Raw genomic sequence first — 72,089 nt, forward strand, 5'->3', positions numbered from 1 at the left:
TAAAAATCATTTTGAGCTTTTAAATTTTTTTAAAGGTATTTAAAAATTCAACTAATATTATTATTAATTGAATTATTCTTATTTTATTCATAATAAATGGACCGTTCGTCCGTTTAATACGAAACGAATGCGTCTAAACTCGGAAAAATATTCGGCTTTTATTAAAAATACTTCGGAGACATAAAATCTTTTGTTTCGAAAGGTCGCTTGATTTTGTACACGTTTCTGAGTCGCGTATTTATCAAAAGATCGTATTTCGACTCGATTTCAGTTTTAAACGTACCGAGTCGAATATTTAACGAACTGAATCATATGTTACATGAATTATGTGATATGTGCCTTATGTGTTTATGTGTTATATGAATTATAAGTCCACGTGTCTTTTAAACATTATGTGATTAAAATATCATCCTTATCTGTTATTATCGGCGGGTAGACGATAAGGATGAGCATATAGACTAGACAAATTACATATTGTCGGTTAATTGAAATGGTATCTTTTTATGATTGATACACCTAGTTCGAGGCATTCAAAGACAAACAGTGATAGTAAAAGGAAAGCCTGATTATGTGTGGTCAATGATACGAATGGATGCAGAGCAGAGATGGACATAAAATGGGGATTAACAAATAAGGATCTGATACAGAAGTACCAGAGTTGAGTTATATGGTAGATGCTTAAAATTTAGAAAGCGGATCAACTGAGGCAAGTATTTCTTCCATATTCTAAACTCAGAATAGTTAATTGTTCTATATTTCGCTGCAATTACTTTTAATTATGCAAGTACCTTTTTGTTCTTGTTCATCATTATTATTGATTGATCTCTTGAGCAAATACTTATTATTCCGGGTTACTTGCGAACCCAGAATCAGGATGGTTTAACCAAAATTGGTTTTTATTAAAATACACTACGGACTGGATGGTTACGATAGGGCCTGGGATGGACTGGACCCTAAGGGCCGGAAATGGACCGGACCCCTGATATTGGGCCATGGTGTCTGGGTACCCGAATGGATCTATACAGGGAGGTATAGATCTGTACTGTATCCAGACTGATCAGCAGGGTATGGGTGTGAACGTTGATTTAGTGTCCAGTCTAATTTATTGTTAATCGCCACTAACGACATTCCTTCTTAGAAAGTTTTATGATTACAAAACCAAGCAAATAATTGATTCAGGAGATGAATCAGTGAAAGGTTCCTTGGTCTTTTATAAAGAAATATGATTTACGATGAAAGGCTAATAAAGGCCGATGTTTTATTTGTTCAAATATTTAAACGAACAAGGATGTTTATAAAATAATTTTGAAAATTTATTTCCAGCGATTTATTTTGATACAGATATCTGGAAACTAAACTATGATACTTATTGGGCAATTTTGGCTCACTCATGCTTTGTTAGTCCTTATTCTTTCAGTATAACATGAGGATAAAAGTAAATAGCTCACGATAGGCAGCAATAATGGAAAGATCCCAGCTGCAGGAAGTTGGAAATGTCAAGGTGATATAGACGAGGAAGTTGGTAAAGAAGTAATAATACATTAATTAGTTGTTATAAAAAAATTAGATGTTTAGATTCTTGTTTCATACCATAACTTATAAACGATCCGGAATTAAGGGGTTATCTATAAATTTATTTTAATATACATGTTTATATTATTTAAAGTTGTTAGGTGACACCCAATCCTGACCCCAGATTTGGGGATGTTACACCAGAGATCTTGCAGCATTGTCCTTGTAACTTCAATTAAAGTTCTATTTTTCCTTTCAACCACACCATTTTGTTGAGGTGTCCTTGCAGCTGAAAACTCTTGAATAATGTCTTTTTCTTTGCAAATTCACTTAGAATTGCATTCCTGAATTCTGTGCCATTATCACTTCTCAATCTTTTGACATAATTTTGATCTTTATCCTGGTTCTGAATTTTCTTTATGTTGTCAATGATGATGTATGGAGTTTCATCTTTTGAATGCATAAATTCCACCCCAATTGTACCTTGAGTAGTCATCCACCATCATCAAAGCATACTTCTTTATGGATACAGATGTGATATTTACAGGTCCAAACAAGTCCATGTGGATAAGCTGTAGTGGAGCATTTATGGAGTTTACAACTTTGCTTTTGTGACTGGAGTTCTTCATTTTGCCTTTTTAACAAGCTTCATAAACTTCATTTTGAGCACTTCCAAAGCTGACATATATCACTAATTCTCTTTTCACCAGAGCATTAATTGCTTTGTAGTTCAAGTGAGAAAGCTTCTTGTGCCTGAGTTTACTTTGTTCACTAGATTCCTTGGTGTAGAAGTAGCATATTCTATCCTTGTTTTCTAAGTTCATGTCTGCAACAAACAATCTTCCCTTCCTTACTCCTTTCAGAGCAACTTCACCAGTTTTCTTGCTTATGATTGAGCAATCTTTTTTGTCAAATAAGTTTAAAACCTTTGTATGTAAATTGAATGACATTGAGAAGATTCACTTCAAGGCCTGCAACCAGTGGTACATCTTTAATGATAATATTTCATAGTGAATCCCCTACTGCTGCCTCCAAAGGTCACCAAATGATTAGCCATCTCCTCAAACTGTGATAGCATGGCTCTATCACCTGTCATGTGTCTGGAACATCCACTGTCAATGATCCATATGACTTTATTTTTCTTGTCCTGCACACAATGAGTTTTAAGTGTGTTTAGCTAGCCAAGCAGTGTTGGGCCCTTTCTTCTATTGATAGTGTTTGCAGAAGTAGAACTTGAACATTCAAAAGAAACAACATTCTTAATTTGATCAGCATTTTCTTCTTTGACCATTGATCTAAAATTACTCCCTTTAGATCCTTTCTCAGCTTATGACAACTGGTCATAACTTTCATATTGCATAGAATGTAGTCAAACTTATCACAGAAAGAGTAGGGGTCATTTGTCTGTTCCTCTTTGTATTTGCAAGCTCCATACTTCGGCTAACCAACAACCTTTTTACAAAGGTAAGTTAGATGATTTGTTGAGCCATATTTTTTACACTACTTTCTGGGAGCATATGCAACATAGGCATAATTGTTGCTTTTATTGACACCTATCTTTCCAATTCTGTTCTTTTTCTTCTTTCCAGTATATCAATCTTGATCTTATTTGTTGGTGTCTTGACAGTTGAACTCGTTGTAGGCTTCTTCTCACATTTAGTATTGAGAGTGGATTTTGCATTCTCTTTTTCTTTATCTTCATATATAATTTTCTACTTGATGACAAGCTCCACTTCACTAAAATTCACCTTCTTTGTTCACACTTTCCTTTCCCTTGCTACCATCACTTTTATTGTGAGAACCAACAATGTCATAGTCTAAACCAATAGATATGTTAGCACGTGGCTTGTTCTTCTCATGATACCGACCAACTAGTTGAGATGCATTTTTTAATGAGTTGAGCTTCAGTTCATTATTCTCAACTTTTTCTCTCAACACGGCTTTTATTTCCTCTGCACACTTCAACTTGTTCTTGAGGCATTCATTTTCTTTTCTAACTGCTTCTAGACTAACAAGCTACAGTTCTAGCTCTTATTTTTCAATCTCAAGTTTTTCATTTACTTTTGATAGTCTACTCACTTTCTCAGTAGTTGTCACCATGCTTTTATGAATGTGGAACATTTCTACACTCATCTTCTAAATAGTTTCCTTATATTGTATATCATTTAAATCAATGGTGGTTAGGATAGGTACCTCAGACTTAGATGCAGATGATCTCCTCCTAATTCCATGAGAGCATAGTTTCAATAATCTTCACCATCATCTTAATCATCTGTATCATCCCAACTTTTTCCTCCAGTAATATAAGCTTTTCCCTGTTATTTTCTCTAAAGTTCTTCATACTTTGCTAAACGCTCCAAATAAGCCTTATCTTTCTTCACCTCCTTTGTCTTCCTGCATTCTCTGGAAACGTGACCAAGTTTATCACAATTTTAGCATCTAATCTTTGATCTGTCCATAGATCCTGACTTGTAGCCACCTATTCCAGTTGTATTTGTCTGAGTCATTCCTTTCCAGTTGTTGTTGTAGGATGTTTGGCCTTTACCCTTGAAATATCTAGGCTTTTTGACTCTAATGTTTGAAAATTTCCTTGTTAGATAAGCCATAGACTGGTCCTTTTCATCCAGTTCGTCAAGAGTATTGTACTCATCCTCTTCCAACTCCAGATTGACTTGTTTTTGAGGTTCCTTGTTTTTCTGCTCGACAGTTTGAATAACTTGAGTCTGTGGTTCAATTTCATCTTCAATCATTTTCTTGTCATTTTCTATCAAGGCACTTGATACATCCATAACATGCCATTGATTCACTTTCAATGACTTTCTTTGTATCATTTCCAGCTCATAGGTTTTGAGAGTACCATACAAAACCTACAAAGTTAATCTCCCTATATCTCTTCCTTCTCTTATTGCAGAGATCTTTTGTTCCAAGTGGTCAGGATGAGTGAGCAAGAATTTCAGGTTAACTTCTTCAGCATCATAGTACTTGTCATAAAGCTGCAAATTATTTATCAGTTTATTGAATCTCTCAAAGTCCTCATTAATTCCTTCACTACGCCATAGATGACCTATTGTTACATTTCAGCAGGGGCGTTACCTTAGAATATGTTACTATATGTATGAATTTTTCATCCTATCACAACACCAACACTTGGGCTGTTACCAAAACTATAAAACTATGTTGCCATAGTTTAGTAAGGTGTTAGGCAGAGCAACACACGCTACTATGTTGCTATAGACTATGAAAAAATAAATTTTAAATTTAAACCAAAAATAAAATTTATATTTAAAATAATTGAATTGGATAAAGTAATTCAATGATTTATCTCAGAAAGTAAAAGTATATCGAATCATGATAAATGTACATTTCATAATCGTTAAAATAGTTTATTTAAATTTTAGATGTAAAGAATAAATTTCAAGAATTTGTGTGATAAATTTAAATAATTTTAAATAAATGATTAAAATAATTATTTTCCACAAATTAAAGCCTTTAATAGCTTTATATTTTTATAAAATAATGAAATTAATAGTTTTAATGTAATAGTTGTAGATAATAACAACACCCTAATAGTTTTAAATTCTTACAAATTAATTAATTATAATAATTATAAAGAGTGTAATTTAAAATTTTTACAAAATTGATAGATTTAAAATGAATAAATTTTACTTGGTATCAAAAAAAAATATTGAAAGATTCAAAAAACAAAATTGGACTGGAGGGCAGGCTAAATATTGGGTTGACCGGCTAAACTTTTGCCAAGAAAGGCAAATAAAATTTTTGGACATGGCAAAAAACAAAAGGGGAAAATGAATCAGGGTCAAAACTCAATACACTTCACTCAGTCTCACTTATCTGTTTTCCACCGTCAGCCTATTTCTCCTCTCTAAACACAAGCTATATTAAAAGGTCGAAAGATATTTCGACAACAGATTAGAGTGGGATTTAAAAGTTTTGGGTTTAATTAGGTTTCAAGCCGGATTTGGATTCAATTAGAGTTGGAAAAATGATTTAGGTTCGATTTCAAGTTATTCTTGTGTTCGATTTTAAAGTAACGACCTTTCTCCTAGCTTTAATCACTCTATCTCTCCCTTTATCACTTATGCCATACAACAGTGGCAAAACAAAAGGCTCCTAAGGTTTCATAGGAGAAGAAAGAAACAGTTGCCAAGAAGCCTAGGGCTCATCCTCCTTATTCTGATGTAAATCCACATAAGTTTCAAGAGTTATAAATACAAATGTTTTTTTTATTGTGGAATTGAATTGTTTTAATTTATTGTACTGATTTGTTTTATTGGTTCGCATATGATTAGGGAGGCAATTGTAATGCTCAAGGAACGAAGAGGCTCGAGCTAATACACAATTACAAAGTTCATCGAGGACAATCAAAATGACTTATCTCCGCTCTTTAAGAAACACATTAGTCTTCAATTAAAGCATCTTGTAGCTTCCAGAAGTTTAACTAAGATCAAATCATCATTCAAGCTATAGCAGTTAGAGTAGTGGTGGTAGTCGTGTTGGGGTTTCCCGAAGATTTGAGTATTCCCTGTCTCCGATGTCAGTTGAAATGCATGTGCTTAAGGCTTTCTGTTCTCTTCTTCGTAGTGTTGGTCACTGTATTACCTTCTTGTGCTTCATGGCAAGACTTGATGGTGAGCATATGTAAGGAATATGTTGTGTACTTGATGATAAGATTAACAAAACACCTTAGTAGATTCAACTTAGTGAATTTTGTAGCTCTCGACGGATGATCTAATTATTCCCGACGGATGAACTTTATAGTCCCGATGGATGATAATTTGACATCCATCGAGAGTGTAGCTTATGTAACAAATAAGTATTGTAGCACATTTCTGAAAGCAATAATGTGTAGATTATGTAGGAGTATATAAGTCATGATGACTACTAGTTGATATACAGAATAGGGTGACTAATTGTAAATATTAGGTGTCTTGTAATTCTGTATAAATGAAATGGAGTCAAGTGACAGAAAAGGTCCCCGACGTATGGTTCACAAAGTATCCCGATGGATGATCAACAAAGCTCTTTACAGATAATCATCAAGACTCCCGACGAATGACAAATAATTCCCGAAGGATGATCAAATTCAAATAGTTGTTGACAGTGACAACACAGTCACATGCGTTGGGTGTTTGCAAAAGGAATGTGGTAACCTGTTAAGCAAGATTTTGAGAACTAAGAAGCATTACCATTTCCATGCAATTGTGAAGATATTCAAAGATGCTGGAATAGAGTAGTGAAGTATCATTGAGTTAGACTAGATATATTTTGTTTTATTATCTTGTCTTATAGTCATGTAAACTTGGTGATATATATAAACCAAGTGTAACAAGTAGAAGAATGAACTAAGCAAATACTTTTTCTCAGAGAAACATATCAAGCTGTATTTGTAAGGATTTCTCTGTAGTTTTGTTTGTTTAACTTGTAAAGCAGCTTTGAGTTATTCAAAAGCTTCATAGAGTTCTCAAATTTATATTATCTCTGGTGGATACTTTCAAATCCACCAGAAAGTTTTAAAAGCTTGTGTTTTTATTACTTAGTATTTTGATTCCTACTACTCTTTTATTCCGCACCATTGCAAATCAAATACTGTTATATGTATTAAGTTAGAACTATTTTAAAATCTTGAAAGAAAAGTAGCCAGAATTATATTCAACCCCCTTTCTGTAATTTTTGTTATATTGTTAGGGAATAACAATTGGTATCAGAGCAAGCTCTTGAAGAACAAAGAGTATAAAGATCACAACAAACAACAAGATGAACGAAAAGGATGTTGGAGTGAAGATCCCATTTCTCGACAAAGATAATTTTCACCACTGGAAGGTGAAGATGCACCTACATCTTCTTTCCCAAGATGAGGCCTATCTGGATTGCATAGAGAGAGGTCCTCATGTACCTATGAGAGCTACAACTGGCAATGAACCATCTGTTCCAAAACCTAGGCATGAATGGTCAGATCCTGATATTCAGCAAGTCAGGAAGGATAAGAAAGCCATGAACATTTTGTTCAATGGTGTTGATGGTGATATGTTTGACAACATCATTAACTGTAAAACAGCCAAAGAGGTTTGGGACACAATACAGATTATCTGTGATGGTACTGAGTAAGTAAAGGAGAACAAGATGCAGCTACTGATTCAGCAATATGAGCATTTTCACTGTGAAGAAAGTGAGTCACTCACTGATATATTTAGTAGATTTCAAAAGCTACCGAATGCTCTGAAGCTGCATGGAAGAGTCTATCAAATAAAAGATTCTAACCTCAAATTCCTTAGATCTCTAAAGGAGTGGAAGCCAATGACAGTCTCATTGAGAAATTCACAAGATTACAAGGAGTTCACCTTGGAGAGACTGTATGGCATCCTGAAAACCTATGAGCTTGAAATAGAGCAAGATAAAAGGATGGAGAAAAGAAAATAAAGGAGGGTCCATAGCACTGGTTACTGAGTTAGTAAAAGAGAAAGAGATGAATGTAGAAGTTGTTGAGTCTACTTCAAAGGTCTGTGAAAGCAAGGGTAAAAGGATGGTAGCTGAAAATGAAGATCAATTGAGCCAAGATGACATGGATGAAATTGATGAACATCAAGAATTTCTATCCAGGAGATTTTCCAAGCTCAAATTCAAGAAGAATTTTGGAGCAGACAAGCCAAACAGAAACATGGTTGATAAATCAAAATTTAAGTGTTTTAAATGTGCTTGGCCGATCATTTTGCCACTGAATGTAGAAAGCCTTATTCCAACAAAAAGAAGTTTGAGCCTGTTGATTATAAACAACAATACTTTGAGCTGCTCAAACAAAAGGAAAGGGCTTTCATCACACATGAGAATGACTGGGCTGCAGATGGATTGGATGAAGATGAAGAAACAAACTATGTCAATCTAGTCCTAATTGTGACGACCTCAATCTCGGGGTTAGGAAATGAGGACTCACACACCTCTAATCTACTAATTAAATATGCATAAACCCCGATTAACTACTAACAGGATCAACAGGATAAGTATGAGACAAGATTACAACTACCAATCACCGAATATAACTTACAAACCCAAAATATTATTAAATAATCAATATCGATTCCGGCTGGGAACCGACAGATAACCCATTGTATCTTTAAACACCTCTTTACTAGGCGCGAGCTCACTCATAACCTGTACTACCTGCTCTGGCAACTGGAAGCCCTCAACACGGTAGGGACCACCAGGTACGCTCTTACGAGCAGTGCGCCTAAGCCTGGCCATCTTCTTGCTTAACTGCCATGGTTAGATTAAGACAAAACAATGAGTATAAAACTCAGCAAGTAACTAAATAGCAGTTCTACAATAACAATTCTCAATATGCTTTGAACAAACTAGGGCATTCTGTTTTAGCTAATCTAGGTGGCAGATTTCCGTATATTCATTTTTTTTTGTTTTCTTTGAGATAAGGAAAGGTATCTGAAGAATAACTGGGCTTTCAAGAAAAAGGCTCGAAACAGGATGAAAGCCGACATTCAACACAATCATTATAGGATCAAAATAGATCTTTCGGTAGAGGAAAGCAACAGTATTTCAAGATATAGAATCATTCATATGATCAACAATTTCAGGAATCAGGGTTCTGAGCTCTAAGCTCCACAATAACATAATCAACTCTTTTCAAAACAGTATAAACCATTTTCATTTCCAAAAATCAATTTACTGAATAAAAGTTTCAGTTCCTTTTCTTAAATAATCATTTAGAACCCTTGATTGGATCACTTATCTTTCCATTTCATTATATACGGGTGATCAGCCCTATCGACCTCCATTCCGGTCTTTAAGGTACCATTCGGCATAATTTCAGCCTTAAATTGGACTAGTCCCACTAGCCTCTTACCATGACTGGACTAGTCCCACTAGCCTCTTACGTCTCAATCCAATCCATCAGGAATTCATTTGGAAAACCTTGAGTTGGAAAACAATAGGTTTTCTAAAATTCATTTTATCATTACCAAGCCTTTGAAATCATTCGGACTCTTTCAAGTCGAAACTCATTCTTAATTCAGATTTTTAAAGAAACAAAGTTCAGGGAGTGAATCAAAGATACGCAAGGAACAATTCTCAAGAATTCTGTATCAAGGTTAATAAGGTACTAAATTTGAAGGATCAGAAATAACTTAGGGATTAGGGGATCAAGAGAAACAGGGTATCATTAAACAGAGTTAACCAAGATAATTAAAGGTTCAATATGATCATGGCATTATAGGAAACTTGAACAGAAAGGCAGATTATCAACGGGTGAGATCAATAGGATTATCAATAACAGGTTATCAAGAACAAAGGGTACTTCAAATCAATATCAGGGTTTCATAAAGCAAGGGTTTCATACTTTAACAGTTCAATACTCTACATGGTATGAACAACATTTCCTTTATAATCATTTACACAAGTAATCAGATTACTTGCCTGAAATTGCTTTCCTGAGGGTTGAACTACTGCCACCTAATATACTTTTCCCTTTCCTAGCCCGAATGCCCTCACGCTCCGAATCTACAATAAAACCAGAAATCTTAATTAGATTTCCAACTCTCGTTCCCGGAATGATCACTCTATACGATAACTCGATTATATTTTGACTCGAACTATACGAGTATAGCTTATACAAATAAGCACACAGCACATAGCACATAGCACAATTCTTTCTCGTAGTTTTTATATCCTTATATACCTAGCAATCAAAGCGTACTCGCTTGACCTAGGCTATTTCTCAAATCACACTAACACTACTCTTTTACGAGTACTAGACACATTTTCAACCAAACATTTACGTGCATACTATCACTTTTATCAATCGACTTAATTCCCTTTTCTTTTATTCCTTAATTCGAATCAAAACATCAAGCAAAATCAAAGATTTTCACCTATAACACTCAATCATTCTTTCAATTACCAAAATCAAGTTTTGACCTTTATTTCTTATGGCCTATTCGGCCTTATTGCAAATACCCCACCATAAAATCAATCAAATACTCACTTTTAATTCACATAAACACGTATCTCCAATTAACAACCTTTAAAGAACCACTCTCCTTTCTTTAATCATAGAAATCCGAACCATAATTATACATATACAATCAAATTTCTCAAAATTACACCATACAACTTTAGTTCGAACATGATTCCACATTTAAAATAGCACCATTTTCTTGATCAACAACCATTCGAACCAAAACATACATACATGCTCACATGCAATTCAATGTTAACTTAGCACAATATCAACCCCACTTTATCTTATCACGTAAGCCACTAAGTTCCTTACACAATTGATTTTTATCTAAATTACAACATACATCCATTCATTCATCAAATTAATTTATTTAACTCAATTTCATTCGGCAATAACTCAAATTCACATCCCAGGACAAATCATTGACATGACATCTTGATCCTTTTTAAAACTAACATGCAATCACTTTTAGTCCATTTATACTTAGTGTTTACCAAGATTATCCAACAAAATCAATTTCCTTTCTTATTAACACAAAAATTCAAACCTAAACTTAGCATGCAACAATATTTTCATTCCTTTTTAATCTAATAACAATCCCTCATCATTTTAAACAAGTTAATTCAAATCAAACAACCTTAAAGATTAAAACCATTCTGCCTTTTTCAAAAATAATCATGCACTTGATATCTTTAATTCTTGAATCACAAATCTACCTATATTTCAACCATCAAATCAATGACTACTGCATTTCATATATCAACTTGATTTCCTTAAAAGAGTAAGGGCCATTCGTCCTTTAATCAAAACACCACATGCAAACATAAATAAGTGATCTTAAGGTTCTAGAGCTCAGTTTTTAACATCATAGCTCACCAACCGGTTCACCGGAGTTCATCACCGGTGGCGGTGGCTTCACGGTGGTGCCCTCATTCGAGGGTGTCCAACCACGAAACCCTCGATTTCTCAAAAGAAATGCATCAACACCACATGCAAACTGATTTCAGCACAATAATCATAGGATACGAACTAATCAAGCAAGCCCTCGGTTCTTAGCTCAAAATCGAACCCAAAAACACACACACACTTCGGCATGCAAGCACCAATACACATATGCACACACTTCTACCTACACATAAGTGTTTATCAAGAAGAATTAGGGATGATTGATAGTTTGATCAAGGAAAAAGGAGGTAACCGAGAGAAATTGAAGAGAGAGCCGAGAGAGAGTTGTTTGAGTGAGAGAGAGAGAGTGAAAGAAAAGAGGAGAGAAAAGAGTGAGGCACGGAAAAGAAGAAGAAAATGGGGAGGAAGGAGTAATTTATACTCCACCAACACAAGGCAAAAATGGTAATCTAATAACTCCCCTTTTAATTTACATTTTGTTTTCTCTTTTACTCAAATATAACAAAATTCAAAATAAAAAATATTTCTCTCTCGGAAAGTCGAGAATTATTGAAAATGACAATTTTAACACGTAGGTCTCGAAATTAGCTTTTCATCCATTACTCATAATAAGAATTTGAGCGAGCAGTTGATTTTATATGAATTTCGCAAACTCGCTTTAATAAATACCTTTTCCACATAAAATCAATTTAAAAATGCAAAGACCCACAATTAAATTCACTTATCATTTTTAAAAAGTCTCTAAGACCTCTACGAAGATAACAGAACGAATACCATGTTTTTATCCATCTCAGATGATTTTATAAAAATGCACGAAGGTTAAATAAACCCTTATATACATCACATAATTCCTTTAAAGTTCACAGAAATTAAACACAGAACATATAATCATGCACACAGTCAAGCAATCACACACATATAGTCACATAACGACTCAGGTCTGATCATAGAATCTATCCCTCTTTAATCTTATTCTCTTTTTACGCGTACCGGGTCATGTTCCGCCTGACGGCCCGACGCTCAGCATTTCGAATACGCTTCTCATTACCTTTGCCATCAACACCTCTCTTAAGACGAAATACTTCATTCATTTACTTCACATATAATTCACATTTTATATTATTTAATTTTCATACTAGGACGGGTTCCGTTCTACCTGACGGCCCGAAACCACAGCTTGACTTTTAAGCTGACTCTTTAAATTGGAACGTTTTTATCCACGCTCCTTAACTCTAGTATACAGATAAGACAAATAATCACCACTTAATCACATAATCTCATCACATAACACATAGTTTACTTTCTAATTACGACGCAAAATTCTCGGTCATTACAATCTACCCTCCTTAAAAGGATTTTGTCCCCAGAATCTAATCTAAGCAAATAGATGGGGATACTTTTCTTTCATTTCACTTTCTAATTCCCAGGTCGATTCCCTCAACTAGTGGATTTCTCCACAACACTCTAACTAGAGGTACAACTTTATTTCTAAGCGTCCTTTCTTTTCGATCCAAAATTCGCACTGGTTGTTCCACATAGGACAAATCTGGTTGGATTTTTACTGGTTCCAACTCGATCACATGGCTCGCATTAGCATTATACTTCTTCAGGAGAGATACATGAAATACATTGTGCAGATGTTGCATTTGCGGCGGTAGCGCTAATTCATACGCCACTTTCCCAACTTGTCGCAATACTTCAAATGGTCCAATGTACCTTGGACTTAGCTTTCCTTTCTTTCCAAATCGAGTTAAACCTTTCCAAGGAGATATCTTCAACAAGACCTTGTCTCGTTTTGAATTGCACATCTTTCCGCTCTTGATTCGCGTACTTTGCCTGTCGGTCTTGAGCTGCAATTAGTCTCTTTCGTATCATTTCAACTTTTTCCTTCGTTTGCTGCACTAGCTCGGGGCCAATTAACTTGCGCTCACCAACTTCGTCCCAATAAGTAGGGGATCTACACTTTCTTACTTTTACACTCTATTTGCGCCTCATGATTTGACAACCAATCCATTCCTAGAATAACCTCAAATTCTCCTAACTTAAAAGGAATTAAGTCAGCAGAAAAGTGCCGACCTTCTATAGACACATCACAATCGGGACAAATCTTATTAACAACAACTTTCTCTTGATTTGCTACCTCTATAATCAAATTAGGCTCTAGAGGGTACGCAACACAATTTAACTTATCAAGAATGCTTCAGAAATAAAAGATCTGGTTGCTCCAGAATCCATCAAAACTTTTACTTCTACTGAGTTTATAACAAGCATACCTGCTACACGTCCACATCTTGCACCGCATCTTTCATTGACATGTTAAAGGTCCTAGCTCTGGGTTGAGCTGATGGTGCTGGGAGAGACGGCGGTCCAGCAATTCTGAGAACATTAGCCTTCTGCACAGGCTCCTTGCAATTTCTAGCCATATTGCCTACCTTGCCACACTTGAAACAAGCCAAATCAGGCTTCCTTATTTCATTTAAACATTCTGAAGAATAATTCCCCTTCCGATTGCACTTAAAACATGTTATATCCAGCTTATTACACCTCCCCGGGTGTCTCTTTCCACAGTTCCTGCATTCTTGCATCTGGGGCCTGCTATCCTTTCCCGGTTGTCCAGCTTTCTGGAAACGGTTCTTCTGAGCTCCATTCCCGGGTCTAAACTTCTGAAACTTTTTGTTCTGACCTCCACCATTCTTTCCAAACTTTCCTATGAACTTGAAACTTCCTTGCTCTTGCTCAGAGCTTTCAAACTTCCTCTTTCTTCCTTCATTTTCTCTTCGAGCAGTTTCCCGCTCACCTTCCACTATCATTGCCTTTTGAACCAAGGCAGCATAGTTCTTGATCTCCAACATTGCTATTTGACTCCTAATCCACGGCTTAAGTCCCTGCTGGAACCTCTTAGCCTTCTTTGCTTCAGTATTCATGTATTCTGGCACGAACCTTGCCAACTCCGAAAACTTCACCTCATATTCTGCTACCGACATTTCCTCCTGTCTAAGATCCAAAAATTTCATCTCCAACTGATATTGCATATAACTTGGCAAATATTTTTCCAAAAACATTTCAGTAAACTTCTCCCAAGATAAGTCTTTGCCTTCCAACAACGCCTTAGAAGACTCCCACCAGAAACTTGCTTCATCCCTCAAATAATAACTTGCGTACTGAGCCTTCTTATCGTCCTTAACTTCGGCTAGCTCAAAGGCTTTTTCCATCTCTCTCAACCACGACTGTGCTTTAATCGGATCTGGCAAACCTAAGAACTCTGGAGGGTGAACAGATTGAAAGTGCTTGAAATTTCCAACTTTTGGGGCCACAGGTTGTTGCAAAATCTGAGCAAGTCTACTCATCAAAGTGGTTTCTGGGTTTATTTCTGGGTCTTCGGTGGGAATTTCTTCTTCTTGGTGATCTGGTTAGTTGGCCATTTCTTACAAACCTGATTGAGCAATTACTTAGCAATACGATAGCATGGCATATATAACAACAATTTTTATGAAATCTCTTTTATGGGTTTTAAGTTTTACCCAATTTGCACATGCAATCCTATTACTACATAATTCTCATATCAGTGTTATTTTATCATGGCACGGAATAGGGTTTTATGATCTTTAGACATGGTTGTACGAAAACATGGTTGTATTTAAAACATGGCATTGAGAACAGTTTATAAGATAAACAAGGTGCACAAAGGAAAGCAAGATAATAGATTTATTTAAATCAAGGGTTACATAGGAAATATTCTGGATTTTAAGGTTCTGAAACAAGGTACAATAAATAGCAAGGTTAAACAGAGGAAAAACTGGAAAACATCCCCCTATCTACCCCTAACTTCCAACTACTACTATTACTACACTGATCTGAAATACAACAAGATAAATGAAAAAGGGATCCCGGCATCTGACCAAGTATCGCAAAGCCTACCGACGCTGAAAACAACAACAATCTACGGGCTCAACCAACAGTCCTGTCTAATCATCTAGGATCTCTCTCAACACAACCAACATCCAGCGAATGATCTTATGCAGCCTCCGGGCCTCAGCATCAGCATCACTAGTGGATGGCCCCTCATCCAATCTCCTCCTGGCAACCTGCTCCACCATCTTCACTCGAACTCGCCACTCATCATCCATAACAGAAGCACTCTGCCTAGACTCCCTGGCTAGTCTATCCACCAAAGCTCCTAACTCAGGAATGCGGGAGTACACAAAGTCTCGGTCCTGGGCTAACTTGCCACCAATACTGACAGGATCAGTCTTAGGCATCTCCGACTCTGGCTCAGGGGCAGGGGTCTCTGAATCAAGCCTCAAGGGCGAAATCTGCATGGGGATCTCACTACTCTCAGAAGGGTCCTCCTCTCGGTCTGAACTAACATATACAGGCTCCTCTAGAGAGGGTGGAATAGGGTCCACAGGGGTACCAGTCAAGCTAATCTCTGAGTCTGAGTCACTACCACTACTAGGATCCTGAGAGAAAATATAAAACAACAACCAAGAAACAATGTTAGGGTCAAATAAAGCTTCCAGCTAACTCACACCCTAACTCTAGTTTCTGCTTTACCAATCAGACACTTTCCTTAGACTATACCTAATAGTCTAACTCAACTCTACATGAGTCGAACTCTCTCGCGATATAGATATATCCCAAAATACCCCCTTTTTTTTTAAAACCTAACTTGTCTTAGGGACTAGATCCTGTAGCTCTGATACCAACTTGTGACGACCTCAATCTCGGGGTTAGGAAATGAGGACTCACACACCTCTAATCTACTAATTAAATATGCATAAACCCTGATTAACTACTAACAGGATCAACAGGATAAAGTATGAGACAAGATTACAACTATCAATCACCAAATATAACTTACAAACCCAAAATATTATTAAATAATCAATATCGATTCCGGCTGGGAACCGACAGATAACCCATTGTATCTTTAAACACCTCTTTACTAGGCGCGAGCTCACTTATAACCTGTACTACCTGCTCTGGCAACTGGAAGCCCTCAACACGGTAGGGACCATCAGGTATGCTCTTACGAGCAGTGCGCCTAAGCCTGGCCATCTTCTTGCTTAACTGCCATGGTTAGATTAAGACAAAATAATGAGTATAAAACTCAGCAAGTAACTAAATAGCAGTTCTACAATAACAATTCTCAATATGCTTTGAACAAACTAGGGCATTCTGTTTTAGCTAATCTAGGTGGCAGATTTCCGTATATTCATTTTTTTTTTCTTTGAGATAAGGAAAGGTATCTGAAGAATAACTGGGCTTTCAAGAAATAAGGCTCGAAACAGGATGAAAGCCGACATTCAACACAAATCATTATAGGATCAAAATAGATCTTTCGGTAGAGGAAAGCAACAGTATTTCAAGATATAGAATCATTCATATGATCAACAATTTCAGGAATCAGGGTTCTGAGCTCTAAGCTCCACAATAACATAATCAACTCTTTTCAAAACAGTATAAACCATTTTCATTTCCAAAAATCAATTTACTGAATAAAAGTTTCAGTTCCTTTTCTTAAATAATCATTTAGAACCCTTGATTGGATCACTTATCTTTCTATTTCATTATATACGGGTGATCAGCCCGTATCGACCTCCATTCCGGTCTTTAAGGTACCATTCGGCATAATTTCAGCCTTAAATTGGACTAGTCCCACTAGCCTCTTACCATGACTGGACTAGTCCCACTAGCCTCTTACGTCTCAATCCAATCCATCAGGAATTCATTTGGAAAACCTTGAGTTGGAAAACAATAGGTTTTCTAAAATTCATTTTATCATTACCAAGCCTTTGAAATCATTCGGACTCTTTCAAGTCGAAACTCATTCTTAATTCAGATTTTTAAAGAAACAAAGTTCAGGGAGTGAATCAAAGATACGCAAGGAACAATTCTCAAGAATTCTGTATCAAGGTTAATAAGGTACTAAATTTGAAGGATCAGAAATAACTCAGGGATCATTAGGGCGATCAAGAGAAACAAGGTATCATTAAACAGAGTTAACCAAGATAATTAAAGGTTCAATATGATCATGGCATTATAGGAAACTTGAACAGAAAGGCAGATTATCAACGGGTGAGATCAATAGGATTATCAATAACAGGTTATCAAGAACAAAGGGTACTTCAAATCAATATCAGGGTTTCATAAAGCAAGGGTTTCATACTTTAACAGTTCAATACTCTACATGGTATGAACAACATTTCCTTTATAATCATTTACACAAGTAATCAGAGTTACTTGCCTGAAATTGCTTTCCTGAGGGTTGAACTACTGCCACCTAATATACTTTTCCCTTTCCTAGCCCGAATGCCCTCACGCTCCGAATCTACAATAAAACCAGAAATCTTAATTAGATTTCCAACTCTCGTTCCCGGAATGATCACTCTATATGATAACTCGATTATATTTTTGACTCAAACTATACAAGTATAGCTTATACAAATAAGCACACAGCACATAGCACATAGCACAATTCTTTCTCGTAGTTTTTATATCCTTATATACCTAGCAATCAAAGCGTACTCGCTTGACCTAGGCTATTTCTCAAATCACACTAACACTACTCTTTTACGAGTACTAGACACATTTTCAACCAAACATTTACGTGCATACTATCACTTTTATCAATCGACTTAATTCCCTTTTCTTTTATTCCTTAATTCGAATCAAAACATCAAGCAAAATCAAAGATTTTCACCTATAACACTCAATCATTCTTTCAATTACCAAAATCAAGTTTTGACCTTTATTTCTTATGGCCTATTCGGCCTTATTGCAAATACCCACCATAAAATCAATCAAATACTCACTTTAATTCACATAAACACGTATCTCAATTAACAACCTTTAAAGAACCACTCTCCTTTCTTTTAATCATAGAAATCCGAACCATAATTATACATATACAATCAAATTTCTCAAAATTACACCATACAACTTTAGTTCTAACATGATTCCACATTTAAACTAGCACCATTTTCTTGATCAACAACCATTCGAACCAAAACATACATACATGCTCACATGCAATTCAATGTTAACTTAGCACAATATCAAACACTTTATCTTTATCACGTAAGCCAACTAAGTTCCTTAACACAATTGATTTTTATCTAAATTACAACATACATCCATTCATTCATCAAATTAATCTATTTTAACTCAATTTCATTCGGCAATAACTCAAATTCACATCCCAAGGACAAATCATTGACATGCACATCTTGATCCTTTTTAAAACTAACATGCAATCACTTTTAGTCCATTTATACTTAGTGTTTACCAAGATTATCCAAAAAAAATCAATTTCTTTCTTATTAACACAAAAATTCAAACCTAAACTTAGCATGCAACAATATTTTCATTCCTTTTTAATCTAATAACAATCCCTCATCATTTTAAACAAGTTAATTCAAATCAAACAACCTTAAAGATTAAAACCATTCGGCCTTTTTCAAAAACAATCATGCAACTTGATATCTTTAATTCTTGAATCACAAATCCACCTATATTTCAACATCAAATCAATGACTCATGCATTTCAATATAATCAACTTGATTTCCTTAAAATAGTAAGGGCCATTCGGCCTTTTAATCAAAACACCACATGCAAACATAAATAAGTGATCTTAAGGTTCTAGAGCTCAGTTTTTAACATCATAGCTCACCACCGGTTCACCGGAGTTCATCACCGGTGACGGTGGCTTCACGGTGGTGCCCTCATTCGAGGGTGTCCAACCACGAAACCCCCGATTTCTCAAAAGAAATGCATCAACACCACATGCAAACTGATTTCAGCACAATAATCATAGGATACGAACTAATCAAGCAAGCCCTCGGTTCTTGGCTCAAAACCGAACCCAAAAACACACACACACTTCGGCATGTAAGCACCAATACACACATGCACACACTTCTACCTACACATAAGTGTTTATCAAGAAGAATTAGGGATGATTGATAAGTTTGATCAAGGAAAAAGGAGGTATACCGAGAGAAATTGAAGAGAGAGCCGAGAGAGAGTTGTTCGAGTGAGAGAGAGAGAGTGAAAGAAAAAGAGGAGAGAAAAGAGTGAGTGCACAGAAAAGAAAGAAGAAAATGGGGAGGAAAGAGTAAGTTATACTCCACCAACACAAGGGCAAAATGGTAATCTAATAACTCCCTTTTTAATTTGCATTTTGTTTCTCTTTTTACTCAAATGTAACAAAATTCAAAATAAAAATATTTCTCTCTCGGAAAGTCGAGAATTATTAAAACTGACAATTTTAACACATAGGTCTCGAAATTAGCTTTTCATCCATTACTCATAATAAGAATTTGAGCGAGCGGTTGATTTTATATGAATTTCGCAAACTCGCTTTAATAAATACATTTTCCACATAAAATCAATTTAAAAATGCAAAGACCCACAATTAAATTCACTTATCATTTTTAAAAAGTCTCTAAGACCTCTACGAAGATAACAGAATGAATCCCATGTTTTTATCCATCTCAGATGATTTTATAAAAATGCACGAAGGTTAAATAAACCCTTATGTAAATCACATAATTCCTTTAAAATTCACAGAAATTAACACAGAACATATAATCATGCACACAGTCAAGCAATCACATACATATAGTCACATAACGACTCAGGTCTGATCATAGAATCTATCCCTCTTTAATCTTTATTCTCTTTTTACGCGTACAGGGTCATGTTCAGCCTGACGGCCCGACGCTCAGCGTTTCGAATACGCTTCTCATTACCTTTGCCAATCAACACGTCTCTTAAGACGAAATACTTCATTCATTTACTTCACATATAATTTACATTTTATATTATTTAATTTTCATACTAGGACGGGTTCCGTTCTACCTGACGGCCCGAAACCACAGCTTGACTTTTAAGCTGACTCTTTAAATTGGAACATTTTTATCCACGCTCCTTAACTCTAGTATACAGATAAGACAAATAATCACCACTTAATCACATAATCTCATCACATAACACATACTTTACTTTCTTAATTACGACGCAAAATTCTCGGTCGTTACATTTAGTGTTGATCTGATTCCTTTTAAATTAGGGGAGTTTGATGTAATTTTGGGAATGGACTGGCTATCTAGCAATGATGCTCAGATAGACTGTAAAGGGAAGAAAGTTAAGTTAAATATCCCAGGGAAGAAAGAAGTTATATTTAGAGGAAAGAGGCAGACGCAGAAATTTTTGACTATGGCCCAGGCCAGAAGGATGCTACGAAAAGGAAATGAGGCCTACCTAGCCTATGTGGTGGACACGCAGAAGGAGGTGCCCAACTTACAAGATATTCCAGTAGTCAACAAATTTGAAGATGTATTCCTACAAGACCTTCTGGGATTACCACCCGATAGAGTGATTGAATTTGCTATTGAATTAGCCCCCGGGACGGCGCCAGTTTCAGAAGCACCTTACCGGTTAGCCCCGTTAGAAATGAAGGAATTAGCTATCCAATTGCAGGAACTCTTGGATAAGGGTATGATAAGACCCAGTGTGTCTCCGTGGGGAGCACCAGTTTTATTTGTTAAGAAGAAAGATGGGAGCATGAGGCTGTGCATCGACTATCGAGAGTTGAACAAGCTAACCATAAAGAACAGGTACCCATTACCTAGAATAGACGATCTGTTTGACCAGCTAAAGGATGCTGTTTATTTTTCCAAGATCGACCTGAGAACTGGATATCACCAACTAAAGATTAAACCCGAAGATATTTCCAAAACAGCGTTCCGTACCAGATATGGGCATTATGAGTTCTTGGTAATGTCCTTTGGATTAACCAACGCCCCAGTGGCTTTCATGGATTTAATGAATAGAGTATTTAAGAAGTACTTGGACAAGTGTGTGATAGTTTTTATCGATGATATTTTGATCTACTCAAGGACTATGATTGTGAGATTCTCTATCATCCAGGGAAAGCCAATGTGGTGGCTGATGCCCTTAGTAGAAAGGAAAGACTCAGAATGATAACGACTTCGGAAGAATTGATAAGGGATTTTGAGAGAATGGAAATAGAAGTAAAGGTAACCGGAACCGGAACTGAAAAGCTTTTTGAGATCTCAATGCAGCCAGAGTTATTGGAAAAGATCAGATTGTGCCAAGAGAAAATAATGAATGAAGGCAGAGAGTCAATGACTGGAGAGGAGATCCATACTGAGAAAGATGATAAAGGGATAATGAGGTACTCCTACCGGATTTGGGTTCTGAATGTTCAAGAGCTTAAAGATGAGATTTTGGATGAAGGCCATAGTTCATGGTATTCCATTCACCCGGGAAGTACCAAGATGTATAGGGATTTGAAGGAATATTACTGGTGGCCCAACATGAAGAGGGACGTAGCAGAATGGGTAAACAAATGTTTGACTTGCCAAAGGGTAAAGGCAGAGCACCAGAGACCCAGTGGACTTTTACGACCCCTGGAGATTCCCGATTGGAAATGGGAACAGATAGCGATGGATTTTGTTGTAGGCTTGCCAAGGACGAAAGCCAATCATGACGCCATATGGGTAATTATAGACCGACTGAAAAAGTCAGCTCATTTCATTCCTATCAATGAGAGATACACAGTCGATAGACTGGTGGACATTTACCTTAAGGAAATAGTGACGCGACATGGAGTCCCAGCGTCCATTGTCTCAGACCGAGACCCCAGGTTCAACTCCAGATTTTGGAGGAGCTTTCAGGAATGTGCGGGGACCAAGTTAAATATGAGTACCACGTACCATCCCCAGACGGATGGGCAGAGTGAAAGGACCATCCAGACACTAGAGGATATATTGAGAGTCTGTGCAATAGACCTTAAAGGAAGTTGGGATGACCATTTGCCGTTGATCGAGTTTTCTTATAACAATAGCTTTCATGCTAGCATCGGAATGCCGCCTTATGAGGCCCTGTACGGAAGAAGGTGTCGATCTCCCTTATACTGGGATGAAGTAGGAGAGCGGAAGATGCTCGGACCCGAAGTGGTCCAAAGAACCAAAGACATAGTGGATCTTATCAGAGGACGGCTGGTAGCAGCCCAAGACAGACATAAGAAATATGCAGACTTAGCCCGAAAGGACAAGGAATATGAAGTCGGGGACTTAGTACTGCTAAAGGTATCCCCTTGGAAGGGATTAATGAGATTTGGAAAGAAAGGAAAACTAAGCCCAAGATACATTGGACCTTTTGAGATATTAAGACGGATTGGAAAGTTAGCTTACGAGCTAGCCTTACCCCCTAACTTGCAACAAGTTCATAATATGTTCCATGTGTCAATGCTAAGGAAGTATCATCGGGATGCCAGACACATAGTGGAGTACGAGCAGGTGGATATGCAACCAGATCTGACTTACGTGGAGAAGCCAGTAAGGATTATCGATAAGAAGGAGAAGGTGCTTCAGAACAAAGTAATCAAGCTAGTCAGAGTGCTATGGCAGAATCATAATGTGGAAGAATCAACTTGGGAACTAGAGAGTGCGATGCTAGAAAAGTACCCCCATTTATTTTCTATTTGATTCCGGGACAGAATCCTTTTAAGGAGGGGGGACTGTAATAACCCCCAAAATTTTCAACTTTTTGTAACCCTTATAAATAGTGTTTTAGCTGAATGAGAAAACTTTTCATGCCACACTATGTAGGGGTTCTGTTATGGATATTCTGAGATTTTATTAGTACTCTATATGGTATATAAGTGTATGTAAAGATCGTCAGAATCCAATTCCGAACACTTTGACTTTTACCGGAAATCCACTAGATACGGAAAGAATTGAGTATAAGGTAACAGGATAAAAAAGATTTAAATTAAAGGATTATAAGAGAGGATCATAAAAGGAATATAATATATTGAGAAAGGTTAAGGGAACCTAAGTAATAAGATCCCGGGTATGATCCCTCAAACGATAAACGAAAACGAAAGTTAAGCGAACCGTATAACAGATCAGCGGTCATTAGGCAAACAATTAGGAAGTTAATCAAGGGGATTAGAGAGGATGATGTCACCCAACCAATGAGAAGAGGACAAAGAGGGAAAGATGACATCATAGCATGACATAAGCATGACATAAGAAGGAAGGAAATGTGGTGGATTGTTAACCACACAAAACCAAGGTTAAATTGGTAATTAACCTAAAATAAAACAAATCTAATTCAATCAACCAAGCCAAACATTTCATTTCATCAAAACAAAAAACACAAAACCTCTTATTTCTTCATTGCTCTCGGCTTTTGCCATTTTCAAGAGAAAGGAATTTCAAAACTCAAGATCAAGGCTTCCTAAATTGGTAAGATAATTCCCTAGTCATCCTTATGCATAGTTATGGCTATCTTATGAGTTTAAGCCTTCAATTCTTTCTCAATCTTCTTCAAGAAATCAATGAAGAAGACAATGAATAGTGATTTCAAAGTTTTTAACTTGTTTTTTTCTTGTTTTCCTTTAAGATCCAAGCATCCCTAAGACTTCTCAAGGCTTCTTAAGGCTTCCTAGCTACTCCCACCACTTCAAGGAAGGTATATCATCTCCAAACCCTAGATTCCTTTGTATAATAAGATGATTTTGATTGTTATGTTGATATAGTAGCTTAATGCTTGTGGTTTAGAGTTTGGGTTGGAGTGGTAGTGAAATGGAATGGTGAATCTTGTTGTTTTGGTTAAAAGAACTTAAGTATAGTTAAATTCAAGCTTAAGCATAAGTATAAATGTTAATATTGGATTTATTGGGGATGTTATGATGTAATAAGGATGGACTTTGGTTGTATGAATGGATGGGGGTTGAATTGTGATGGTTTTGGAATGGTTTAAATTTGGGAAATCGCGTAAACATAGCCGTCGTAATGTCCGATTTACTTTAGACTGCTTTTGTTCATAACATTTGGACCCGAGAACTCCCTGCTAGATTATTACCATTGCCATGTTTAGATAGTTCATGTTACGAGCTTCGTTTTGATATGTAGTTCGTTTGATTCCGATGCACGGTTTAGGAGAAACGACCGTTTTAAGTAACAGTGTTTTGCGAACAAAACATTTCCCCTCGCCTTACTTTGAAACATAGGTTAAAGACCAAAAAGGGTTAATTAATGTATGAAACAATTATGGTAAGAGTGTTAGGAAGTTGGTAAGACACTCGCGAAGGAATCGCCTTAAAACTCGTAATGGTTAAATTATTAAAAATGGTGGAGCCGAGGGTACTCGAGTGACTTAAGAGAATCAGTAAGCGCAAAACAAGCGTTAGAGTCTTAGTTAAAGTATAGATTTACAAGTGACTTTGGTTTAATTCCAACTTACTTGTTGTTTATAGGTTACCAGACTCGTCCCGAGCCTTTTATCACCCCCAGTCGCTCAGGCAAGTTTTCTACCCGTTATACTGTTGTTGTGATGTATATGTGTATATGCATGATCTTGCGATAAATGCATATTTGTTATTAGCAAATTCTTGCGATATATTGTAGCATGTGATATGGTATATATGCATGCCTGTTTCATATTCTTGGATTATATATCTGTTGCTTAAAATGCTTACAGTTGCATAATACCTATGCTAGAGATAAGCGGTATTGAGTTTACCCTTAGTATAGGGGATCAAAAGGTGAACATATTTCTAAACCGGGAGTCGATGTTCCCGAGTATAATATATATATTTATATATATATGTGGTTATAGTTTTCAAAACTATTAATCGAATAAGGTTTATTCGATAACTTTAACTTTATTTTATTATTGAATATTATTTCGAATATTCATCCGAGGACTTATGACTCCTTTATTTTATTATTGAATATTATTTCGAATATTCATCCGAGGACTTATGACTCCTTTATTTTATTATTGAATATTATTTCGAATATTCATTCGAGGGCTTATGACTCAGTTATATTATTAATGATTATTAATTGAATATTCATTTGAAGATGTATGACTCTGTTATTTTATTTAATGAATATTATTTATAATATTCATTCGAGGTATTCTGACTCCGCTTATTATTTAATAATATTCTTTATTTTATTAAAGAATAATGTTTCGATAATCAAACTTATTTTCGATTATTCAAATAAAGATAGTACTTTCGTATAAGTATATCTTTGGTTATTTAATACTCATTTCAAGTATAAGTCTTACAACTTCTACTTCAATTATTTGTATAAAGATTATTCTTTATGGGAATATTATTTAAATAATAATATTCAGACATTTTCTAAATATATTGGGACTGATTTACTTCATTAAATCAGCATTACTCCAAACACTCTTTAAAGTGTTTTCGAGTCTTCAAAATGATTTTTAAAAGTTAGAGCGGATCCCAAAACTCATTTTTATATTTAAGATCTTCCTTTTAAAAAGGGGATTTAAATACTCGCTCAAAATCTGAGGGATCCGGCTCTATGGTGTATTTTATATTCGCAACAAGGTTGCAGTTTTGGTAAATGAATTGATTACTTACCCAAGTTCGGGAAGTAAGTCCATCTATCGAGTCGGCATAAGCAACATGGGCTCAGTGGGCGTCCATGATAGTGTAAGTGGCTCAGTGGGAGTCCATCAAATGCATAAGTGGCTGAGTGGTAGTCCAGCATAAGGTCCTATTGCGACCAGGGTGATGACCAGTGGGGAATTCGTCCATCTACTAGTAGAAAAGGTTACTTATTGGTATCTTTGCCTGATCAGCAAGATATCGGGTTTATGGCACAATTCTTTTTCCCTTCCAAAAATTCATTGGATGTTACAAACTCTGTTCATACTTTACATGATAGAGGTTTTCAGGGACTGTATAAGGAAGATGTATATGTGGATATATATATCGGAACTTAATGAAGTATATCATAACATCATTTCCTTCAATACTACTTCAAAGATTTAATCTATTCAAATCTGTCTTGTAGTCTCATCTATGTGATGAACTGTTGAAAGCTCGTTATACTTTGAACAGTAGTAGTTCAAGTAACTTTATAATTGATATAAGTATAGTGAAGTATTTGGTAACTTCATCCCTTGTTTTTACTTATATCTAGTAAGTAATTATCTTACACTTGATAAAGGATTCTAGTAAGTATCCGTTTGAATACTTGTATTATTGTTATAACCATATATTATCTTGCGAGCTGTAAGGCTCACTCTTGCTTTATTTCTTCATCACACAACAACAGTTAGGAAAGATGGCCAGACTCCAGCAGACCCAGCGCAAGCGTGTGGGAAGCGTCCCGCGTCTTCCCGTTGATGTTGTAGCTGCTATAGATGCAGAGGTAGATCTATTGGTAGATCAGGCATTCTACTTTTGAGAATCAATTATGTATAATTATAACTTGTGGCAGATAATGGCAATTAACTGTAAATTTATCAAGTAATCATTTTGGGTTGTAATAACTTTTAATTGTGGATTCAAGGACTTGTACTTATTTCAATTTCATCTCTGAGACTATAGCGGGTTGTGGTGTGTGTTAGTGTGGGGTCACAGCATAAGGTTATTTATTATTAATTAAGTGAAGTGATATTGTGGAAAGAAAGACCGTGATGACCCGGATCCCTGACCCCGGATCTGGGGGTGTTACACGACAGATGATCAATAACTCGACGGATGATCATGAACCCGACGGATAAAGAATTCAAATATCTATTGACAGTGACAACACAGTCACATGCGTCGAGTGGATGCAAATGGAATATGGTAGCTTATTCAACTGGGTTTTCGAGAACAAAGAAGCATTGCCATTTCCATGCCATTATGTAGATATTCAAAGATGTAGGAATAGAGTAATGAAGTAGCATTGTAATAGACTAGATAGTTTTTGTTTTATTATCCTGTCTCATTCCTTTGTAATCTTGGTGATATATAAACCAAGAAGTAGCAACTAAGAAAAAGATATGAGATACAAGCAGAGAAACATTTGTAAGCAGAATTCTTAGCATTTCTCTGTATTCTTAGTTGTTCAATATTTGTAAGCAGCTATGAGCATTTTGCACACAGAGTTCTCTCGATATATATTATATATCTCTGGTGGAATCATTCAAATCCACCAGAAAGTTTTTAAAGACTCTTGTTTTTAAATACTTGTGTTTTGATTCATTTAAGTAACTATTTTGTATTGTGCTAATCAATTCACACTAATATATATATTCGAGTTAGAATATTTTTAATCAAGAAAAAGTTTCAAGAATTCCATTCAACCCCCCTTCTGTAATTCTTTTTATATTGTTAAGGGACTAACATATCGTTGTATTTTATTCGAACCTTAATTATTGTGTTGTAAGCCGACTTTGCTTTGATGATTAATACCTTGCTATTTCGTTTCAATTTCTCTTTCGTTTCCATATCTAGAATTGTCTATCACCTTTATTGTTAATAACCAAAAATCTGAATTGCATGTGATAACCTTAACTTGTAAACCCCCTTAACTTGAAATAAATGTTATATTTACAACTATTTTATTAAACCTTTTTATTTCAGAATCATGTTGTTAGGGCGAAAACACGCGCTAATATTCACGCAAGTATACGCGCTCCTAAGTAGTATAAGATATAAATCAGATTCGTTCCCACAGAGACTGGTTTAGGTTAAGTTTAATTTATGCACATATGCAACAATATATGGTTATCGTTCAATGCTAAGACAAATAACAAATTGGGTTTATATTAAACTAAGAGATTATACTAAATAACATTAACTAAGAGAATTAAGGTTGAATTACTATATATGACAAACATGGGATTCTAACTTCATTACTACTTCATTCAATAGCCTTATTGGTCTTAACCTTTGCATGTGATGGTGATGACACTAATCAGATAACACGAAACTGATAAACGCCAACTTTCGTTGCACGAGTACCATTCTACCAGACATCCACAAAAGAGATAGAAGCTGAATAGGCACCAATTATATTGAGACCCTATATGTCTATAGAATTTGACAACATAACGGTTTAAGCATAAGTTATCAATAATGATTACATAGGGCAAGTAAAACGGTTAGAGTTACCCACTAATTATGCATACAAATACATGAACCTATATTAGCATGGCAAGTTCTAAACCTCTATATTCATTGTTGCTTCAATAGAGATTAACACGCTATCTTATATGTTAGCTACGCACATAAAACGAATAAGCACAACTAATACTAGGATATCATACAATCACCACACACCAAGATATCGGAACAATTTAATTATTGAAATCCATAAGTAAATCCGCTAGAATCCCACGATAACGATTAGCCCATAATTGAACTCATTGTCACCATGGGTTCCAATGAAAGCATGGTATAAAACAAGGTCTTAATAAACTGAATAATAATTAAAGTACAAATAAACGAGATCTAGGTTCAACAAGAACGAAAACGAGCATCCAAAGTTATAACTAATTCAAAGAATCACAAGTTGAAAACAAGATCTTCTTTTCCGGAGTTGTTTTGTGCTTCTAGGTCTTCTCCTTGGTATCCCAATCTTCCCGGATGATGAAAACCCTTTTTTTAAGTATATATACGCCCCTAGTGGACCTGGACCCTTAAAATTGTCAAATTCCACTCAAAAAAAGCTTTTTCAGCGAAACCAGCGACCAGCCGCGCCTTGGGCGGCCGCTCAGCTCTTCGGGGCGGGCGCTCAGCTCTCCTGGGCGGCCGCTCAGCTCCTGTCTGGAAAAATTTCTGATGATTCTTGTTTTGGCCATAACTTGAGTTCTACTCGTCAGAATTAGGCAATTCAACTGCCCACGCGAAGCTATTGAGATTCTCTACAATTTGATAGTGGCCTTGGCTTCTAAATCTGACCACTTTTTATCATATTTCCTTTAAAAGATCTTTTCTTCATATAACTGATACCTGAAATGCAATAACACAAAAACACATCAAAATACCAACAACTTGAGTCCAAAACACCAATTTAAGCTTGTAATAAAGCATTCCAAGTGGATATAAAATCCACTTATCACACCCTTAAACTTGAATCGATGCTTGTCCTCAAGCATAAACAAACTCAAAACTATAAAACAAACCTAATACATGAATGCGACAACGTGAATGCAACAACGTGAATGCAACTAAATGATAATGCAATCGATCCCCTCAGAATACCCATAACCAAATGAATAAGCCAATGCCTCTAAGAATGCAATGACTTTAAACAGAGCTCGAATAAATCCCACAAACTAACTCACAAACCAGAAACGTGCGTATGTGGATGCTTAACAAATATATTCTCGATACTAGATCAATAACTATAACTTATCTATCATCAAAACAATCAAAAGTTTATAAACTGAATAGACAATAAATGCATTATGACTCACAACACCTCCTTTCTACTAGATTTATACAAGGATTCACACTATTATTGAACACATAGCAAAGATGCTTATTTGACCGTGCAATGAATGAGGTCCCAAAAGGCTTATGCAATAATACCCATGTAGCGAGTGTTAGGTTAGCGGATCCCAGACTATAAAAGCCTTAGGTCACTAGGCACAAAGTCCCCTAGAACTTAATAACTCGAGTATTAAAGAGCTTACTCTTGATCAATTATGCATACACATACTTTTTTTTCTTTTTTTTTTCTCTTTTCGTTCTTTTTTTCAATAATTTCTGAATGAGTGTGTTTCGCTCCATCTCATTCAACCCTAGACTACTCATAAAAATATAAGTCGGCTACTAGCCATTTGACGCCTAGCCTTACAACAACTAGCAATGAAATCCAAGTTTTTCTCCAGATAAAAAAATCAGTGTTTTTACGTCATTACGAGAATATCACAAATTTTAAATATAACCAAGTGATTAAATCTCAACAACAAACAAGTATGATGATGATCTAGATCAAAAGAAACCCTATAATACTTGTGAAAATATTTATTTCTGGCATGCAAATTAATTCATTAAGACTTAAACATCACTTTATTCGTCATCACCATATTGAAATCAATATCAACTTATCAAATATCATAGTTCATCTTAAGGGATCATGCTAAATATGCATACAAATGCAACTATATGAAATCACATAAAAACAAAAAAAATATGTCCTAAATGAACAATCATGCAAAAATATGAATGAACTACAACTAAACATGCAATATGAATCTATATGAATTTATATGGACACACACTACTAATCCTTACATTATCACCCCCAAACTTAAAATTTTTAATGTCCTCATTGAAAGTAATAATAAGGATTTCAATTTAGCAAAAAAAAAATAAGGATTTCAGGCATACCTAATTAGTGAGAGAGTCACCCTCGTCGGGTGGAGGATCAGGTGGCCAATCAACCTCGCCACTAGTGTCTCGGAAAATAGTACCGAAAGCGTGTGTCAAATCTTCAGCAAAATGATGGTGAATGTCGTGCATGGCCTCCATACGCCTAGTCACTCGCCTGTACTGCTCATCACCAACACCAGTCCTATCAACTGTCTGTGGCGCATGAGAAGAACCCTCTATAGGCATTGGAATATCCGTCCAGCCACTCTCTACATCATCAAAAATATATCCCAACCCCTTATCATGGGGTGCACCTAAGAATGAATAATTCAAGTGATTTGGAAGTCCGTTGAGCTTAAGTGTGGGAGCTTCTTCAATAGATGGTTCAAAATGCTCCTGAATTTTTTTTAACTCTGCTAACCCAAGAGAATCGAATGGCATATCCAACTTCCTCTTCCACGGAGGTGCATTTAAAACCTGTATTTTCTCTACTTTAAAACTCTCCTCTTTAGCTGTGGGTAACATTATTTCCTTGAACGCATTAAAAGTGACCTTTTGATCGTAAACCTTCATCGAAAGCTCTCATTCTTGCACATCGATCATAGTTCGGCCGGTAGCCAATAATGATCTTCCCAAGATAATGGAAATCTTTTTATCTTCCTCGATATCAAGAATTACAAAATCAGCAGGGAAGAAGAGTTTATCCACCTTGACCAAGACATCCTCCACTATACCTCGTGGATAAGCGATGGAACGGTCAGCTAGTTGCAATGACATATATGTTGGTTTCGGATCAGGCTTACCAAGTTTCTTGAACATAGATAAGGGCATCAGATTGATGTTAGCTCCTAAATCACAAAAAGACTTGTCGAACAACAAGTTTTAGATGGTGCAAGGAATAGTGAAGCTTCCAGGATTTTTAAGCTTCGGAGGTAACTTCTGTTGCAGCACAGCACTGCATTCCTCCGTTAGAGCAACGGTCTCTAAGTCATCAAGCTTCACTTTTCGAGAGAGAATACCTTTCATAAACCTCGCATAGCTAGGCATCTGTTCAAGAGCTTCAACAAAAGGTATGTTGATATGAAGTTTCTTGAACACCTCCAAAAACTTCTCAAACTGCTTATCCGACTTTTTCTTCTGCAGCCTCTTAGGGAAAGGAGGTGGAGGATAGATCTGTTTCTCCCCTGTATTACCCTCAGGAGGAGTGTGTTCCACAGTAGTCTTCCTTGGTTTCACCTCTACTTCCTTCTGCACATCTTCTTCAGCCAAAACTTCAGATTCTGGAACTTGAGACTTTTCAGGCTCTTCGTCTTGCTGAATTTGGGGGCTTGCAACCTTTCCAGACCTTAAGGTGATGGCGTTCACCTGTTCTTCAACTTCCCTCTTGCCTGGATTGGCTTCTATATCACTAGGAAGCGTTTCTGGTGGTGGATTCGATAAGGCATTAGCAATTTACCCTATTTGATTCTCCAGAGTCTTCATAGAAATAGCCTGGCTTTGGCATATAAGAGCCTGGTTTTTGCACATAAGCCTCAACTCCTCCAATTCAGATTTTTCATTCGAAGATAGACCTGCATCATGATTTTGTTGTTGAATTTGGAATTGTTGTTTTGGTGCAATTTGTTGCTGAAAACCAGGAGGGTTGAATAGCTTATTTCCAAACTGCTGGAACGGTTGTTGCATCGCATTCTGATTATTGCTCCACCTGAAGTTAGGATGATTCCAGTTGTCAGGATAATAAGTGGCAGGAACTGGCTGCTGCGATCTCTGAAAGTTGCTCACAAACTGAGCCGAGTCACTAGATATAGCACATTGCTCTGTCAAATGCGGATGCACACAGCTCAAAAACACCGGTTATCTGCTTAACACCATAGTTAGACAGATAATCGATCTTCATAGACAATGCCTTTAGTTGAGCAGTGATAGCTGTAGATGTATCCACCTCAAGAACTCCTGCTACCTTGCTCTGTGCAAATCTCTGGGCTGGATACTGATATTCATTAGCAACCATCAGTTCGATTAGATCATAAGCTTCCTCATAGCTCTTTGCCATAATGCTCTACCTGCTGCTGCATCGAGCATGGGTCAGGACTGTGCTCCCAACCCATTGTAAAAACAATTGATGATCATCCAATCAGGCATTCCATGATGAGGACACTTCCTAAGCATCTCCCTGTAGCGCTCTCAAGCTTCATATAAAGATTCTCCTGATTGCTGCACAAATTGAGTAAGAGCATTCCTGATTGCAGTTGTCTTCGCCATAGGGAAGAATTTAGTAAGAAACTTCTGAGCAAGATCTTCCCAAGTAGTAATCGAACCAGCTGGTAGAGAGTGTAACCAGCTCTTAGCCTTGTCCCTCAGAAAGAATGGGAACAGTCTCAGCTTCACAGCATCTTCAGAAACACCATTGAACCTGAAGGTGTCGCAGATCTCTATGAAATCCCTAATGTGTGTATTGGGATCTTCCGTTGGAGAACCCCCAAACTAGACTGAAGTATGTACCCATTGAATTATGTCAGGCTTGATCTCAAAGGTATTAGTTGTGATAGCTGGCCGAATAATGCTAGATTGAATGTCATTGATCTTGGGTTGAGAAAAATCCATCAAGGCTTTCGTTTGTGCTGCTAACTCTCCCATTGTAATGAGTACCTGAAACACAAACAAATAAACCGTGAAAGTAAAAGAATCTGAGTCAGTGAACTTTAACGACCACTGATGACAAGCACATAAACTAAAAATTAACACCGAGTCCCCGGCAGCGGCGCCATAAACTTGTTAGGGTGAAAACACGCGCTAATATTCACGCAAGTATACGCGTTCGCAAGTAGTATAAGATATAAATCAGATTCGTTTCCACAGAGACTGGTTTAGGTTAAGTTCAATTTATGCACCTATGCAACAATGTATGGTTATCGCTCAATGCTAAGATAAATAATAAATTGGGTCTTTATGAAACTAAGAGATTATACTAAATAACATTAACTAAGAGAATTAAGGTTAAATCACTATATATGACAAACATGAGATTCTAACTTCATTACTACTTCATTCAATAGCCTTATTGTTCTTAACCTTAGAGCATGTGATGGTGATGACACTAATCAGATAACATGAAACTGATAAACGCCAACTTGCATTGCACGAGTACCATTCTACCAGACATCCACAAAAGAGATAGAAGCTGAATAGGCACCAATTATATTGAGACCCTATATGTCTATAGAATTTGACAACATAACGGTTTAAGCACAAGTTATCCATAATAATTACATAGGGCAAGTAAAACGGTTAGAGTTACCCACTAATCATGCATACAAATACATGAACCTATGCTAGCATGGAAAATTCTAAACCTCTATATTCACTGTCGCTTCAATAGAGATTAACATGCTATCCTATATGTTAGCTACGCACATAAGAAGAATAAGCACAAACAATACTAGAATATCATACAATCACCCCACACCAAGATATCGAAACAATTTAATTATTGAAATCCATAAGTAAATCTGCTAGAATCCCACGATAACGATTAGCCCATAATTGAACTCATTGTTACCATGGGTTCCAATGAAAGCATGGTATAAAATAAGGTCTTAATAAACTGAATAATAATTAAAGTATGAATAAACGAGATCTAGGATCAACAAGAACGAAAACGAGCATACAAAGTTATAACTAATTCAAAGAATCACAAGTTGAAAACAAGATCTTCTTTTTCGGAGTTGTTTTGTGCTTCTAGGTCTTCTCCTTGGTATCCCAATCTTCCCGGATGATGAAAACCCTTTTTTTTAAGTATATATACGCCCCTAGTGGACTTGGACCCTTAAATTCGTCAAATTCCACTTAAAAAAAGCTTTTTCAGCGAAATTAGCGACCAGCCGCGCCGTGGGCGGCCGCTCAGCTCTCCTGGGCGGGCGTTCAGCTCCCGTCTGGAAAAATTTCTGATGAATCTCGTTTTGGCCATAACTTGAGTTCTACTCGCCAGAATTAGGCGATTCAACTGCCCACGCGAAGCTATTGAGATTCTCTAAAATTTGACAATGGCCTTGGCTTCTATATCTGATTACTTTATATCATATTTCCTTTAAAAGCTCTTTTCTTCATATAACTGAAACCTGAAATGCAATAACACAAAAACATATCAAAATACCAACAACTTGAGTCCAAAACACCAATTTAAGCTTGTAATAAAGCATTCCAAGTGGATATAAAATCCGCTTATCATATGCCACCCAAAAAGACGAGGCAAACTAGTACCTCTACCGACCCTGATATCTTTCGAATATGGGAAACTTTGCAACAGCAAACCCATACACTTGCTCAACAACAACAAACTACTCAACAACAATTCCAACAACAACAATATCGAAACCCAGAGAATTATGAACAACACACCAACATCAACCAGATCTACCAGTACCTCCTCAGCTAATTGTAACTTTCAAAGCTTTTCAAAGTGTGAACCCTCCAGCTTTTCATGATACCACTGATCCAGTTCTAGCCAACACCTGGATAAGAGAAATGGAGAGATCTTTCGAATTGGTTAGGTTAGAGGAAGAGCAGAAGACTGTCTATGCTACGTATTTTCTAAAGGGAGAAGTGATCTATTTGTGGGATTCCGTGAAGGCCATGGAAGCAGTTCAGCCAGTTACTTGGGCAAGATTTAAGGATCTATTCTTGGAGAAGTATTATCCCAAGTATATTCAGAAGCAAATGGAATTAGAGTTTTTGGAATTGAAGCAAGGGAATATGTCAGTCTTGGAATATGAGAAGAAGTTCACAGAATTATCAAGGTTGTGGCCAAGTATGTGGGAACTGAAGAAGAGAAAGCCCAAAGGTTTCAGCAAGGGCTTGAATATTGGATTCAAGATTGAGTGTCGATGTTTGAAATCGATACTTATGCAGGAGTAGTTCATAAGGCGGCTTTGATTGAAAGTAATTGAGTACAGTCTAGGAAGGAAGGAGATAACAAGAAAATGAAGGTATTTCAAGGAGAAAGGACAGAATGAGGAGGTCAGATAGACAAGAATGTGAAGAGCATTGGATTCCAGAAGGGATGGAACTCACAGAAGAAAGGAGAAGTGAGTAAGAAGAAGAATAACAAAGGAAATTTCCAACAGAATCAAGGACCAGCAAGTGAGAATAGGCAACCAAGGGTTGAATGCAAGCATTGTGGGAAGAAGCATCAGGGAGTTTGTAATAAGATCAACATGACTTATTATCGGTGCAATCAGAAAGAACATTTGGAAAATGAGTGTAAGGCTCAGAAGACGGGAATTACTTATTTCAAGTGCGGGAAGCCAGTGTAAGTCGTCAGGACCAATAAGGAATTTGATGAGTGTAGTGACGACCAGTGCAACTGTACAAACTGAGGTATTGGCTTTACCTTCACCGTCTGAACCAGTTCCGCAAGCATCAGCACGGACTTTTAATTTGAAGATGAAGGACACTGTTCAGAACTCAGATGTGATCGCATGTAAGCTCTCTATAAACAATGTTGAAGCTAAAGTATGGATTGATTCAGGAGCTACAAGACCTTTTATATCCGAATCTTTTGCTGGTAGAATAAATTGTGATAAGAAGAATATGAATGAGGTAATGAGTATAGTAATTTCTAATCAAGAAAAGGTACATGTAAGTCAGTTTTGTCCAGAGTGTGAGATTGATATCTCCGGGCACAAGTTTCCAGTCGATTTGATACTCTTCAAGCTAGGAGAGTTTAATATAATATTAGGAATGGATTGGTTAGGAAAGAATAGGGCTCAGATAGATTGTAAGTCTAAAAGAGTTTATTTAAGGTCAAAGAATGGAATGAAAGTGGTGTTTAAAGGACAAAAGCAAGAACATTTATTTCTTACAGCTGTTCAGGCTAGCAAGTTGCTTAGGAAAGGTTGTGAGGCATTCCTAGCTTATGTAGTGGATTCGGAGAAGGAAGTTTCTGGTATAAAAGTGATTCCAGTGGTGAGAGAATTTCTGAACGTGTTTCCAGAAGAGTTGCCAGGACTACCGCCAGATCGACAAATTGAGTTTGAGATTAATCTTGCTCTAGGAGCGGAACCAGTTTCAAAGGCACCATATAAAATAGCCCCAGCAGAGATGAAGGAGTTAGCAAGTCAATTACAAGAACTTTTGAATAAATATAGGGCCCAGTATGTCGCCATGGGGAGCACCAGTTTTGTTTGTAAAGAAAAAGGATGGAAGTACGAGACTGTGTATAGACTATCGCGAGTTGAACAAATTGACGATTAAGAATAGATGTCCGCTACCAAGGATAAATGATCTATTTGATCGATTAAAAGGAGATAAGTGTTTCTCTGAGATTGATTTAAGGTCAGGATACCATCAGTTGAAGATCAAGCTAGAAGATATTCCGAAGACGGCATTCAGGACAAGGTATGAACATTATGAGTTTTTAGTAATGCCATTTGGGTTAACAAATGCCCCAGCAGCTTTCATGGATTTAATGAATAGAGATTTCAAGAGATATTTAGATAAGTTCGTCGTGGTCTTTATCGAAGACATTTTGATATATTCAAAATCAGAAGAGGAGTATGAGCAACATTTGTGGATAGCTTGGGAGATTTTTAGACAAGAGAAGTTGTATGCCAAATTTTCAAAGTGCGAGTTTTGGTTGCGAGAAGTTCAATTTTTAGGGAATATAATTGGAAGTGAAGGAATTAGAATGGACCCTGCAAAGATCGAAGTAGTAATGAGTTGGGAGAGACCCAAGACTCCCACAGAAGTAAGAAGTTTTCTAGGATTGGCTGGGTATTGCAGAACATTCGTAAAGGATTTCTGAAAGACTGCTACGCCACTGACTAAACTAACAAGGAAGAACCACAAGTTTGAATAGAATAAGGATTGTGAAGAGTGTTTTCAAGAATTGAAGCAAAGATTGGTTATCGCCCCGGTATTGGTATTACCGGATGATAAAGGAGAATTTGTGATTCATAGCGACGCTTCGCATAAGGGTTTGGGATGTGTGCTAATGCAGCACAACAAGGTGATTCATATGCATCCAGACAGCTTAAACCTCATGAGTTGAAATATCCGACTCATGATTTGGAGTTAGCAGCTATAGTATTTACACTCAAGATATGGAGGCACCGCCTGTATGGAGAGAAGTGTAAAATATACACGGATCATAAGAGCTTGAAGTATATATTCACTCAGAATGAGCTCAACATGAGGCAAAGGAGATGGTTGGAGCTTATAAAGGAATACGATTGTTCGATACATTATCACATAGGAAAGGCGAATGTAGTAGCTGACGCGCCCAACAGAAAGGAAAGATTAAATTTGATGGCATTTCCAAAGGAGTTGTTTGAATAAAATACAGTTTGATTCAGTTTTTGCTTGATGTTGATATTTAGTTTGTTGTTAAATATCAAAGGTGGTATTAATATAGATGATTGATGTTGACTTCAATAGGGGATGTTGTAAGCATCAAAGTTCGTATTGATATCTAATTTGATATGACATCAAAATAAATATTGATATCAAGAGAATAATCGAATGACCGGAGAAGAGTTATGTACGCAAAATGATGAGCAAGGGATATTAAGATTTTAATCAAGGATTTGGATTCCTCAAGTAGTTGAACTGAAAAATGAAACACTGCGGAAAGCTCACAATTCGAGACTTTCAATTCATCCAGAAAGCACTAAGGTGTATGAAGATTTGAAAAAAAAGTTTTGGTGGCCGAACATGAAAAGAAAAAAATTGCGAATTGGGTTGCGAAATGTTATACGTGTCAACGGGTTAAAGCAGAACACCAAAGACCAAGAGGGTTAATTCAGCCATTGAAGATCCCAAAATGGAAATGGGAAAATATCGCTATGGACTTTATAGTGGGATTACATCGGATGAAATCTGGACACGATGCCATTTGGGTTATTGTTGATCGCCTTACGAAGTCAGTGCATTTTCTGCCGATCAATGAAAGGACTTCATTGGATAGATTGGTGCATATGTACGTGCATGAGATTGTGTTACGTCACGGCGTTCCAGTATCGATAATTTTGGATCGAGATTCGCGATTCAACTCAAGGTTTTGGAGACAATTTTAAGAGAGTCTTGGCACCAAGCTAAATATGAGCACGGCTTACCATCCACAGACAGATGGTCAAAGCGAGCGGACAATTCAAAAAATTGAAGACATGTTACGAAGTTACGCTATTGATTTCATGGGAAGTTGGGATGAACATTTACCTTTGGTAGAGTTCTCCTACAATAACAGCTATCACTCAAGCATTGGCATGCCACCGTACGAAGCATTGTATGGAAGAAAGTGCAGATCGCCAACAAATTGGGATGAAGTTGGAGAAGGAAAGATTCTAGGTCCCGAACTGGTCCAACAGATGAGGGAGATAGTCAAACTGATCCAGAAAAGATTGCTTGCTTCTCAAGATAGACAAAGGAAGTACGCAGATCCTGCTCGAAAGGATGTGAGTTTTCAAGTCGGCGAAGTCGTATTGTTAAAAGTGAGAGCTAGGGGAAAAGCCTGCCATTGCCGGCGGTCTTTGTGTGGTTTAGATAAGTTATCTTCACATGAGCTTTCTCTCTTAGTACTTAGGGATGAGCTGGAGTTCTTCTTTCCATCAAATATTGAGTTTATTATTACTCACACGGAGTGTTCAAGGCCTTTGGAATCACCATAATAAATTGTCTTGTGCTGGTACGATGTCGCGAGCGTTGGATGCTCATATTGGTTATGCTATAGAGTACTACATGACGGAGATCATACAAACTCGTCCACTTTCCTTCATGAGATATCACATATTTCAACTAGGACGAGAACTTCAGGATTTCTCAAATGGTTATCTCCTTCAGAAGAATCATGATAGATTGTCTTGTGCTGGTACGGTTTCACGAGCGTCGGATGCTCAGATTGGTTATTTTATAAAATACTACATGATGGAGGTCATACAGACTCATCCACTTTCCTTCATGAGATATCATATATTTTAACGAGGGCGAGAACTTCAAGATTCCTCGGATGGTTATCTCCTTGAGTTTGGTCGAGCTTGACTTTGGCGCCTTTCTTCATCATTTCTTCAGGTGTATCTTGGTAGCATTCATTAGTAACAATAAAGTATCCTAAGGTAAAAAAAATAAACGTTGTAAGGTGTTAAAGGGTATTTTAGGTTTTAAGTTTATTTTTACTTACTAAATTTAGTAATACGGGTAAAAGTCATTAGGCATTAAGAATGTATGGTAAGGTTGATGGGTCAAATAAGTAAATGTCTAAAAACATTAGTACAACTACTGGCTTGTTTTAAAAATAATGAGTTAAAAAATGAAAGTGATTAGATTAATCAAGTCCTAAGTAAATCTAGGGTATGAATAACTTAGGTCTGTATATAAGAGTTACAGGAATACATGTTCTAGATTGGATCTTATACTAAGAGCCTTAAGTTACACTTGTATACCATCTACCTAAACAATACATAAGAAATAACAAACATATAAAACCAAAAGTACGTAATTAAAAGTAGCAAGTACGGGGAAGGGGGAGTTTAGTAGCAGTACAACTTGTGAAGCATTAGGAGGTGCCCACATCCTCATCCGGAATCTCCTTCTACTCTATTTGAATTGAGATGTCGTGCGTGTACGAACCTCCTATCATCTTTATTCACTTATGAAACGAGTACTGCTTTTGTTATTCAAAGGAAATATAATCTAAGTGATATACAAGGACTACAACAGAGTCGCAACTAACAAATTATTACGACCGACATTTTGTGTAATATCATTTGCAAACTCTGTATAATATAAGAGTCGATTATAAATATATTTATTGATTGTACATTTGTGTGAATGGAATTTGCTGCATTATAAATTACTTTATTTAAAATATGAATTTTTCAAAGCAAGAGTTTTATTAATTGCTATTATTCTTGATTTATAGAGAATATTCTTTACCTTGGGAAAATTATCTTTTAAAGTTATTTCATTCATAAATCACAAAAGTGATCTCATAAAATTTCTAAAAATTTAAGTTATTTTATGGTACAACTTTTATAATTTTCAAAATTTTATTTTATTTTATAAAAGTAAATGTTTAAAAATAGTTGTTTAGTAATTAGAAATTTACATGGATACCCATGCATGCAAATACCCTCCCATTCAACATAAAGGGCTAAAAAGATAATTCCAACCCCACTAACTCTCATTTTACTAGCCAAATTACTTCTTTGTCCTTGTATGCAAAATGACCCAATCTTGCTAGAGGATTACTTTTGTCAATTACCAACTCCACTCACATTTAGTAAAATCAAAACCATAAAACAAGCACAAGTTGTCATGATCATTTCATTTTTACACTCCACCCTCACCTCACTCTCTCATCCCTCTCTTCTCTTCCCTCTCGGCTAAACCCCTTCCCCCATCCCCTTCAATTTTTCTTCAACAAATCCTTGTCATTCTAGTGTAATTTCACTACTCATTAATATAAAATTCATTTTCCAAGAATTTCCATGCTTAGGAGATGAAGTTTAATGCTTACATGTCTTGTTTTTTATGTGATCTCCAAGGAGAAACTCTTAATTCATGTGGATTAAAGAGTTCTCCATGAGATATAATTTTTATGTGCATAAACTAAGTGTTTCCTTGATTAAAACTCCTTTAAAACACTTGCATACTACTGATCTCTAGTTATAATGCCATGTTTTACTTTGCATGTTAGAGATAGGGCATTATTTTCAAGAATGATCAAGCTATATATGCTCTCTTTTCGAAAATATACATGCATGTTTGGTTTGTGATTAAATTCGACCTATATGGGCTAAAATCAAATTATTTCCTTGATATCATGCTTGATCTTAGTTGTTAAAATATAGTGTGCATGATCCCTTAAAATAATTTAGTATTTTAAGTCGAATTTATGAGCTAATAATCCCATTATTTAGTCGAACTTGTTTTTGTGATCATTGTGAGTTGCATGTTAAGTTTAGTTTGCATGTTGGTGCTATAGGGCATGAATGATCTCCATTCTTGGTTGACGCCTTAGTTTAGAGTCTTATAGAATTAAATTTTCCTTGGTTGAGATTTAATTCATGGTTTTGAAGTGGGAGTTAAGGTGGAAAGGCTAGGATAGAATCCTGAAATTATTTTCCAGATTTGCATGTGAGTTGTGTGTTGATTTTGAATGGGCATTTCTTAGGGATTGTTAGGCCCAAGCCATGGGGAGTTAGTACTTGGGTTTTAGTTGAGTTCAGAAGCCATAAATTAGAGAAACTCAACCATTTAGTGAGGTGCACACACCAAAACTTAGATTCTGCCAGAACAGGGGACAGATTGAGTTTAGTACCTTTTGGAGGACAAAAAGTTGGATTAAGAGTAAGCCCTCATTAGGCCTTGATTAGTATTGATACTATGGAGTTTAAAGAAGAGTTTCAATTCGAACCATGAAGGTTTAGAGTTAGAACCAATGAGTTTAAGTTAGTCCAAAACAGGGCGGTTTTCAGGACACCCATTTAGAGTTGTGTCAACTTTGAGGTTAGGCCCAAGAAAATCTAGGAAGGCCCCTAGTGTCATTCCAAGTGCACAAGTTAGCTTATATACTTAAGAATCCATTAGGTCAGTTTTGGTTAGGAATATTCGAGCTTTAGTGGTGTCAACAGCCGGGAGTCGTCTAAGGTGTCGCCATAAGTGTGCAAGTGAGAACGCCTTCTTTTAGCATTTAGTTTTGTGGACCATATGAGTGAGGTATAAGTGAGACCTAGTCTTTGCATTTAGATATAGGTCAGTAGAGTGTTAGGCCAAGGTTTTGGCTAAGAGAATTGGAACCACCAAGTGTAGGCCCTTCAAGAGTCGAGACTAGTTTAGTAGTGTATCGCAAGTGGAATTGTGGAGATTTGAGAGTGAGATCATTCAAGTCCCGTATAAAGAACCAAGTATAAATAATAGTATGAGTATACCTATCTGTGTTATGTGCTCCAAGGTGCCACTATATGTATGTGTGCATGGTATTGTGTGTTAACTTAGTGTCTTACGCAATATAAGACACTAAGCGTTACTTGGAGACAATTTGTGCATTTAGTGTTAGGATTTTGGTGTCATAAGAGTCCATAGTAATGAGGGATTCTTATTATTTTGTAGGATCAAGTGAATATAGGCAGCTTTCCGTCAAGGTCGAGTAGTGCTCCTGTCGCTCCCAAGACAAGTCGTGTGTAGTCAAGCCTCTCAAGGCAAGTGTCCTTCCCTTGTAAACTTATATTGTACAAGTATATTCCTCCTGTTAATATTTTGTGATGCAAGTAACCTGAGATACTTATTGGAACCATGATAGCTTGCTTGTTAAAATAATTTGATATTGCCCATTGTCGTAAGTACCCCAACTTAATTTGAGTTAGTATAATTGCTATACCTTGATCATCCCAAACTCATTCAGAAGCGTTTCGTACCTTTAATAATCATTCATATACCTTTGTTGTATTCCCCTTGACTTGGTGATTAAATATCCTTATTGATTATACCTTATCAAATTTCCTTGTGAACTTGAGAAAGTTAATCCCTTCGAATCATATTACAATTTTTGATTGTTTATCACTTCCTTTCATTAAACCCTGAGATAACGATTCAGTTTGTTCACTTTCTTATTACCCCTTACTATGATACTCGAACATTGAAATTTCTTTTATACCCTATGATTCTAACCCTAGTTGAGATTCCTACCTTTGTGGTTTATTGATTCGAACTCTTTTTCAATACTTTCTTCCTTGATTGATAAACTATTGATATTCATCTTTGACAACCTCTAGTGAGAAGATTGTTCTTCTGTCGATAAGAATCTTGAAATCTTAATCCTTTGATTATTGATCATAACCCTATATTTTGAAATCCTTCCGAATTGGAATGATTGATACCCTTACTTATAATCATTAGAATTTCCCTCTATTGAACTATTGCTACTCAACCCTGATTATTCCTTTAAATCAGTGAATTGTTCCTTTGCATTGAACCCTGAATTGATTTCCTCACCTTGATAGTTCAATTCGTCTGGCAATAAACCTTAACTTAGTACAACTTGAGTTGGCCTAGAATTTCTTAAAGAAGTACACGATCCTTTCATGCCTAAAGAGCTTTTGAAATGTTATTATTTCTGGCATCAAATTTTTATAAAATGCAAAGTTTTTAAAAGTCAAATTGTCAAAGGGACAAAAAAATGTTTTCTTGAGAATAGTGGATCTGGACTAAGACGCGGGTCCTTTCCATACTTATTTGAGGCTTAAAAGCTGCCTCGGGATCCCATTAAATTTGTTAGAACCCCGCGAGGTTCGGGATTACTTCGCGGCTGATCACCGGCTGTAATTTTGTTAGGTCCCAATGTGTTTGTAGAAGGGGGGGTTGAATACAAACGTTACCAAATAATCGAGTAAAATGCGGAATAAAAAATGTGAAACAAAATTCAAGTTAAATAAAAATATTATTAAACTTGAAATGTGTTACAACAACTGTATCGATTACAAGGTATTAATCTCAAATCAATTATCTCAAATCTAGAATAAATTCGACATGAACTTTTTCTATTTTTGCAATAATTAGAATCAAATGCTAAACGCGATTTGAGATTAAGTTCTAGGGATTTTGATCCGCTAGATTGATACACAAGAACAAGATAAATAATTCTAGTGGTTTGGATTTAACATTAACAAACTAGAAATTGATCTTGAATTTCTGCAGATAAAAGATGATATTTTTCAGAGGCGGCTGCTTTCTTTTGTTCTTGTCTTGATTGAGAGAGATTAATGATATGCTGCTTCTCTGCTTCTATTTAATCAATCAGCTGAATAGAATGTAATTGGCATGACAATCCTATAGCTGGCAAGACTTTCGGTAGGACAATTGATTGAACTAGCAAGACAATCTGAATGAACTAGCATGACAATCAGAATGAACTAGCAAGACAATCAGAATGAACTAGCAAGACAATCATCCTCCTAGAGTAACTTTCGGTATGACAATGGAAAATGGCCTAGCATGACAATCGGTATGACAATCCAGATTGTCATGCTAGTTCATTTCCATTTGTCTTGCTGATTTAAGATTTGAATTTAATCCAATTAAACTTCTGAAAATTCCTAGAATTAATTCAGAATTAATTAATCAATTAATTCAATTAATAAATAAATTATTCTTCGCAGATATAATTTATTTTCTTAATTAAATTAGATGACTTAATTAATTAATAGAGAATTAATTCTAGTCTTGAGCAGCAACCATTCTTCTGCAAATCTTCTGAAAATCACTGAAAATTATGAATCAATTCCACCACTTCAACGTTGACACTCGATGTACTGTCTGGTTCATGAGTGACTAAATTCCGTGACGTTTCTTCATGTCTTGACTTTGACACTTTGATTTTCTTCAGATTAAATCCTTGTAATTTATTGATACTCTGACGAGATCTCTGTCACTTGATTAAATCCACGATCTTGACTTATATCACTGAGGCATGATCAATTTCTTGAACTTCTTCCAGTGAATTAATTCCTCAAGTCTGTAGATGAACCTTGTCTCTGAATCCTTTGACAGATATTACTTTGCGAGATCTCTCTGACGGTCGATCCACTATTTACTTATTACATTCTTACTTGAGTTGAGTTGAATCCTCGAATATACAAATAGGTCTATGACATATGACTTACAATCTCCCCCTATTTGTTTGTTAGACAATAACACACAAATACCTAGAGGATAACTCAACTAACAAATAAGAAAAAGATATAAACATACATGCAAAGTAAATAGTAGAAAAGTTCTGGACTAGATTTAACATTTTCCAGATTCCAAGTAGATGTTCCTCTAGACTGAACATATCTTCAAGTAGTTTCATCTTCATTTGTACAACCACATTTCCTGTTGAGAAGCACATATCTCTCTTGCTTCTCCCCCTATGAGAATCAACTGATTAAAGAAGATCACCTTCGTTTTACCACCTCTCCCGTACAATAGGATCCGCAGATAAAAACCAATGGTACTCCCCTAACAGCTTCTTCTCTTATCAGAAAATCACCTTGTATTTACCACCTCTCCCGTACAATAGGATCCGTAGTTACAAACAACAATGGTGTGGTGTAGTGTACAAGTAGGATCTTTTTCTTACTCCCTGCTATTTCTCCCCCTTAGTTGAGGAATCCTCCAAACTATTACTTAAGCTTCTATCTCCCCCTTAAAGAAGGAATGTATGCCGTCGTCTGAAGGAGTTCTCATATTTCACTTGGTTGGAAAAGAAATAACAAGTAGTTTCTCTTTCTTCCTCACTGTGAGTGTGTGATTGTGTTTTAGTGTACCTCACATGTGTTTCACTCTTCTCTCCACTCGTGTTTACACTCATTCTCACAAGTGTATCACTCTTCTCTCATAGCTCCATAATCCAGCTGTACCTGCAAGGAAAATCACCTTAGCCATCCTTAAAGGAGGTCACAGGTGGTGCAATGGGAGTTCACAAATCCCCATCCTTGTTAAACTCGTCAGATGAATCTGAGTCATAATTTACAAGTTGCTAGTTTCCCTTTTAGGGTTCCAGATTTGAATTCTGGGAAGGTAAACAATGATCCAACGAATTTAGCATAAAGATCAAAGTTCCCTTCTAATGTCTGTGAAGACATTTCCTTGTGACTTATCAGGTAATATCTGAATCATTGTCAACAAGTTGCCGATCTGCACCTATGTCAGATCCACTATCCGCAGATGCATCCAGGGGATTTAAGCCTGGGGAGGTAGACACTGACCACTGACATATGGCTTTTGGATCAGTATCCTCTCCTAACACCTGTAAAGGCAATTGGTCCATTAACGAACCTTGAACAATCGAATCTGACCTTAAAATGGTCGAAACTCTTGTTTCCGTCAACTCATCCTTTGTGTGTGTAACCTTTCCTTGTGCATCAAGAATTGTTTATGTTTGAAGTGGTGACACTACATCGGATGCCTTGGCCGACAGGCAAAATTCAATAGACGCACCCTGTTGAGAGAATGAATCTAGTAACTGTATTTGTGCCTTTTCAGCCATTACATCTTTTTGAGAAGATGTATGGGGGCTAGCAGTTGTCTCGGTTTAAATACTACTCATCTATGTAGGAGACAGAGCTACTGAGTTGACTACAGAACCTTCCTTATGTGGTGCACTAGGCACTATCTCCCTCACGCTCATTCATACTACATTTAGTGGTAAGAGAGTGTTGGTTGGTTCTGTTTTTGTGTTTGTCTTTACAGTCTGGGATAGACGTTGTGGGTTTTCAACCTCATGACTGTCAATGAACGAAAGTCATTGGAGACTGAACCTGTAACACAGAACATATGGTAATAGAGAGAAAATGATTTACACTAGTGATTTCAAAAGATTTTACATGAAATAAGAAGTCACTAATGTAGAAAGAAGTTTGATTTTGTTTTTCAATATGAATGAGTTTTTGATAAAACATTGATCACTTAGGGTAAAGTCTAAGTAATTCTCATTCATGTCAAAAGCTTACAAATATCTGCAACATAATGTTAACAAGATATCATTGACCGATACTTATCAAGTACTTTAGATACTAATTGTTATGTTGCATAATTATGACGACTCTACTAGTTCATATAAAATTACAATTTCTGTTAGAGTGCCATACCATGTCCTTGACGATTGCTTGAGCAGTATACTAGTTCATACCAACCTGAAGTGAGATTGTGAAGAAGAAATTGCATAGTCCAATAGATCTGCAGCTGCAAAGTCCATGAACTGTGGTGCATTGACTTCCTCTTTTGACTCACCAAACAGGAGTACACTTGTACACATCTTACTAGAGTACAATTCCAAGTGTAATGTGCAGCAGGTGTCTAATATGTCGTAATATTCTCAAGTCTCGTCACTGGTGCTATATGTTAGATACTGCTTCCTGATAATAACCTAGCACAAAATACAAAATTACAATAATAACATTCCCAGCTTGCAAACAGCCATATCCCTCAGATAAACCTTTGCTGTTATCCTCAAATAGCAGGGAGTAAGAAAAAGATCCTACTTGTACACTACACCACACCATTGTTGTTTGTAAATACGGATCCTATTGTACGGGAGAGGTGGTAAACACAAGGTGATTTTCTGATAAGGGAAGAAGCTGTTAGGGGAGTACCATTGGTTTTTATCTGCGGATCCTATTGTACGGGAGAGGTGGTAAAACGAAGGTGATCTTCTTTAATCAGTTGATTCTCATAGGGGGAGAAGCAAGAGAGATATGTGCTTCTCAACAGGAAATGTGGTTGTACAAATGAAGATGGAACTACTTGAAGATATGTTCAGTCTAGAGGAACATCTACTTGGAATCTGGAAAATGTTAAATCTAGTCCAGAACTTTTCTGCTATTTACTTTGCATGTATGTTTATATCTTTTTCTTATTTGTTAGTTGAGTTATCCTCTAGGTATTTGTGTGTTATAGTCTAACAAACAAATAGGGGGAGATTGTAAGTCATATGTCATAGACCTATTTGTATATTCGAGGATTCAACTCAACTCAAGTAAGAATGTAATAAGTAAATAGTGGATCGACCGTCAGAGAGATCTCGCAAAGTAATATCTGTCAAAGGATTCAGAGACAAGGTTCATCTACAGACTTGAGGAATTAATTCACTGGAAGAAGTTCAAGAAATTGATCATGCCTCAGTGATATAAGTCAAGATCGTGGATTTAATCAAGTGACAGAGATCTCGTCAGAGTATCAATAAATTACAAGGATTTAATCTGAAGAAAATCAAAGCGTCAAAGTCAAGACATGAAGAAACGTCACGGAATTTAGTCACTCATGAACCAGACAGTACATCGAGTGTCAACGTTGAAGTGGTGGAATTGATTCATAATTTTCAGTGATTTTCAGAAGATTTGCAGAAGAATGGTTGCTGCTCAAGACTAGAATTAATTCTCTATTAATTAATTAAGTCATCTAATTTAATTAAGAAAATAAATTATATCTGCGAAGAATAATTTATTTATTAATTGAATTAATTGATTAATTAATTCTGAATTAATTTTAGGAATTTTAGGAATTTTCAGAAGTTTAATTGGATTAAATTCAAGCATTAAATCAGCAAGACAATTGAAAATGAACTAGCATGACAATCAGGATTGTCATACCGATTGTCATGCTAGGCCATTGTCAATTGTCTCACCGAAAGTTACTCTAGGAGGATGATTGTCTTGCTAGTTCATTCTGATTGTCTTGCTAGTTCATTCTGATTGTCTTGCTAGTTCATTCTGATTGTCATGCTAGTTCATTCAGATTGTCTTGCTAGTTCAATCAATTGTCCTACCGAAAGTCTTGCCAGCTATAGGATTGTCATGCCAATTACATTCTATTCAGCTGATTGATTAAATAGAAGCAGAGAAGCAGCATATCATTAATCTCTCTCAATCAAGACAAGAACAAAAGAAAGCAGCCGCCTCTGAAAAATATCATCTTTTATCTGCAGAAATTCAAGATCAATTTCTAGTTTGTTAATGTTAAATCCAAACCACTAGAATTATTTATCTTGTTCTTGTGTATCAATCTAGCGGATCAAAATCCCTAGAACTTAATCTCAAATCGCGTTTAGCATTTGATTCTAATTATTGTAAAAATAGAAAAAGTTCATGTCGAATTTATTCTAGATTTGAGATAATTGATTTGAGATTAATACCTTGTAATCGATACAGTTGTTGTAACACATTTCAAGTTTAATAATATTTTTATTTAACTTGAATTTTGTTTCACATTTTTTATTCCGCATTTTACTCGATTATTTGGTAACGTTTGTATTCAACCCCCCCTTCTACAAACACATTGGGACCTAACAAATTTGTAGTGTCATAAAATGATTTTTGAGTTAAGAGTTGATTCAAAAGATTTTGATCTGATTAATGATTCCATTTCCCAATTGTTTAACTTATGAATTTGAACTGTTGTTAATATTCCGATTGTTGATTATATAACTTGCTGACATTTGGCTCACCTATTGCTATTATTTATGTATTTCAGCTAGCAAGTATGGTTAGATTCAAGCAGACCGCCCGTGAGTCCACTGGAGATGTTGAGGCTTATTTGAGAGCTCAGGTAGATAGTTGAAAGTCTATTTGTGAGGACCGGTAGTTATGAAGTTGTATTAGTTGGTAGTGTTGGACTGTTCTTCAAACACTAAACCTAGCGATCTTGGACATTGTCTGTAAACAGCCTTTTGTAATATTATTTTATTATTAAGTCATTTATATTGTTAAGTGTTATTTGGGGTTGTGACACAAATGCACAGCCAAACATCCAAGTCGCAAGTAAGTTGTGACTTGAGCAAAAAAATGCAAGACTCATGTTGTATGGCTGGTTGCATGTAAATGAATATACAAGGAATGCATGGTTGCAAGTAAATATTATGGCTTAGTTCTCCAAGGCAATATCTCCTAGTATCTCCCTGATCACGAGTAAAATTAAAATAAAGCTTCAGGGGTCGCATGTAAATTATGTAAGCTGTACAATTTGAATTGAATAGATAAAAGACATCCACGTATCTCCTTCTCTCTCCTACAGCCTATCAATCTATATAATCAACAACAACAAATTGAGTTCAACATCTCTCTATTTTTACAAAGTGCGAAGCTCTTGCAAATAAATCTCAGCACTCTTTGAAAGCTTGATTTGACAAGGAGAGGTCATGTCCAATTTGATTTTACACCTTTTAAAGCCTTACAAACTTGTAACACTCATTATTTAAAGCTTCCTGATTTTATTTAATATCATTTGATAAGAGCTTTAAATTGTTAGAGTGATAGATAGAACCCTAGATTGATAGTTATTATTTTTGGTTCTCTCTATGTTTGTGGCTTCAAATTATTTATATTCGGAGTTGTAAGCAACCCTTTACGGTTTAATTTCTTAATAAAAAGAATTATTCCGTGAATATCCTTGTGTGTGTTTATTTCGTTTTTGAGTTTATTTTCTGCTGCATTAATTGACAATAAACGAAGAACATACATTCACCCCCCCTCTGTATGTACATTTTAGACCTAACAGAGTTGAAAGTCAATATAGATCACATACATAAAGGACCCAACTTCAAGTCAAAGATCCATAAACTCAGGGGGAGTTTCTTCTAATCAAGCTCAGTCACACATCAAGATAACTTTGAGGCCTCTTCATCTAGAGCTAATCTACCATAACAAAGAAAATGGACTAGAGAACACCCATTTGAATTGATCATTGGTGATGCATCTTCAAGAGTGCAGACAAGGAAAGCAAATCAAGAAGAATGTCTATATAGCAGCTTTCTGACTCGGGAAGAGCCTAAAAAGGTACAAGAAGCTTGGTTGGATCCTGATTGGGTTTTAGCCATGCAGGAAGAGCTAAACCAAATTAAAAGGAATAAAGTTTGGAAGCTGGTACACAAACCTAAAGGCAAAAATCCTATTGACACCAAATGGGTATTCAGAAACAAGATAGATGAAAATGGCATAGTAGTCAGGAACAAAGCTAGATTGGTAGCTAAGGGCTATTCTCAACAAGAAGGAATATATTTTGATGAAACATTTGCTCTTGTTGTAAGACTCAAGGCCATCAGAATCTTTCAAGCCTATGTAGCCCATGCCAATTTCAAGGTCTATCAAATGGATGTTAAAAGTGCATTTTTGAATGGAGATTTGGAGGAGGAAGTTTATATCAATCAGCCTCCTGGTTTTGAAGACCCCAACTTTCCAGATTATGTCTACTATCTTTTGAAAGCACTTTATGGATTGAAGCAAGTACTTAGAGCCTCGTATGATACTCTGTCAAAATTCCTTTTAGAAAACCATTTCACAAGAGGTACTGTTGACAAAACTCTTTTCTTTAAAAATATTAATGGCTCTAGTATATTTGTTCAGATTTATGTAGATGACATAATATTTGGATCTACAGATGAGAAACTTTGTAAAAAGTTTTCCAAGCTGATGCAAAGTAAGTATGAAATGAGCATGATGGGAGAACTGACTTACTTTATTGGTTTACAAGTTAAGCAAGTTAGTGTTAGAATATTCATTAGTCAAACAAAATATATTCATGATCTTTTAAAGAAGTTGGTCTTAATGGATTACACATCTGCAAAAACTCCCATGGCCACTGCTACTAAGCTTGAACTGAACACTACTAAAAAGTCTATGGACATTTCAAGTTATAGAGGCATGGTTGGCTCACTTTTCTGTTTAACAACCAGTAGGCCATATATAATATTTGTTACTTGTCTTTGTGCTAGATTTCAGGCTGATCCTAGAGGATCTCATTTAGTAGCTATTATGAGAATTTTCAGATATCTCAAGGGAACACCATAACTTGGCATTTGGTATCATAGAGATTCTGGTTTTGATCTAATTGGTTATTCAGATGCAGATTATGCAGGTTGTAAAATAGACAGAAAAAGTAGAATGGGAACCTGTCAGTTTCTAGGAAACAAACTTATGTCCTGGTTCAGTAAGAAACAGAACTCAGTTTCCACTTCTACAGCTAAAGTTGAATATATTACTGCTGGTAGCTGTTTTGCACATATTTTATGGATGAAGAATCAACTGTTGGATTATGGTCTGCATGTGGACAAGATCCCAATTTTCTGTGACAACATAAGTGTTATTGCTGTAAATGAAAATTATGTGCAGCACTCAAGGACAAAGCACATAGACATCAAGTACCACTTCATTCGAGAGCATGTCATGAATGATACTATGGAACTTTATTTTGTTCCAAGAGAGCAGCAACTTGCAGACATCTTTACCAAGCCACTTGATGAGTCAAATTTCACTAGGTTGGTAAGTGAGTTAGGTATGCTTTATTATTTCTAAATTATTTTGATGTTTGAGCAACTTGTAGTGCAGCCAGAAATAAGTTTAACTTTATTAAAGATACAAATCAGGATCTGCAAATTATCAGATCATGGCATTGGAATCAGGATTTGCAAGTGGTCTGGTCCTGACCTGAAACATTAGGATTTTCCGGTCGTCAGATCCTGACACCAAAATCAGGATTTGCTAAAGGTAAATTTTAGATAGCATTCAACGGAAGAATTATCCGTTGAAAGATAAAATATTTATGGGTACCTTATTATCCAACGAATAATAGTACATATTGTTTCCATTGAGTTGGGTCAATCTTAATCATTAATTCCAAACCGTCGACTTTACTTACAGCGTGTATGTATCTGTCGATGGATCAATTTTGGAATTTCAACAGTCTGCTTTTTTTAAATGGTTATTTTTGGAAAATCTCATTGGATACTTTATTTTATTTCTTTTTATTTATTCACCCTTTTTATAGTTAGTATAAAAGCCCAATTCATTTCTATATTTCACTTTTATCTCTCTCTGAATCTCTTAGAAACTTTTACTCTCTTCATCTCTAAAAATCCCCTTTCTCGGTAACTACTCCCCAACCACAACAATGTCACCCGTAGTCAAGATTATGTCTCAGTCTGGGTTTATCTATGAAAAGAACAACTTCGTATTACTGGTAGACAAGAAGATTGATGCTTCTGAGGACTATAACAAAATGATGGACTTTATTTGCAACTGTAAACTAAGCTATGCTATGCTCGAGTCTCCAGTAATCTATTATGAATTTATGGAACAAATCTGGACCACTGCGGTGTACAACTCCAAAGATAAAACCATTTCTTTCTCTTTGAAAGGTAATGATTACTATATTAATTGTGATAAAATATAAGCATGCTTTCACTTTATTGAAAACAACACTACTGTTCCAGACAAAGACACAGATGTGAGCACCATTCTTAGGTCTTTGGGTTATAATCTCATTCCCACCAAGTTAGGTGAAGTTAAGAGAATGGGCCTTAGAAAATAATGGAGCTTTTTCTGTGATTTTTTTATCAAAGTATTTTCTGGAAAAATTAGCAATTTTGATGTAGTCACTTATTCCATGGTTAACATGCTTTACATGCTTTTGAATGACAAGTACTTTAACTTTAGTAACTTTATCACGATGGAATTAGGGTATAAATTAGGAGATATTAAGAAAAGGTCAAAGAATATATATTATTTTAGAATTTTTATGATGCTGGCTAACTTTGTTTCTGAGAACCTTGAAATTGAGAACCCAAACAATAAGCTTGACTGTTGGGTCCAAGAAAATAGAGTACTTGTAGATCTGTGCAGGAACAGCCTCAACAATGGAGTGCCCCTCAAATATCTTCCAATATTTGAGGCATAATAGGTAAATGAGGTAACTACTTCTGCTCCAATCTCTTCTCAACCCATTACTTCTTTGACTTCAATTATGGCAATGGCATCTATGACAGTGACCAAACAGATGACTACCCAAGCCACTAAACCTAAATCTAAATCCAAGTCTAAGAAGCCAACCTCTCCTGTCTCTCAAAAGATAGTCAGATAGGTGAGGGAAGGGGTGAACATCAAAGAATCCCCAAGGATAAGGAGGATGAGGTATGTGTGACCCAAACCAGCCACACTATAGTCTCCCAACAGGCTGTAGTGCTTAATAAGGAAATTAGCTCATTGCTAGGTGCATCCTCCTAAAAGGATGTGACTATTAAAACAAGATCTCAACCAAGAGTACCGGCCAAAAGGGGAAGGAACACAGAAAAAAACCAAACTTATATCAGAAAGAAGAAATCTAAACCAATGGGGGAGTCACAGGGTGCACACACAGTGCCAACTAAAGTCAAAGACTCAGTTACAGCACCATCTCAAATTCAGATTGATGTATCTCCAACAAATATGGAGTCATATCCAAAATCTCTCATTATCGAAACACTTCATGCACAATACTCTGATGTTGGGCACTTTGCCACTGAGTGCAAAAGTCTCGGCAAGGAAAGGATAAAGGCAAAGCTTATCAGAAGAAGGATTCAGGTAGCTCAAGAAAGTATCCAGTGAAATCTTACATAGCTAAAGGGAAAAGTTGGGATGACACTGATGATGAAGAAGAGCAATATGGAAATCTAGCATTCATAGTAGAATCTTCTTCTCAAGTAACATTTCCAACTATTCGTGCTTTACATCTAGAAAACTTGTATGAGAATGAACACTTTGTTGCCTTCAGGCTGACTGTCCTAGTGTATAGAAATGTTGTTTCTCATCACTATCTTAAGGCACAGTACAATATAAAGGAATGCATGGAAAAACATGATGCCGTAAAAGAAGTGTATAGAAACGTTAGTACTACACTAAGATGTACTTTGCTTGATGTTGAAGACCTTAAAGTGGAACTAAAGAAAGTTAAAGATGAAAATGATAAAATAGTTCTAGATAGGGTCAGTGTTGAGAATCTTAAGCAAACCAATAAATATTTAGAGCTTAAGATTACTAAGCACCTTGAGACAGAGGAAGAGCTAAGGAACAAGCATCTAGAATTAGAAACTAAATTACATCCTTTTACTGATTCTACAAATCTTGCTAAGAAGCTCATAGCTGATCAAGTAGTAGGTGGAGAGGTTGGGATAGGTCTAGACTATGACGAACTTAGAAAAGCTTCTAAGAAATGAGTAGTTGAAAATGACCCTGTAGAGAAAGTTGTTAATCCCCCTAGTACACCTCACATTCTTAAGGAAGCTAAGAAACCTTGGTTTAAGAAATCTACTGTTGAGCCCTTTGATGAAGATAATCTTTATATTCATCATGAGATGCTTGTTGAGGATCTCGAGCTTTCAAGGAGATAAAAGGTAAAGAAACCTATGTCCGTTGCTAGTGACTCTGACTTATCTTTTGCCAGACTAGGTTTTACTTCCAATAATAAGAAGAATAAAAGTAAAAATGGTAGGATAGGAATTAATGGCCCTAGGAAGTTATGTAATAACTGTGGTTACGCTGGTCAACTTACTCATGCTTTTAGAAATGTTAAAGTAGATAATGTTAAGAATGCTTATGCGCATAACATGCCTAACATGCCTAAAGTTTCTAAGTGTGATAAATCTGTTTGCATGCCATGTGTAATATCTTTCATGCACACTTATCTTGATTCCACACACTCATAGAACACATCTCATAATCATGATAAGCATGCTAGTAAGGACACTGATAGATCAAAGACTGTAAGCCCTCCTAAAGCTAGGAAAGTGGCACCAGTCACCAAACCCAAGAGCAAGTCTGTTGGTGCTTCTGAAAGTGACAGGGAAACAGTCAATGATAAAGCAAAAATTGTTAAGCCTGTCAATTCTGTTAAGAGAAATGTTATATATTCAAATGCTTCTAAGACTTCTAGACCCAACTTCATTTGGGTACCAAAGAAAACTTAATCATCTTTATTTTCAGGGCATTAAGCATAACAAGGTCATGTGGATTCTGGATAGTGGATGTTCAAGGCATATGACTGGAGATAGAGCCCTGCTATCAAAGGTGGTTGAGAAAGTTGGCCCAGTGGTTACTTTTGGAGATGACAACAAAGGTTATACTACGGAATATGGCTGTTTGGAAATTGGCAATATTATCATTGAAGAAATCTCTCTGGTTGAAGGTCTTATGCATAATCTACTCAGTATCAGTCAGTTCTGTGACAAAGGATGCGCAGTTTTTTTCAAAAAGGAGAAGTGTTTTATCTCTAACCAAAAAATGAGAAGCTGACTCTCAATGGAGTTAGAAAGGGTGATTTATTCTTAGCTGACTAGAATTCTGCAGAGGGTCAAGTATTGTGCTTCTATAGTAATGCTTCTCCAGATGAAAGTTGGTTATGGCATAAGAAGCTCTCTCACTTAAACTTCAAGACCATGAATTCTTTGGTTAAGAGGGAATTGGTTAGAGGATTGTCCGAGATGGAATTCAGTCCTGATGGACTTTGTGAAGCATGTGAGAAGGGAAAGTCAAAGAGGGCATCACATAAGAAGAAGACAATGACTGACATCACTGAACCACTACAACTCCTTCACATGGATTTGTTTGGCCCTATCAATGTCATGTCTATGTCAAGAAATAAATATGTCTTAATGTTTGTTGATGACTATTCTAGATACACGTGGGTGTTATTCTTACATTCAAAGGATGAAGCACATGATATGATTATTGATGACATCAACAAGATTGAGTTAGAAGCTGGAGTGTCTGTGCAAACAATCAGATCAGATAATGGAACAGAATTCAGAAATGCAAAGTTGAATGATTTATGTGTCGAGAAGGGTATCTCAAGACAATTTTCAGCACCAAGGACCCCACTAAAAAATTGAGTGGTTGAGATGAAGAATCGAACATTGGTTGAAGTTGTAAGGACTATGCTTAATGAGGCCAATCTTCCTACCTAGTTTTGGGATAAAGTAGTTAACACTGCATGCTATACTCAAAACAGAACCCTGATCAACAAGATGTACGAGAAGACCCCTTATGAGTTAATTGCCAACAAGAAACCATCAGTGAAATACTTTCACGTGTTTGGAGGAAAGTGCTTTGTGCTTAAGGACAATGAGCATCTTGGAAAGTTTGATGCTAAAGCTGAAGAAGGTAACTTTCTGGGCTATTTTCCAGAGTCAAAGGCTTATAGGGTGTATGTGATTAGTGATCAAAAGGTTGTGGAAAGCCTTAATGTAATATTTGATGATGCCAAGCTCCCAAGTATTCAGAAGGAGGATGATAGTGATAATCTTGATGTAGAAGATCTTTCTGAGGGAGAAGATGAACCTGAAGTTGTTCCAGAAAACAATGACAATGGCAATGATCCTGATGATCATAATTCTGATGCAGACTCTGAAGGTAATGTTTATGAGACAAGTAACGATAGTCACACTATCTCGGGGACTAGTCCTTAAGCTTCAGATTCTAGAGATCTGGCTGGAAATAACTTAGGGGGAGAAGAACAAGGAGAAGAACAAGGATCCGGTAGTCAAACTCATCACAATTCTGAAAATGTTGAGTCATCAAGGGCTAGTCTACCAAGACATAGAGTATGGAGTAAAGGCAACCCTCGAAACTTAATACTTAGTAATCCAGACAGTGGAGTTAAGACTAGAAGAACTACAACAAATGAATGTTTCTATTCTGGGTTTATATCTCAAATGGAGCCAAAGAAAGTAGATGAAGCTCTTGGGGATCCTGATTGGGTGATTGCTATGCAAGAGGAACTCAATCAGTTTGAAAGACAGAAAGTATGGAAGCTTATACCCAGACCTAAAGACAAATCAGTGATTGGCACAAAATGGGTTTTCAGAAACAAGCTTGATGAAGATGAAGTAGTAACAAGGAACAAGGAGAGCCTGGTTGCTAAGGGATACTCTCAAGAAGAAGGGATTGACTACGATGAAACCTTTGCACCAGTTGCTAGACTTGAAGCCATCATGATGTTTTTAGCATTTGCAGCATATTCAAATTTCAAGGTATAGCAGATGGATATGAAAAGTGATTTCCTGAATGGTGAGCTTGAAGAAGAAGTCTATGTGGAGCAACCTCCTGGCTTCATATGTAACGCCCCCAAATCCGGGGTCAGCGGATTTGGTCGTCACTATAAAACTTCAATCCAAATTAACCGTTTAATCAATAAATAAATGACGGTGGAAGATATTTATCATCTATGACCCCAAACTAATCCAAGATCTTTTAAGGTTACAGTTCTAGAAACAAGAATTCCAAATTCCATTAATAAATTTTTCACTTTCTTTTAAAACTCTTTTCAATAAATTCCAACTCAAAACTAAACCCACTAGTATAACTTCGAAATGAAGTATACTAGGCCCAAATAAAATACACAACTATAATATAATATAATATAAACAACTTTACACAATAGAACTTACACTAGTTCGCAAACCTTGGACCAACCATCTTCCAAAAGCTTCTTCTTTGCTTCCTTGAATTACGCAGTTAAACAGCGCAAGCTAATCCTCACTGGAGGTTAAATTTAAAACAGGCAAGTATGAGCGAAAGAAATGCTCAGCAAGATCATTGTAATATATATATGGTTGTTTTGATATTAAACCGACATCTGTAATAGCGCAGATCATTTTAAAATCATAACTGCTGAAACCGAAAATTTGTTAAAGAATCGGATAATTGTTTCTCACTGTATTCAAAACCCTTTTTGATATTTTTGAGCGAAATGCTTCAGCAATACTCTGAATCTTGACGAGAATAAAACTCGTAAAACCGTGATTACGAAAATATCGTAAACAGCAATAACATGAAACAATGATTATAGAGTGGATCATAAACTCATTCAAAACTCAACTCTTGATATTAATACTCATTTTGATGTCATATCAAATTAGATATCAATACGACCTTTGATGCTCACAACATACCCGTGCTAAAATAGGGAAATCAACATCAATCATCTGCATTAATACCACTTTTGATATCTAACAACAACTTAAGTATCATCGTAAATCGGAAACTGAATAAAAACCATATTTCACCCTTTTATAAAAAACCAAAACACTTGATAAACCATTCCTTATAAGATTATCAAAAGGAATATAATAATTTAGATTGGAATCCTCGAACGACGGTGTGTTGCCGCCGGTGATCAGCCGCGGAGCAACACCGATATGCCGAAGCATATCCAACTAAACAAATAGGGCACCCAAGGCACATATCGGCCTAATGGTATTATATCCTGTATAATACCTAAATCTCCGCTGGACCGCCGCCACGGCCTCTTACGCAATTTTGTGATCATCCAATTTTAAAAAGTTTTATTGAGAGGGGTCATAATACTCGACACCCTTATAAACTTTATTCGCCGATTTACTTGGGCAGAAAGACCAAAACAACGTCATCTTTCTCAAAATCCAAAATATTTATAAATTTGATAGTTGGATAAGTAAAACAGTTGACTATTCTGAAAATAGAATAGCAGATAAGTACTTGCATAATAAGGAATCATTTATTTCAGTGATATGTTAAATATTTATCTATTCAGTACTGAAATTAGGGAAAGTGATTCTTGTGTAAGAAAAATTAAAATAAATATCACTTGAATAATAAATGATGATAGGGATACTTGCCTTTGGTTTTTAGCAGTTTTTATCTCAGTCTGGCCTCTCAAGGCATCAACGTCTTTTACTTCGCTAAATCTCTGATATGCTGCTCATGCAGTGCTACAACTCAAGATTCCATACTATTCAACTCTACTATTCATCCATTCCATCTGGTCCTGATCGACTCGAATAATCCACATCTAAAATTAAAATATATAACTTTAATCATCTAAACGATAATTACTCGACGAACTGCACGTCAAAACCCTAATGTCTACCCATACGATAGGCCGCACATAAAGAAGATAGACAAACACAAGACCATTGACCCACTTACACACGTAATTCACATAGCACGTAAGCACATAACTCATGTATCACATAATTCATATCACACACGCCTCGGTTCGTCAAAAGGTTCGACTCGGTATGTTTAAAACTGAAATCGGGCCAAAAATATGATTTATCGATCAATAGTTGACTCAGAATAACTTGTAAAATAAGCGAACTTTCAAAACAAAAGGATTTGGGTCTCGAAAGTATTTTTAATAAAAGCGGAATATTTTTCTGAGTCTATATACGTTCGTTTCGTATTAAACGGACGAACGGTCAATTTAATATGAATTTTTGAGCATTTTTCAGAATTGAAATGGGTCTCTGAATCATTTTATAATTAAATAATAGGGCTCGAACACCCGAATCTGACTTTAAAATAATTTATTAATAATTATCGAGCTTTGAAAATAATTTAAAATAATATTTTTAAAAGCTCGAACTATTTTCAGAATTTTTAAATCTAAATAAATAATTAAATCCACTAAATAATTAAATCCAATTAGATAATCAATTAAAATTAATTAATAACTAATTGAATCAATTAATCAATTAATGTTTAAATTAAATGATCAATTAAATAATTAATTATTACTAAAATTAATTAATTAAATAATTTGGATTTATTTTTAAATAAAAAAAATTAAAAATAATAATTTTCAAAATAAAATTAATGATTTTTAGAATTAAAATAGAATTCTAAAATAATTTTTTTTAAAAGGAAATGCAGAAACATTTTGTTAAAATCAAAATTAGGGATTTTCGGATTAAACCCGGGTCAAAACCGGGTCTTTTCGCGGGTCGTGGAGAAGGAAGCCGGGTCAGGAGCCAATTAAGAACACCACCGGATAATTTCCAGAATCTGGCAGAGCTCTGGCGAGCTACGATCTCAGTCAAACCGACATCGATTTCTTTGTTTCCTTGAGCAACACCCAACAACATCAACCCAGAATCTCAGACAAGGTAACAACAACAACACATCATCACTACAGCGTCGATTCCGACGACTCCGCCATGAAAACCGGCGACTTACAATAAAAAGATTCGCAAGAGTGAGCTAACTAGCTCAGCAAGTTACAATAACAATAACTGAGGCTAAACAATGATTAAACGAGATGATTCAAAGGAATCAAGTTTCTTGTTAAACAATCATTAGAATTGGATATTCATTTTAAGTTTTTAAAACCAAGGTTAGGCTGCTGATCAGTCACGTACTAACCCCGAGCAAAGCACACAGTACTGCTCTAACTACTGGATCCAAGGCACACATTGGCCTAACTTGACCATTGATATGGTCTGACCACGAATCTGGTCCCCATAAAGAAAACTATCCAATTCTAAAGCAGTTCAATATGATAAACAATATAATTCAATAAAACCGGATCATAATCAATAACAACAAAACATTTGTATAAGAGCATGGTGAAAATTCATGGGTACCAAAAGGGTATGTCAAAGTATATAAAAGAAATGGCCTCCAGCCTGTAGAATAATCGGTTATTAGATGAATAATATTTTTACAAGGTTTTAGTACTTTGATGTCACAAGGTATGGTTGAGTATAAAAGTTTATGTATGTTTAAACAATTTTGTTCCAGTATTTGGTATATGATAGATATATATTTGTGGAGCAGTATCGTGTTTGTGTGGTTTAGTATCTGGTAAATCAACAAGAAATGGTTAACAAAGAATAAGGCTTACGGCTCAAAGATCAAATGATGTGGCTCAGGTTCAAGGCTGAAGGATTCAAAGTACTTTCAACATAAAACATAGCTATTTTGAATACTTAACAATATGTCATGAGAGAATTTAGAAATATTTGTATTATATCTTCAAAAAGGTTTAGATATACTTGCCTTACTGGGCTTTACAACTAATACTGATCAACTCCGAGCCGACTCTATCATTCAGGCTTTAACATCCAACCATTGGATCATGTTGGATTCGACCCCGGCACTCAGGTTTTTCTGTTGAAACTCTACTGATCCTGTCGACTGACCACTAGGTTATCTTTAGTCCATCGTCCACTTTCGGTTTCCCGATTAGAACCTACAGGGTCGAAATACTCTATGTTAGACATTCGATTATGCTTGACATATCCTTGCTAACAATCTACCCGAACGTTAACAAAACCCGACTCGTAACATACTTCATATAATAGTACACATATCACTTAGGGTTTATGTTATCGAAAATCGGTTTGGTGCTCATTTTCAGAAAATACGTATATTCGTCATTTTACGAGGTTAGGGTTACTGAGTTTTGGACCGAACATTCAACGCAACACACAATCAGGTTTTGTATAAAACATACATATATGTATTTACTTATACTCGCTCGACGTCCCGATAATCCTCGAATACGCTCCCGTATTTTCGTAGTTCGATTTTCCGGAAATCGGACAGCATTCCCTTTGTTTATCGGACTACCCGTCGAAACATCATCGACGTCAATAACATAAATCACAATCCAATTTTCACAATTCCACAACCATTCCCATACGAAACTAATTACACAACTCATTTTATTTATTTTATAAAAATTAGGACTCAGAATAAATTCATCACCGTCCACCGTCGGCTCGCCAAGGCTCATCGCCGACGGCGGTAAAATTCGCGGGTTCCCGATTAAATTCGGGTTTCCAACGCGAATTCCACCGATTAGCAGAAAAATATTTTCCCCGCACGAAAAATAATTTATTTCACGGACATTAATCATTTATTTTCCTGCAAAATTAATTAATATCTGATTCTAGTTCCCAGGTAGACTCTTCTACTCGAGGATTTCAAACGTACTTACTATGGATATACTCTTATTTCCAAGAACTCGCCTTTAACGATCAAGAATTTGGATCGATCACTATATGCAGAATAAATTTGGATAAGAGCCCATTGGCTCCTAGCCAATCGCTTAATTCAAATCAAATAGTTTTCGCTTTAACATTGACAGACAAAACACATTATATGTACACACTGTTGTGACGGTCACATCAACTTATGAACAACTTTACCTATATTTATCAATACCTCAAATGGTTCATTAATTTTAGGACTTAACATGTCCCTTCTACTCAAACTTATCCAGTCTCTTTCAAGATGAAACTTGTACTAACACTACTGCTCCTATTTCTATACTCATATTCTCTCTCGATACAATTTTTCCTTCTTTCTTTGTCTACTCCGAGCTGCTTTAATCAATATTACTATGCTCTTGGTGTGCTGAATCAACTTAGAATTTGACAACTTTCTTTCTCCCACTTTATGTCAATAAAAATGGGGACCTATACTTGCATTCACATAAGGCTTGGTAAAGTGGCATTCTAAAGCTGATATTAACAAATTCAATCTCTCAACATACCTTATGTTGGATTTTAATCGCAGCGGAGGCATGGCAAAACACTTTCGCACATACAAAATCCAAATAAAAGCATACAGATCATGAATAAAAATTAGAGGGCTCGAATCTAACCTTTAAAATAATTCGGAGACAATGATTAGAGATCCTTAGCAGTTGATCCTCAAGTGTGAAGCACTCCACCGGTATCCACCAAGAAAACGATGTTAAGGAGGAGGAAGGAGGTGGAGAGAATTGGGTTTTCCAAACTTTTTGGGTTTTTTGGGGTTCCAATGAAAATAGGGTCTATAATAGTGTATTTATAGGCAAAATTTTCAGCTGAAATTTTTCCATAAATATTATTATTATTATCCCGTTTATTATTCTCATTAATAATTAAAACACCTTTTATTTATTAATCCTTTTTCTAAACACTTTAGAAATAATTCTCTCTCTTGATTTAATTTCCAAAAATTAAATCCTTAATTAATAATATTAAGAATTTTTCTTAATTAATTTATAATCAATTAAATCTTATTTAATCAATTATTAAATTTGCCAATTAATTATTTATTTCACAAATAAATAATTATTAGCCATTATTAATTAATTCCTCCACCATAAAATCATTCTCTTTTTATGGTGTGACCCTGTAGGTTCAATATTAAGCCGGTAGTAGAAATAAATAATAAAAAAACTATTTTATCATTATTTATATAAATTCTCTAATTTATTAAATATGATTAATTAATTAATCACATTTATTCTACATCGTGAGGGATACTTCTCAGCATATCGCGACTATCCGGATAATATGAATTCACTGCTTAGAATACCAAGAACCTATTCAGTGAATAGTTACCGTACAATAAACTCCTTCTACCCTACAATGTCCCAATTAAATACAAGGAATGGATCTCGTGTCAAGCCTATCTAATTCAATCACTTGCTTACCATTTACTATGCGTAGTTCTATGCAAATTAGAAACTCCTTTCTAATTTCATCCACTCTGGCCAGAGATTCGTGAACTAGCATAAGTGGATCAGCCTTGAACATTCGCTTCCTTCACTGGAAGGGGTAGATCCTTTATTGATCATACACTATCTTCGTGTACAAATTCCTATACCTAGTAGAGCCCTAATAAGTGTCCCTGGAGACTAAGAACTAAACCAAAGCATAGTTCAGTGTACACAAGATGACTATGATGACCTCAAGTCCAAGGATACTTGTACAACTATCACTATGTGAACAACTGCTGACACGTGAGTGAAATCCATCAGTTGTTCAGCTGTGCGAGTCATGTTCAGTGAACTTATTCTATAATAAGCACCTACATACTAGCTATAGTGTCACCACACAAATGTCTATGAGAACAGACATCCTTCATAATGAAGCAAGCATAGTATGTACCGATCTTTGCGGATTATTAATTACCAGTTAGTAATCCTATGACCAGGAACTATTTAAGTTTAGAGTTATCATCTTTTAGGTCTCACTATTATGATCTCATCATAATCCATAAAAAGCTTTACTCTAAACTATGGTATATCTTATTTAAACACTTAAATAGATAGAGCCCGTAATAAAAACAAAACAAGACTTTAGTAATATTAATGAAATCAAAACTGATTATATAAAAGATTATTCCTAAATCCTAATACATGATTGGACTTAGGACATATTCCTTTCAATCTCCCACTTGTACTAAAGCCAATCACTCTGGTATCTAATACCCATCTTGTCTTTATGACGATCAAAGTGACTCTGAGAAAGTGGCTTTGTGAGTGGGTCTGCAACGTTGTTATGTGTGTCAACTCTCTCGACGTTGACATCTCCTCTTTCAACAATCTCCCTAATCAGATGAAAGCGCCGCATGACATGTTTGGAATTTTTATGAGACCTAGGTTCCTTGGCTTGTGCTATTGCTGCATTGTTAACACAATACAACACAATAGGCTCTTCGACGCTAGGAACAACTCCCAACTCAGAAACAAATTTCCTCATCCAAACAGCTTCTTTTGCAGCCTCACTTGCAGCTCTATATTCCGCTTCCGCTGTGGAGTCAGCCATTGTCGACTGTTTGGAACTTTTCCAACTTATCGCACCACCGTTTAGAGTAAACACGTACCCTGACATGGATTTGCTATCACTCTATGATTGAAAATTAGAGTTAGTATAACCCTCTATTTTCAACTCAGATTCACCGCCAAAAACAAGATAAATGTCCTGAGTCCTTTGCAAGTACTTAAGGATGTTTTTCACTGCTTTCCAGTGGTCTTCACCTGGATTGGACTGATCTCTGCTCGTCACACTAATTGAATAAGCAACATTAGGCCTCGTACACAACATCGCGTACATGATAGATCCTATTGCTGAAGCATAAGGAATCTTACTCATACGCTCTCTTTCCTCAGGTGTCTTAGGAGACATTTTTTCGGAAAGGGACACTCCATGACTCATCGGTATGAGACCTTTTTTGGAGTTTTCCATGCTAAACCTTTTAAGCACTTTCTGGATGTATGTACCCTGGGTAAGACCTATCATTGTTCTAGATCTATCTCTATAGGTCTTCATACCGAGAATGTAGGATGCTTCTCCCAAGTCCTTCATGGTGAAGTTCTTTGATAGCCATACTTTGACTGATTGCAGCATCGGTATATCATTTCCTATAAGAAGTATGTCATCCACATACAATACAAGAAATATTACCGCGCTCCCACTAACCTTCTTGTAGACACATGGTTCATCCATGTTTTTGATAAAATCAAACTCTTTGATTGTCTCATCAAAACGGGTGTTCCATCTACGAGAAGCTTGCCTTAAACCATATATGGTTCGCAGCAGCTTACACACTAGGTGTTCATTTCCCTTAGAAAGAAACCCTTCCGGCTGTGTCATATACACTTCCTCCTCAAGTTCCCCATTGAGGAAGGCCATTTTCACGTCCATTTGCCAGATTTCATAGTCGTAGTAAGCAGCAATCACAAGCAAAATCCGAATTAATTTTAACAGGGCTACAGGCGAATAGGTTTCATCAAAGTCAATCCCTTGTCTTTGATTAAATCCTTTTGCCACTAGCCTAGCCTTATAGGTCTCCACATGGCCATCTGATCCAATCTTTCTCTTATATACCCACTTGCACCCAATAGGCTTAACACCTTCAGGCGCTTCAACCAGAGTCCATACTTGGTTGGTATACATAGATTCCATTTCGGATTTCATGGCACTATGCCATTTCTCTGAGTCAACGCTACTCATAGCCTCATTATAGGTCTTAGGGTCGTCTTCATCAATGATTGACAACTCATTGTCATTCTCAATGACAAGGCCATGATACCTCTCAGGTTGGCGAGACACTCTCTCTGACCTACGAATGGGCTGTTCCACAGAAGGTTGTTCAGTCTGAACAGGTGTTTCCACTTGAACCGTAGTAGTTTTTGCTTCTTGAACTTCATCAAGTTCAATTTTGCTCCCACTGTTTCCTTCAAGGATAAACTTCTTTTCCAAGAAGGTAGCATGTCTGGAGACAAACACCCGATGATCAGTGTAAAAGTAATACCCTAAAGTATCTTTAGGATATCCCACAAAACTACATTTTACGGATCGAGATTCCAGCTTATCTGGGTCAACTTTCTTGTCATAAGCTGGACATCCCCAAATCTTAACGTGTTTAAGACTCGGTTTCCTTTCTTTCCATATCTCATATGGAGTTTGAGGAACAGATTTGGAAGGTACCTTATTCAGTAAATATACTGAGGTTTCCAATGCGTAACCCCATAGGAATACTGGAAGATTTGCATAGCTCATCATCGACCGAACCATGTCTAACAGAGTTCGATTTCTCCTTTCAGATACCCCATTCAACTGTGGAGTATATGGAAGAGTCCACTGGGAGACTATACCATTTTCTTTGAGATAATCTAGAAACTCTCCATTCAAGTATTCACCACCTCGATCTGATCGAAGAGTTATAATACTGTGTTTGGTTTGTTTCTCCACTTCATGTTTATATTCCTTGAACTTTTCAAAGGCTTCAGACTTGTGTTTCATCAAGTACACATATCCGAATCTAGATCTATCATCTATGAAAGTAATGAAGTACGAAAATCCTCCCATGGCTTGCGTAGACATTGGTCCACATACATCTGTGTGTACCAATCCTAGCAAATCTGCAGCCCTCTCTCCATGTCCACTAAATGGAGATTTGGTCATTTTACCCAATAGACAAGACTCGCACGTAAGATATGATTCAAAATCAAAGGGGTCTAGTAACCCTTCCTTATGCAATGTCCGAAGTCTATTTTCACTAATATGACCTAGCCTACAGTGCCATAAATAGGTCAGATTTTCATCATCTCGTTTTCTTTTATTAGTTTGTTCAATCTGAAGTAAATCAAGCTCTACGTCACATACATACAGACCATTATTTAAAATTCCACATCCATAAAGAACATTATCTCTAAGGATAGAACATTCATTATTCTTAATAATAAATGAAAAACCATCTAGACCCAACATAGGGATAGAAACAATATTCCTCACAATAGAGGGAACGTAATAACAATTATTCAAAATAATAGTCTTGCCCGTAGGCATATGTAAACTAAATGATCCTACAGCTATGGCCGCAACCCTTGCTCCATTGCCCATACGTAGAATCACCTCATCTTTTTCAAGATTCATACTTCCCTTTAGTCCTCGCAACGAATTGCAAATATGAGAACCAAAGGCGGTATCTAATACCCAAGTAGAAATTTGACCTAGTGACATATTAACTTCGATCATGAACATGCCTGAATCAGAAGCGGTAGTCTTACTACCCTTCTTCTTCTTCAATTCTGCAAGGTAAACCTTGCAGTTTCTCTTCCAGTGCCCTAACTTGTTACAGTGAAAGCATATAGCTAAATTAGGATCAGTCAACTTGTGAGCATCTAGTATGCTCCTGAGTGATAGTGCAGAAGACATAATATAGTAAATCTGTAAATGATAAACACATAACAACACTCAGCAAATATTGGATTTCATTTTAAAAACACTATATGAATCGGGTCTTTATTCATAAGTGGCTCCCACTAGTTTACCTAATTTATTCAACCCCCTACATGAAAAATTAAGCATTCATAATGCTAGTGGGAATAGGGATCCTACATTCCATTACACAACCCCGGCTGTGGCACGAAATGCCATGTAATGTTCAATAGGCAGACAACTCTTGTCAATTACATCTAATGTTATTCCCTAATTAAACTTTAGCCTCTTGAATAATTGAGTCACGGCTGTGGCACGACAAACTCAATATTCTAAGTCAAGTCTAACCCAACATTCCGTACAATTGAATCAGTCCCCAAAGGCCCACGGCTGTGGCACGTAACGACCTTTAGATTCTTATTCAATGTACACATCTATATGTAATAGACAAGTATTTCTTATTTCAAAATCAAAGCCCTCGGCTGTAGCACGAAATGACAATGATTCAAAAAATAAGAACTACTTTTCTATCATGTTGGAAGGCTATGACCAACACAAGCCCGTTGTGTCATTGGCCAATTACTACTTGATATTATTTAATTTTAGAGGGATTATATTACATTACAATCATAATCATATTATAAAGAGATTCTTCCTTTTAAATTAAATATTTCAAATCAATAATCAATAATCAGATGAATCCCAGATCGGGTGGAGCATTGTCAAGAGGCGTCACTTAATAACCCTTTCTTACAGATAGAAATCTGTTGTTGACAGAATCATCCTTTCTCTCATATCGAAAATTCATATTCAATTACGTGTTTCATAAACACAAGAATCTCATGATTGTATCCATAATATTGTTATTAAGGTTATGAAACAATTTCACTATACTAGGTTGTCTAACAAACGCCTTATGTTCATTTAAATTCACCTAAATCTATCATCGCATGATAAACTAAGCATATATCACATATATAAACATGAATAAACATCAAGGTAGGCATGTTATATCATCTAGCACATTAGTCTAAGCATTATACATCTCTATGTATCACATGAAGCATTTAAAAGCAGTTAAAACAGTTAAAAACAGCTTTAAAACACTTCCGGAAATATAAACAGTTCAAAACTTTTATATAAACTAAAATTGATCACTCCATTAGATCCGTCTCGGAAAAACGAATCCAACGGTATATTGCATGCCTAAAACGGAGTTACGAAACTCCCAGAAAATCAATATTAATATGGACAGTCGGGCTGTAACGCATTACAAGAACGCGTTACAAGCCCTGTAACGCATTCCGGTGATGCGTTATAGCACTTTTAAGCCATTAAAAGGTGTAACGCATTCCGTGAATGCGCCACAGGGTGTAACGCATTCCCGGAATGCGTGACACCATTTTTCCAGCGTTTGCACTGCACGCGCCAGCACTGCCACCGCCTGCTTCTGCCAGTTCTCTTCTCTCGATCGCCGTGCAGCTCTGTGTCTTTGTCTCCTTTTCTGTGCAGCCAACAGACAGACAAGCAACAGCAGCAATACAGATATACATATACATACTAACAAATAATATATATATATTTATTTATTTAATTACGAATTTAATTATAACTTCAAAAATTCATAATAAATAATCTATACATTATAAAATTATGAAAAAAATACCCAGGCGATCTACAACTCTTGTAGAACCCAGATCAACATTCAAAATTATTCTGAGAAACGATTTCTCATCAGACAAAATTAATCCATAATATAACTTGTAAAAATCATAATTAATTCATACAAGCACATAAAATTCTGAAATTTTTACCACAGATCTATATGCATACAACCTATGCTCTAATACCATTATTGGATTTTAATCGCAGCGGAAGCATGGCAAAACACTTTCGCACATACAAAATCCAAATAAAAGCATACAGATCATGAATAACAATTTGAGGAATCGAATCTAACCTTTAAAATAATTCGGAGACAACGATCAAAGATCCTTAGCAGTTGCTCCTCAAGTGTGAAGCACTCCACCGGTATCCACCAAGAAAACGATGTTAAGGAGGAGGAAGGAGGTGGAGAGAATTGGGTTTTCCAAACTTTTTGGGTTTTTTGGGGTTCCAATGAAAATAGGGTCTATAATAGTGTATTTATAGGCAAAATTTTCACCTGAAATTTTCCCATAAATATTATTATTATTATTATCCCATTTATTATTCTCATTAATAATTAAAACACCTTTTATTTATTAATCCTTTTTCTAAACACTTTAGAAATAATTCTCTCTCTTGATTTAATTTCCAAAAATTAAATCCTTAATTAATAATATTAAGAACTTTTCTTAATTAATTTATAATCAATTAAATCTCATTTAATCAATTATTAAATTTGCCAATTAATTATTTATTTCACAAATAAATAATTATTAGCCATTATTAATTAATTCCTCTACCATAAAATCATTCTCTTTTTATGGTGTGACCCTGTAGGTTCAATATTAAGCCGGTAGTAGAAATAAATAATAATAAAACTATTTTATCATTATTTATATAAATTCTCTAATTTATTAAATATGATTAATTAATTAATCACATTTATTCTACATCGTGAGGGATACTTCTCAGCATATCGCGATTATCCGGATAATATGAATTCACTGCTTAGAATACCAAGAACCTATTCAGTGAATAGTTACCGTACAATAAACTCCTTCTACCCTACAATGTCCCGATTAAATACAAGGCATGGATCTCGTGTCAAGACTATCTAATTCAATCACTTGCTTACCATTTACTATGCGTAGTTCTATGCAAATTAGAAACTCCTTTCTAATTTCATTCACTCTGGCCAGAGATTCCTGAACTAGCATAAGTGGATCAGCCTTGAACATTCGCTTCCTTCACTGGAAGGGGTAGATCCTTTATTGATCATACACTATCTTCGTGTACAAATTCCTATACCCAGTAGAGCCCTAATAATTGTCCCTGGAGACTAAGAACTAAACCAAAGCATAGTTCATTGTACACAAGATGACTATGATGACCTCAAGTCTAAGGATACTTGTACAACTATCACTATGTGAACAACTGCTGACACGTGAGTGAACTCCATCAGTTGTTCAGCTGTGCGAGTCATGTTCAGTAAACTTATTCTATAATAAGCACCTACATACTAGCTATAGTGTCACCACACAAATATCTATGAGAACAGACATCCTTCATAATGAAGTAAGCATAGTATGTACCGATCTTTGCGGATTATTAATTACCAGTTAGTAATCCTATGACCAGGAACTATTTAAGTTTAGAGTTATCATCTTTTAGGTCTCACTATTATGATCTCATCATAATCCATAAAAAGCTTTACTCTAAACTATGGTATATCTTATTTAAACACTTAAATAGATAGAGCCCGTAATAAAAACAAAACAAGTCTTTAGTAATATTAATGAAATCAAAACAGATTACATAAAAGGTTATTCCTAAATCCTAATACATGATTGGACTTAGGACATATTCCTTTCACCTTATATTTCCTGAATCGCTTCCTCGCTCTGACCCTTTGTTTTAAGGATGATAGGCGGTACTCATTTTCAACTTAGTATCCAAACATTTAAACATCTCTTACTGTTTCCCATCAGTTAGGGCTGAAAAGTAATCTCATATATTCACTTATTATCACCTTCAAGTATTTGAACTCTATATTTCATTCCTTCTAATTTGTTTATTAACTCCTCGGTGGTCTTGATTACATTCAATCCTTTCTGTCGGCATAAGGCATCTGTTACCATACGGCTTTGCTTAGGTAGTTGTTAATGGATTAATTCAGAATCTTTTGTTAACCTTAGTCAAAATTTCATTCTCGAAGACTCAACCTATAGTTGCTTTCCTTCGGATCTTTGAAGAAAAATCCTTGGGCATTCCATACAGACTTTCTTATTCCTTGAATAACTGAGGATGTTATCAATAAATACAGTTT

The 72,089-nt window shown here is 36.0% G+C and overlaps 1 non-coding gene across 1 annotated transcript; it reads left to right on the forward strand.

The window, feature by feature from the left end:
• The first annotated feature begins 32,719 nt into the window (after positions 1-32,719).
• On the forward strand, positions 32,720-32,826 carry LOC141670204 (small nucleolar RNA R71). Its single transcript, XR_012554446.1, has one exon. It is a non-coding gene; the product is annotated as a small nucleolar RNA R71 (small nucleolar RNA).
• The last annotated feature ends 39,263 nt before the right edge of the window (positions 32,827-72,089 follow it).

The sequence above is a fragment of the Apium graveolens genome, chromosome 6, assembly GCF_009905375.1.
Source record: "Apium graveolens cultivar Ventura chromosome 6, ASM990537v1, whole genome shotgun sequence".
Lineage (NCBI taxonomy): Eukaryota > Viridiplantae > Streptophyta > Magnoliopsida > Apiales > Apiaceae > Apium > Apium graveolens.